The 72,089-nt window shown below is 34.9% G+C and overlaps 3 protein-coding genes and 2 long non-coding RNA genes across 5 annotated transcripts; 3 read left to right on the forward strand and 2 right to left on the reverse strand.

Moving 5' to 3' along the window:
• Window positions 1–8,224: 8,224 nt before the first annotated feature.
• LOC128242081 (uncharacterized) lies at window positions 8,225–12,222 on the reverse strand. The gene is made up of 4 exons (XM_052959117.1): window positions 12,064–12,222; window positions 9,747–9,871; window positions 8,769–8,881; window positions 8,225–8,538 (listed from the first exon to the last, which is right to left on the reverse strand). The coding sequence occupies exons 1-4, from the start codon at window positions 12,101–12,103 to the stop codon at window positions 8,400–8,402; spliced, it is 417 nt and encodes a 138-aa protein (XP_052815077.1). The 5' UTR covers window positions 12,104–12,222; the 3' UTR covers window positions 8,225–8,399.
• Window positions 12,223–21,649: 9,427 nt separating this feature from the next.
• On the reverse strand, window positions 21,650–22,830 carry LOC128244061 (uncharacterized). The gene is made up of 2 exons (XM_052962076.1): window positions 22,554–22,830; window positions 21,650–22,497 (listed from the first exon to the last, which is right to left on the reverse strand). Exons 1-2 carry the CDS (start codon window positions 22,828–22,830, stop codon window positions 21,650–21,652), a joined length of 1,125 nt encoding a protein of 374 aa, XP_052818036.1.
• A 10,883-nt stretch (window positions 22,831–33,713) lies between these two features.
• LOC128242676 (uncharacterized) lies at window positions 33,714–47,635 on the forward strand. Its single transcript, XR_008262664.1, has 3 exons — window positions 33,714–34,011; window positions 44,824–45,223; window positions 47,409–47,635. It is a non-coding gene; the product is annotated as an uncharacterized LOC128242676 (long non-coding RNA).
• A 2,656-nt stretch (window positions 47,636–50,291) lies between these two features.
• On the forward strand, window positions 50,292–51,758 carry LOC128242291 (uncharacterized). The gene is made up of 2 exons (XR_008262575.1): window positions 50,292–50,412; window positions 51,293–51,758. It is a non-coding gene; the product is annotated as an uncharacterized LOC128242291 (long non-coding RNA).
• A 4,026-nt stretch (window positions 51,759–55,784) lies between these two features.
• LOC128242378 (uncharacterized) lies at window positions 55,785–61,205 on the forward strand. Its single transcript, XM_052959510.1, has 2 exons — window positions 55,785–55,915; window positions 59,820–61,205. The coding sequence occupies exon 2, from the start codon at window positions 59,855–59,857 to the stop codon at window positions 60,626–60,628; it is 774 nt and encodes a 257-aa protein (XP_052815470.1). The 5' UTR covers window positions 55,785–55,915; window positions 59,820–59,854; the 3' UTR covers window positions 60,629–61,205.
• Window positions 61,206–72,089: the final 10,884 nt, after the last annotated feature.

Genomic DNA, 72,089 nt, shown 5'->3' on the forward strand with positions numbered 1-72,089 from the left:
CTGGCTCATGTCAATATTCTTATAAAATATAATTATACGACAAATTCTAACATGTCTCTTGTCGGTGTTGTCAAAAGCGCAATTAAAGTGTAACACTGATCAGACCTGATTGAATCTGATGGGTTTACTTCCATAGTTTTTAAAATAGAAATGCAAGTATCATAACTATGGGTATTAAAACTGACTTCAGAGAAAAATAATCGGAAATAAAACCTCTATGCAAGGTTAACTACATAATTGATACGTTCGGCATATTAAAAAGACTTTATATACTGTTCTGAAATTTTGTGTTCCCCAAATCATCCTTTACATTGTTAAGCGTTTAAATATGTGAGGTTCGGCTGCTATACCTTTAAGATTTTACAGCTATAGAACTGTATATAAAAAGTATTAAATTGAACTTCTAAAACAAAAAATAAACAGTACAAAGCAATTAACTTGGTTTTGCATATGGAATTACGGCACGTTGTGTTTTATAATGCGATTTATATAATAATGACTAGAGACAAATCATTATCAATGTCATAGGTGGATTATTTTACAGTTCGACATGCAATGCTGATATCTGTATTTAGATCAGATAGTTTGTATTGCGATCTCCTCAGATAGGCTGACAAGAACACCATAGTGTGAAAAAAGTATTTTTTCACTTGAGAATTTGAATCATTTAAAAACATTCTTAAACACCTCTTCGCTTAATTAGTTTATATTTTCAACAATTGTTTTCAGGGCTTCTCAAAATGAAGAATATCCATTGAACGTGTACATTGAGCAATATGTAATTTACACTTTCCATAAAATATTAAAGGTTTATAAGTGTTCAAGAACCGATTGTATAAGCATATCTGGTAAAGGTAGCATCTGCAAAGATCTGACTCCATCTTGCTGACAACCACATTATTTAATCTCTTCCAAAAATTTCAAGACGAAGCCATTATTTTGCCAATTACCTTATGTCAACGTTCTGTTACTGTCGATATTGAAAGAAAATCAACATTTAGTATTCTTGATATTTTCTTACCAAATCTGTAAAGATTTTTTATGTATATGAAACTATCATAAGGACGTAAGTTATACTATATCGCACAATTCACGCTTTGCTGATTTTCCAATGATACCAAAAGGATAAAACCTGTCATTTCATTGGTATGACCTAATTTAGGGCAGTCAAAACGTGAGTTAAGTGCAAAGGACGAAAAAATGCTAATCTTTACGCTACTATGATACAATAAAATTAAAGATAATTTGCTAGATTCTCATTGACTTTTTTAATTTTTTTAAAATGGTGGAAAAATGAACATGCTCAGAACCAACGAAATATACATATCCACTCAAAAAATACACATACACTTCATTTTTTTTGTAAACGGATGCCTGTCCATAGTATACATACCACGTGGTTAAACAATATATGTAAACAAAATCTTGACGCGTGTTTCGGACATTTTTCATCCGGACAATATTGATTAACGAAAATTGCATTTTACGAAAGATAAGCAATGGAGAATGACCGCATAAGTATTAGTTATAGGTAGGTAAATACCTTGTCCCTCATTCTCCATTAAGCTAACAAATAATTCTTATTTTCAACTTCCGAAAATATGTATTAGCATTATGTTTCCATATGCCGTAAACCCACGTATTTGTTTGGCTTTAGACATTAAAACTTTAACAAGAATTATCGTTTCTTATTTGGCATCTTTGTTTGTCCATATAGTTTTCAATGTATTATAGAAACACAAATATTCTGAACATGTTTGCTAAAATTGTGAGCTAAAGAAAACAACACGAGCACACATCGATTTTTCCTGAGCCGACATGATGCATTTTGATATCTTAACTTAACTGGTTAAGACTGACGGGAAATAGCCCATATCCAAGATTTCAAGATATTATATCCTTGAGAAATTATATGTGAATTATCGTGAAACTTCACCGAAATCTTCAATAAATTTCAGCAAATACATAAATCTAGACAGAGTCAAGAGCTAGAACATTATTCGCACCGGTGAAACTTATCAATAGTGGCGTTGGTATGTGATAAAAGTAAGACCTTTTATGAACATTATTGCTGCCATTGTAATTGTCAAAACCACACACAGAGGATCCGATAGCATAACAAATGAATAGGTTTTGGAGGATTGTTCCTAAGAAAGTATTAAAGCAGAACATAACTTTTAAAGCGCAACAAATTTTGAAAAAAAGAATGTAAAATTATTATGCTTGATTTTAAAGCATTTATTCACTTTCTTACGAAATAACTAGGTAGCGTTGCTTTACACGTGCGGTTAAAACCACTAAAACGGAAAAGATGCCCAAAGCTGTAATGATGAAATTTAAGTTTTCGTTTCCTTTTTGACGGGATACCTATGCAGCAGTGGTCAACATCAGGTTTCAATCAAAATTTAATATTAAAAGACTTTTAAAAAGGCACCAAACTTCAATTTTCTGTTTAGGTTATGAAGTGCTTTTAAAACGTACTCAACTCCGAGACGGAATTCAATATATTTCTTTACTTTTTGTCGAATTTGATATGCAAGTCCATAAAGACGTTTACACAAATGTCGTGTCTGTTTAAGTGGGACTTAGCGTTTAAACTGTTTTAAATCTGCAGCAAATTCAGAAGGAACTGAAAACAATCAAATATCATGTGTGAATTTACTAGCCTTTTGACGACACAACTACATCATTTATCTACACAAAAACATATAAAAATGCCTTGTTTTTGAGGCGATTTTATGCAAAATCGCTGTGTTTTAAGTGCTACAGATGCGAAACAAACTTTGAATGAAGAATAAGCAACCAGTATGTACGTTGATAAAGTCGAAAACCAGTTGTAGGGAAATCGTTTGGAAATGTAGCAAGAATTCTTCATTTTTACCTACACGTCAACGTACACTAGAATGCACTCATATGTGACTAATATTATTAAACAAAAATAAGCCATTTTGTGAAGATAAGTGGTAGAACGTAACATTGGACAATGATGAAAATTGGACGTATAAACTGGAGACGCACAGCATTTCGATTCCATTTCCTGAGAAATATACGTTCGGAAGACATAATTTTCTCCCACCTTAGATAAGTAGATAAAAATTTGACCATGCTGGAAAATTCTTTTTTAGTACACCGGATAGGCATTTCCGGTGAATTCAGTCGTGCTGCAAAACTCCATTTGGCACCCTCCCCCCACAACCGGGTACCCCCTGGTCGGATTTTCTATCCAGAACGGAAACACATGACATATATTATTAATCTTGCCCACGGGCAAAGATAAAACAAGTGCCCGTATGAATTTGTATTGTCATAACACAATTACCTCACTTGTTGAAGACCGTCGTCTGTAGCATCATGGAAACTTTGTATTGTGGCAATATTAAAATCCAAATTAATCATTTATCGCTTCCAATTGCACCATAAAAAAGTTTTCACTCTCCATTCATGAAATATTGCAGCACTCTCCTCAGAACAATTAAAAGAACGATTTGACTATTAACGTAATCTGAATCACTACGCGCACATCCATGACAACCACGAATAGTCAAATATCTATACGCACATTATTTTCACTACGCACAAAAGAGTTCCAGTGAAAAAATACAGTTTCGCTTTATTTTGTTTCTGTGAGGTGGGAGAAAAAACATCTATCATAACCGCTCGTGTAAGATAGGTTCATCTCAACCCTCGCGCATGGTGTTCTGCGGAAATTTGGTAAACCTCGTTTACGCAAAACACCCTACGCTCGTTTCGGTATGAACCTATCTTACACTCTCAGCCATGGAATATACTTATAATTCAGTATCCATGTATTAAAAAGATGCTTTAAGCCCCGTTTAGAGACACAATGTAAAAGCCCAACCGATGCTGAACGAGAGGCACAAACGTACAAACATCACAAACAGATCAAGCAAGCATCAAATTGTTATATCAATAAGTAATTGTAGTCTCTTGTTCTAATATATTAAATGAATAAAAAACATGACGTTCTACCTGGCAAGGATAAAAAACCTTTTACATGAAGGTATAACAACCTCAGAGTGGTCTAATTGTTAAAACCACGCTAAAGCCTTTTAATGTTGGGAGTCTCTACTGGTCACTCGATGTAGCTTTGGACAAGGTGGAAATTCCTGTAATTTTCAGCCTGACGTCTGTGAGAGCGACGACTGATTGTTTTATAAAACAAGTGTTACTTATTAATTTATTAAAAAACGACTTAATTAATACATAAATGAATTGACATTGAAAAAACGAATAGCAATTAAATAAATAAAAAAGCAAAAATGAATTATTTGAATAAAAAAAAACTTTGTTATCAATTAAATTGAATATACGAAGGTCAAAAAGACAAGACAACAGATACCAATAAAAATGTTATCATTTTTTGCATAACAGTTCAATACGTTTCCTATGGACTATTTGTTTTACCTAAATACCAATTGCGTTTAGCAGTTCAATTAGTAGCTATACCCTATAAGGTAAGTTACTCGGAAAAAAATGACTCTAACTTGACACACTTACAATATAGTTAAGGAATGAAACAGTGTCGAAAAAGTCACAGATCAAGGAATGAAACAGTGTCGAAAAAGTCACAGATCACGGGTTCAATTCGGCCTATAAATGAAATATCACCTTTAACGTGAACAAACAAAGCATTGCCCAGTTGAAACACGTTGTAAGAACTAAAGATAAATAGGTAGACAAGGAACCTCAAACTAAAAAAACGGACATATTAATATTAGACGTTTTGTTAATGAACGATTATATTCAAATATTAGAAAAAAACGGGTGATGCCAAATGCCATTAACGGACTAACTCAAGAAATGCAGAAAAATATTAGAACCTGTGCAAAAAGTAATCACAATTTGTGAAGTTAATGCTCGAAGGAACAATTAGACACTCTCTTCAAACAAAGGGGAAACAACCAAGACAGGCGATGCAAATGAGCATCAGGCATTTTAACCCCAGTTACACATCCATCAAATGTTTCAAAATTGATTGTCAAAATACGACAATATCGTAAATCAACAAATAAAGTGTGCGTACCCTGTATATAGATAACACTAGAGCTAACAGTTGATTTACCCTAATATTTTGAAGTCATGCATGTGAATGATGCAGGAACAAAAATTATTTTTGTCTTCGCTACAACAAGATCAGGTACATTACAAAAACCATTTTCATTTGTTAACGGTGCAATCGTAATTCCTCTCAGGTCTTAAAGTTACTATTAAAGAAGTACCAATGAATACGACATATGTTCTTCAGCGGTTTTTCATTATTTAAGCTTTTCGCGGCCATTTCTCCAGTTCCCAAATTCGTCCTCCATTAGTGGAAAATAATATTTTTGGTATTTACCCCTAGAGGAGTTCCCATGCATGCTCGAAACGAGAATTTAAGTAACCTTACATGGGTCGGATTTCATCAGATATATTGCAACATAATGCAGACCACTTTGAAGGTGAACTACTCAAAACGTGAACGGGATAAGTAATGTGACTAGTTTGTATAGAACGACATGTACAAGTTGTTACTATTCATGAGATGATATATATAACTCAGATTGCGAGAAAACGGAGTAAGATGATCTGCTAGGGTTTACCCGGGGAGGCTCAAATGGCGGGCTATCTTTATCAAGCATGCTTTATGCATACTACCAAAGGGAAGTAAATCAAACAGCTGTAATGATAGCACATCGTTATGTTTTATCTCCCTTCATTAGAAACAGAGCAATTAATTCTATGCAGAAATAATGCTAATTATAGCTAAACAATTGTATTAAGGTTTTGTATGCGAGATTGTTGCTTGATATACGATGTGTTTGAATTAATTCAAGCAATAAATAAATACTATGAAAAGGGAATTCAAACAAGTTGGACAGGCAAATTCAAAACTTTAATTATAGTGAATTAATTTTGGTGTAATTGACCGGGTTTCACACAGACTGAAATGATTTTGCCAAATTATACGTATTCCGTTATCTTGGAAGTCAGTCTCGCAACTTAGTATTTTATGTCTGGCTATGATAAATCTGGCAGGGTTCATTAGTCTCAAATATCTAATCATTTTTGTGTGTTCATAGTCCCACTTTGGCACTGAACGGTAACGGACCTGTTAAGGAATGATCATTGGGATAATCATGAACAGTAGCCAGTTTACAAGTTTTATCGGAGTACTGACACATGTTTTTTTTTCAAATGTTAAAATTTGTGATGACATTGATGCTCTTTAATTATATTTATAATCATATTGTTTAATGTTCTGTTTTCCTTGATTAAATTCGGAGAGATCAGCATAATTGTTAATCGCGTGTGAAACCATGTTAAAACAATAAGAAGCTGTTTGAATTCCAAGCATTTTATATGTAAGCACGCGCATTAGTTAACATTGCTAAAGATCACTGCTGCTAAAAATATAAAAGTAAATAATTTATAAAGTTGAATCATATATCATATCAAGCTTACATTTTGTAATGGTAGAAAATACATAAAAAACACGCTCCCTTTGCAATTGAAACAACAGAAGCCACTGAAAATGGTGTTGTATCATGAAATGATATCTGATGTGTTTGAAACTCTTGAATAAGTTGAAAGATCATTTATGTAAAAAAAACTAATGTTAATGAGGAAGAAGGTGTGTCCGACGGGATAACTCATGTCTCATTTTAAAGAGTGTTCTTGAACATTAGAAAAGCAAATCCGGTCGGGATCCTTTTAATTGATATATTACGATACCGGATCACTCTTCTTGAGTCAACCTCTTCCTCAGTGCAGTTACTTAAACATGTGCAGACGATTGCGCTTTATCCTCGCAACTGAAAGTGTACCCGTGTTTCCCTGGTCATTGTAAGTTTGACCAAATTTGGAAGAGGGCCATCATATGTTGCTACATCACACATATCAGGCTCAGTGCCATGTGGTCTAAGAAAAAAGAAATCAAAGAGTATCCTTTTAAGGTCTACAGGAAACTTGTAAACCCAAAGTTGTGGTCATATTTGTCCTCATTGGCATAATTTGAACTAACTAAGTGTTTGACTACTGCATGGTGCTACATACAAACTATCAAGGGTCTCGGCCAGGCGGTGTCAGACAAGAATATTTTTAAACCTTTTCTTAAATAGTTATATAGCAATAGAAAACCTGTGATCCACGGAGAACGATTTGAACAAACTTGATAGAGGACCACTTTATGATGATGCATACAAAAAATCAAACGTCTGGGCCAAGCGGTTTCAGATTTTTTTCAATGAGTTCCCTATAAAAGTCTATTTGACACTTTTGAACCTAAGAGCATGGTCAGTTTAGTTCCCAATGGCAACAAACAAAATGGATGACCACTGTATGATGCTACATATAAAATAACAAGGATCTGGGCCAAGCGGTTTTAGACAGGAAATAGTACAAAACGTGGCGTGGCCAGTTTTAACCTCAGGGGCACGATTTGACCAAACATGAAAGAGGACCACTACATGATCCTACACACACATTATCAAGGGTCTGGGCATAGCAGTTTCAGAAAAGATGATTCTTGAAAATTTCATTCTAAATGTCTATAGGAAAATTTGGAACCCCAAGACGTGGCCTGTTCTGTTCCCAGGGGCATAATTTGAATAAACTTTGTTAAGGACTACTGTATGGTGCTGCATATAAAATATTAAGGGTCTTGGCCAAGCAGTTTTCTTATAAAAGTTATTAAAAACTTGTGACCCCCATGGCTGGGCATGTTTTACACAAGGGACACGATTCGAACCCATTTGGCAGAGAATCGCTAGACAATGTAACACACCAAATATCTAAGCCATTGGTCTCATTGTTTTTGTGAGTTAACATGCACTTGCTATGGCAACCAAAGTTTTGCATGGAATTAATTTCTTTGAACAATTTCCAAGAAAACACCCCAGTAAGATTTCATCGGTTTAGGAGGCGATTCATTTTGAAACAAATGTTGACGGACGACTGAAGGACGGCCGATTGGCGCCGGACGGCTTGCGATTGGAAAAGCTAACCTTGAAAACTACGTAATCAGGTGAGTTTAAAAAGAACATAAAATCAGTTTTAATTGCAAATATACCATGTATATGTAAATAGTAGTTCTTCTAATGCCAAAGTGAAAATGGTATCGCTTCGATAAAACCAGAGTGAAATGATCAAGTCATTATTCACCAATACCTTCCATTATTTCACCTATATGCGTAAAGTAAATCACAAACTTGTTGTCGATGTTATAGATATTTAATAAGCATTATAAACTGAACGAAGTTAGCCATGAACTATTAGTATATTATTTATGTATATAACATACGAAAGAACATAAGTAATGAAAAAGTAAGTATGACTTTTACATAAGAACACTAGATGTTTTATTATTATAATTGCCGCTGAATGTCGATTGTTCTGCTGGTTCATTTCTTCCCGGTAGCTCCGATTATCGTGCCGGCCGTGTTCAGGCCATTCAGGATCTTATCCTTATTTTTGCGGTACCAGGATCCTAGCTTCTTAAAGGGCCGCCACTTCCTGCTGCTAACATCTGCCAACACGCGCCTGGTCGTGAGGAGAAGAAATATACATGTGAAGGTTTATGTTTCGGTAAGGTCTTCTGAACTGTACCAGAAAAAAGATACTTAAAGACAGTTACACATAAACCATTTAACTTAGATCAAATGTATTGTGCGTCATTATGCAGTCAGCTCTTAACAGTGTTATTTGAGTTTCATATCGTTAAAACATACTAAAGTACAATAAGCTTAATAACAGTTTAATTATAGCTGTACCTGCTGTCCTGTGGACAGTACTGATGAAGGTAGCAGTTCTCCGGCTCTATCACACAATCGGCCACACAGTCAGCAAACTCCCCTTCTATATCCAGGGTATCGTCATCATCAGTCTACCAACACACACAATTTATAAGCACAAAAATATACCGTTAATACAAATATATTGTTCGTATGGTATCTGCAATACTGAGTTAAACATAAGAAGAGTAATAACATTGTTTTTCAATCGGTTATATAATATTATATGTTAGATATTGATATCGATATTGATAAAACAAACTTGTTTTGTAATGTTAAGGACCTTCATTCACGATACCATTTTTATTATGTATGGTTTTATGATTCACAGATACACGAAATGTAACTCCTTCGTCATGATTCAGATCTCGTCTCCTAACTAAAGCTGACCAATTGCAACGCTGTAGTTTTGCTAAGAAATTGTCGTGTATTTATGTAATATTTTTAAAACATTACGGCTATAATTATTAATAATTATTTCCAAAAATCCTTAGCCTACTTATAAAAGGTGATGTGACTTCTAACAGACATCCGTATTGTAATACTGACCGTGTGTGCCAAGTTTCATGTACTGCATATAAGACTCTTTGAGTGATTAGAAATAAAAAAGGGTTTACATGTTAATCAAGAGTGAGTGAATACAAGTATCACAATGCAAATATGCCAATTCCTAATTCAATTATATGTAGAATATGTCATGTTATTGTCTTTTCATGTGTACAATATGATACCTCCAGAATGTTAACGGTTTCCCTAACCCATTCTTTCAGAGAAGGAAATCCGATTAAATCTTACATTGAATAACATACAAAATGTGTTTTGATTTATTTGACTAAATAAAACATTTGCAAATGAGTAACAATAGCAAATGAGTTAAAAAAAAATCGCTAGCGAAACTAAGTTTATCATAGATGAAATTTGGCATGTTTGGTTGTGCCGTACGCATATACCACTCACAATATCCTGCACACACTCCATGCAGTGCTGTACAACTTCAGGGTTTTCCTGGTCAGAATTGCCGCCGTTGTCGGCCTCTCTCCTTGCTCTGTCCTGACCGGCATATCCTCCAGTCCACCCACACACTACAAATATGCCGTATAAACATTTAAGATTTGCTAACAGTAGTTTTGTAGTGGGGAAAACTATATGGCTTGTGAAATGTTTAAGGAAAAGTTAAGCCTACTTAGTGTCTATGATGACAACCTTGAATGCATCACTAGAAACATATTGCGAAAGGCAAACAACCAACTTCCGATACATTTTCTGGAATGGCAGTGTGAAAATAAATTATAATTCAAAAAGTGCATAAATGCTCGCGTACTTACATAACTCTGAAGTGACATTCTTATTCAAAATCAATACATACGCATGCAAATTAAACATAAATTCTGAGTGATAAACCTATTCTATTTACTAAATAATGCATTTATGGAAAACATTAAAAACTGATAACAATATTGTAACCGTGTATTTAATAGCTGCAAACGCAAAAGTAGTAAATGATCGGTGAGATCTAAAAGATTTACTGTGTTCTACTATATCGTCTCATAAGGTAGAAATACTGTGTTTTTGCAACTTTCAAATTAAACTCGGTATTTTTCATAAGAACCATTGTTTAACATTTATTGATTATTTTTGGTATATATAGACAATGATATTAATTGTGGTAAATCTTATTTGGAAGTAAGAGTGCATCTTGAACTATTTAAATATTATTTTGGATTATATTACGAATCAGGACAGACTGTATATTTGATTCAAGGATTATCCTGGAGGTTCATATTCATACTTTTCATGTTACAAACGTTTAAGGAACAATTGTTATTATATACCTAAGTTATACGGCCAATCGTAGACTCTCATTTTCAACACGTGACCATACAATATATTACCGTACACACGCGTACAAAACATATTGTATAGTTTCGGTATTGTAGATTAACTGGTTCCATGTTAAACCTATGATAAAGACCGAAACGCATGAAAAAGTTTCGAATGAAAATCGGGATCGACAGACGCTTTAAAGGTATAGTGACATAAATCCTCTTTAATAGCAATGATCACTTCTTGTTTGTTTGCAAACAAATCGTCAAAGTGATGTCAAAATCTGATATCAACGCCTTTACAAAATATAAAAAAAATAAAACTATTTGGAATAATAAAGGTATAGAATAAATAGGTTATTTTACATTGTTTATCAATGTTAAACAACATATAATAATTAACAAAATTAAAGCTGCACTCTCACAGATTGAACGTTTTGACAACTTTTTTTATTTTTTGTCTTGGAATGAGCAAATTTTGCGTCAATATCTGCAAACCTGATATAAAAGACTGCTGACAAAAGATCAGATCGCAGCTTTACATATTTCCGTCCCAAAATTGATGTTTTATGCATTTTCTTAAACCGTTAGTAACGGTTTAGGCCATAGAACATTAAATTTGGAATGGAAATATGAACATCTGCGATCTGATCTTTTGTCAGCAGTCTCTCATCACTTGTTAGCAGATATTAACGCAATTTTTTTCTAATTCCAAGACAAAAGAAAAAGTTTGAAAACGATAAATATGTGAGAGTGCAGCTTTAAGAGGAATTCTGCGTTATACAAAACAACAACAAATAATTGGTGCGTGTATATAATTACACAAGTTCAAAGGAAATGTGTTTTTAACAACAGCTTTGAAAACAGTATTTACACAATCTATTAAATATGTAATTAAGTGTTTTGTGGTCAAGTTTATTTTTTAGTTTAATCTTTTAATTCCACAGAACGAATTTACATTTTGCGGTATAGAATTCTGCATATAAGGTACTGAAATGTGGTTCATAAATTGAAATTAATTTATTTTGTGTATTTAACTGTTTAATCTTCACATTTCCTCTTCAGGTGGTCGATTTGACCCAAGTTTACCCAACAAAAAGTAGACAAAAAACCGTAAAAGAACATTTGATGCTCCACCATGATCAAATTCCTACAGTGTAAGCAGAGAGGATACCGCGTAGGAAACTAGTTGCAATTCACCTTAAAATAGGTTTAAAAATATATTAAAAACATATGTCTTTCGTATAATATCTTATTTAATAAGTGTGTTGGATTGTTTACCTCTGAAAATAAAAATAAAGATTTATGATTCGGTGAATATCACATCCTACACGTGACGTTTGAGAAGTAACCGCTGCGTGGAGTTTGCACCATGATGTGACGTCAATTTCTTACAAGGTACGTTTATGCACTGCTACAGTTTTAAAACAGAGATATACAAGCCGACTTACCGAACACAAGCAGCAATAGCAACACAGAGCAACCCTGCATTATGTCTATATGTCCCTTGAAGTTATTTTCACTTAATAACGTACACCGGTTATACTTTGCTTATTATATAGAGAAGAAGGTACTTTAAAAATGAATAAAATAACATGCTTGGGAGAAATTACTGCCGCGTCATTTTGGGTGTTACAGATTGGATATGTTTGCTCCATTAGGCAAACTATTTTAATGGATACAAGTAAAACAATATCTGTACATCTTTAACAAATATGATTTTACTGTCAAGCGAAGTGCGTCAATTTATTATTTGTAATATTCCATTGGTTCAATATCGCACCAATTAAATCGTGTAAAATTGTGGTTAGTGAGTTAAGTGGTTCCTGTTTATTATCGTTGTTTTCCTCAAAATAGGTTATTTTTCAATCCATCTAACGTTGGCGTAAACTGCTCCTTTGATGCATTTTAACTGAAATATTAAATACTCCATATTTGTATCAATATATGGCGCAAATAGGTTTCTCCGAAAATGTATTAGTGCATGAAAACATGCGTTTTTAGTGGTTAATGTATTCACGTGAATTGAATATTACAACTGAGTGGTACACTTCCTCGTTTGAAGTAGATGATATAGATGATAAAGCTACCTCCAGCCATTATCCACACACTCTTAACAACTAAACCATTATTGACTCCTGCAATTTGATAGCGACTTTGCGTGGCGTTTATGTTGAAAATGCTGCTGCTCCTGATTCTGTAATAAGATCATTATCATATTGCACTGAATAATCTTACTAACGTGCCAAAGGCATTATCATGTGTCGCCATATTATATTACACAAGTGTCAAAAACAATATTATGTTGCACCATATTATATAACACATGTGTCAAAAGCATTTTAATGTTGCGCCATATTATATGACACATGTGTCAAAAGCATTTTTATGTTGCGCCATATTATATGACACATGTGTCAAAAGCATTTTTATGTTGCGCCATATTATATGACACATGTGTCAAAAGCATTTTTATGTTGCGCCATATTATATGACACATGTGTCAAAAGCATTTTTATGTTGCGCCATATTATATGACCCATGTGTCAAAAGCATTATTATATTGCGTCATATTATATTACACATGTGTCAAAAAGCATTATTATTTTGCGCCATATTATATTACACAAGTGTCAAAAGCAATATTATGTTGCGCCATATTATATGACACATGTGTCAAAAGCATTATTATGCTGCGAAGAAATAATAATATGCACGTGCAAAAGCATTATTATGTTGCGAAAAAATAACAATACGCACGTGCCAAAAGCATTATTATGTTACGCCAAATAATATTTCACAAGTGACCAAAACATTATTATGTTGCGCCAAATCATCTTTCACACGTGACCAAAGCATTATTATGTTGCGCAAAATAAACTTTTACAAGTGACCAAAGCATTATTATGTTACACCAAACTATCTCTCACACGCGACCAAAGCATTATTATGTTGCGCCAAATAATATTTCACACGTGACCAAGGCAATATTATGTTGCGCCAAATTATCTTTCACACGTGACCAAAGCATTATTATGTTGCGCCAAATAATCTTTCACAAGTGACCAAAGCATTATTATGTTGCGCCAAATTATCTTTTACACGTGACCAAAGCATTATTATGTTGCGCCAAATATTATTTCACACGTGACCAAAGCATTATTATGTTGCGCCAAATTATCTTTCACACGTGACCAAAGCATTATTATGTTGCGCCAAATTATCTTTCACACGTGACCAAAGCATTTTTATGTTGCGCAGAATGATATTTCACACGTGACCAAAGCGTTATTATGTTGCGCCAAATTATCTTTCACACGTGACCAAAGCATTATTATGTTGCGCCAAATAATCTTTCACAAGTGACAAAAGCATTATTATGTTGCGCCAAATTATCTTTCACACGTGACCAAAGCATTATTATGTTGCGCAAAATAAACTTTCACAAGTGCCAAAGCATTGATTGTTTGCGCCATATAATCTTCTACACGTAACCAAAGCATTATTATGTTGCGCCAAATAATATTTCACACGTGACCAAAGCATTAATATGTTGCGCCAATTAATCGATTATTTCACAAGTGACCAAAATATTGTTTTTTTGCGACAAATAATTTTAATTACATGACTAAAGCATTATTGTATAACGCCAAATAATCTTACACACGTGTCAAAAGTACTTTTATTATGCACAAAATAACCCAAACCACGTGCCCAAATCATCATCGTGATAAAATATTACACATCAAAATCATTATTATATTTCACCAAGTAATCTTACACACGTGACCAGACCATTAACATTGTGGCCTTGGTGTATGCATTGCCCCAGTCGTTGTTACACTCGATCAATGTTGACGATTTTTCACTTTCATCCCTTCACCACCGTCCGGTTAGCGCAGTGGTTAGCGCACTTGCTTCTCACCAAAGCGACCCATGTTCGAGCCCCGCCTTGGCGCATGTGAGTTTAGTTAGTGGTCACCAAGCCGGACAAGTGGGTTTTCTCCGGGTTCTCCGGTTTCCCCTACTACACAAGACCACACTCTCGCGCAACATCGTGCCAACGAGAGTGATTTAGTATAAGCTATCATAGCTTTCTTCACAAGATATCGAAAATGATGACAGTTCCTGATGATTTTTGTACTTAATGTACTGTTTATTTTGAAGTGTTGCTAGATTGTTTGGTAAACGGTTTGAACATCTTCCTTGTTCTTTTCGAAACCAAAGACGTTTGAATAGGTGAATAGGTCATCCAGGTATTGTCTTAAGGATAGTATACAGGCGATTGCCTTTTTGAGCCATAATCCGGTTTGGTGACGGTTAAGTGCCAATGTATTATGCAGTTTGCCAGTCGGTTGAATATTAACTCGTCAACGCAAATGACAATACACAACTTATCTCCTTGGTTGACATTGAACGCAAACTGTTTCGATACATTGCCTAAGGCAGCAAATTCATCTGTCAATCTTTAACAATCATGGCATTGTTATAACAGTATTAATTGTCCAGTCTTTATTGTCTGAACGGATAAGAATGCCATTTAAGGAATCGAGCATTACCAGCCATATGATTTGAATCATGTCGACGAATTCGGGTGCGTTTTGGAAATCAGTACGATCTGATAAAGTGTAGTTATGAATCTTGTTTTTTGCAAGTTCGCTGACATCAGGAATGGGTGTTTTGATATTGGTATGAGTGGACTTCTGTTCGTCTGTTATTTCAGAAAGAACTGCACATGATCGGGACAGCTCGGGATCATTTTTATTCGATTTGGATTTCCTGCCTCGACAAATTAAGACATTGTTCGGTTGTTTCTGAATTTCCCCATTATTCATGTTCATATAACGTTCAATGTCATTTTATCTTTTAGAGCATTTCGTCACACTTTCTCTAGTTTCTCCTTCAGACGATCGCATTCATGTATTTTGTTCACATCCTATTCCGATCTTCCCTTTTCCGAAATATTTGTTCCATTCGCTTTAGGACTTGGAAATATTTTATGACGCCTAAACCGAATGGAACAAATAATTCGGAAAAGGGAAGATCGGAATATATATATATATATGTATATATGTAACACATACTGCAGTCAACAATTTCTCGTGGAAAGAACAAACGAAATTGACGCATAATGGTATGCATCTTGTGTTTTTCTTTCTCTCATATGCGTCGAATAAGTTACTTTTCTATTATGCGTTCGTTGCATGTTTCTCTGATATTATGTGTTGATTGATTTCTCCTTCTGTTATACGTCAACATATTTGATATTAGGAGATTTACTTTCAGCTATGTCCTTACGATGATATAATGTATAATATATTTTTATGAAATATATATTTTTAACTATTTAATCCTTCTTTCTATGTCCCTTAATGTTAAACGTATCTGACGAAATGTTTAACTTGCTAATTTATTAAAAACGCGTGACTGCTACATACCAAGGTAGCATTTAGTTTTTGGACACATTTTGTTAACCTTAACATTATCTCGTTTCTATATGTACATATACATTGATTTCCAAATCAACAGGATTTGTAAATATAAGCAATTCCTCTGCGAGCGAAGTGAGATTGATAATGTGCACCAGTGGCCATACTTAGTTATAGTACGAACAAATTTATTTAAGCTCGAATTTGATGAAACTGACAGCTTACAGATTCTCTTTCTAGTCCGTTTCAACGACAGAAACCAGAATCTGGGGTCCATTTTAAGAAACCATGAGAAGGTACCCTTTGTTAGGATCGAACCATCAACCTGTGTCGGAGGCGGACACCTCTCCCATTTGACCACTCTCATCCATACATTTGACAAGAGCATTTATGTGTAGCTATATGTTTAAAAGGTTAATCACAATACTACGTCTTAAATATGTTATATAACTTGAAACATTGTACGTTTCTATGCGATAAATATAATAAAATAGTGTGTTCAATACGTAATCACTCCAAATAAGGTTGCAAGGGTACCAAAATGATAAATGTATTTGAAACAGCTATTGCTTAAAGGAAATTCGTATTTTTAAAATCAATCCCAAACGAATAACAAGCATACATTTTAAGAGATAAACCTTTAACCACTTACTAAATAATGCATTTGTAAAATGTTAATTACTGATAACAAGATTGTAACCGTGTATGTAATGGCTGTAAATGTACAAATATTAAATGACTGGTTACATGAATGGTTGGTCCTAAAAGATTTACAGTGAATAACTATCTTCTTATAAAGTAGAAACATCGTGTTTTGTGAATCTTTCTTTCAAATTAAACACATATCCTTCATAAGAACCATTGTTTTCGATATTTATTTATCCTTTTTGGTAAATGAAATTAATCGTATTAATCGGGGTACTACTTTTTTGGGGGAAAAAGAGTGAATCTGTATTTTTTTAATATGAAATAATAAACATTCACTAACTTGATTTTTTTGCCGATATATAAATTTAACAAATATCTATAAAAATTGGAAATATAATGGAATCAGGCCCTGGCTTATCAGCTAAATAAGATATGGTTTAAAACATGACATGGTAATTCTACAATACTGACAAATAACATTTCTGCCCGATGCTTAAAAAATTGTTTTCAATCATTTATAATTAGATCAGAAAGATTTGTGAAGTAAAGGAAATAAAGATCTTCTTACAAACACTTTCAAAAAAACAACACTAGTGTTTTCATATAATTCAACCAATTTCACTTATTTATTAAAATTAAACAGATATTTATAACAGTTTATGATGCTCTTTTGAGAACACTTGACTTTGAGATGCATATGCAGTTTTTGTCTCCTAGCTTTAAAGTTCTTGTTGATTACGGTACTTAAGATATCGATCCCAGATCCCATATGCAACTCTGGTATAGGGTACTGAAGTGATCAATCCCAGATGCCAACTCTGGTATCCTGGATTAAACGTTACTGGAGGATACGGTACTGAAGCGATCAATCCCAGATGCCAACTCTGGTATCCTGGATTAAACGTTACTGGAGAACACGGTACTGAAGTGATCGATCCCATATGCCAGCTCTGGTATCCTGGATTAAACGTTACTGGAGAACACGGTACTGAAGTGATCGATCCCATATGCCAACTCTGGTATCCTGCATTAAACGTTACTGGAGAATACGGTACTGAAGCGATCAATCCCATATGCCAACTCTGGTATCCTGGATTAAACGTTACTGGAGAATACGGTACTGAAGTGATCGATCCCATATGCCAACTCTGGTATCCTGGATTAAACGTTACTGGAGAATACGGTACTGAAGTGATCGATCCCATATGCCAACTCTGGTATCCTGGATTAAACGTTACTGGAGAATACGGTACTGAAGTGATCAATCCCAGATGCCAACTCTGGTATCCTGGATTAAACGTTACTGGAGAATACGGTACTGAAGCGATCAATCCCAGATGCCAACTCTGGTATCCTGGATTAAACGTTACTGGAGAATACGGTACTGAAGTGTCAATCCCAGATGCCAACTCTGGTATCCTGGATTAAACGTTACTGGAGAACACGGTACTGAAGTGATCAATCCCAGATGCCAACTCTGGTATCCTGGATTAAACGTTACTGGAGAATACGGTACTGAAGTGATCAATCCCAGATGCCAACTCTGGTATCCTGGATTAAACGTTACTGGAGAATACGGTACTGAAGTGATCGATCCCATATGCCAACTCTGGTATCCTGGATTAAACGTTACTGGAGAATACGGTACTGAAGTGATCAATTCCAGATGCCAACTCTGGTATCCTGGATTAAACGTTACTGGAGAATACGGTACTGAAGCGATCAATCCCATATGCCAACTCTGGTATCCTGGATTAAACGTTACTGGAGAATACGGTTCTGAAGCGATCAATCCCAGATGCCAACTCTGGTATCCTGGATTAAACGTTACTGGAGAATACGGTACTGAAGTGATCAATCCCATATGCCAACTCTGGTATCCTGGATTAAACGTTACTGGAGAATACGGTACTGAAGTGATCAATCCCATATGCCAACTCTGGTATCCTGGATTAAACGTTACTGGAGAATACGGTACTGAAGTGATCGATCCCATATGCCAACTCTGGTATCCTGGATTAAACGTTACTGGAGAATACGGTACTGAAGCGATCAATCCCATATGCCAACTCTGGTATCCTGGATTAAACGTTACTGGAGAATACGGTACTGAAGTGATCAATCCCAGATGCCAACTCTGGTATCCTGGATTAAACGTTACTGGAGAATACGGTACTGAAGTGATCAATCCCAGATGCCAACTCTGGTATCCTGGATTAAACGTTACTGGAGAATACGGTACTGAAGTGATCGATCCCATATGCCAACTCTGGTATCCTGGATTAAACGTTACTGGAGAATACGGTACTGAAGTGATCAATTCCAGATGCCAACTCTGGTATCCTGGATTAAACGTTACTGGAGAATACGGTACTGAAGCGATCAATCCCATATGCCAACTCTGGTATCCTGGATTAAACGTTACTGGAGAATACGGTTCTGAAGTGATCAATCCCAGATGCCAACTCTGGTATCCTGGATTAAACGTTACTGGAGAATACGGTACTGAAGTGATCAATCCCATATGCCAACTCTGGTATCCTGGATTAAACGTTACTGGAGAATACGGTACTGAAGTGATCAATCCCATATGCCAACTCTGGTATCCTGGTTTAAACGTTACTGGAGAATACGGTACTGAAGTGATCGATCCCATATGCCAACTCTGGTATCCTGGATTAAACGTTACTGGAGAATACGGTACTGAAGCGATCAATCCCATATGCCAACTCTGGTATCCTGGATTAAACGTTACTGGAGAATACGGTACTGAAGTGATCAATCCCAGATGCCAACTCTGGTATCCTGGATTAAACGTTACTGGAGAATACGGTACTGAAGCGATCAATCCCATATGCCAACTCTGGTATCCTGGATTAAACGTTACTGGAGAATACGGTACTGAAGTGATCAATCCCAGATGCCAACTCTTGTATCCTGGATTAAACGTTACTGGAGAATACGGTACTGAAGTGATCAATCCCATATGCCAACTCTGGTATCCTGGATTAAACGTTACTGGAGAATACGGTACTGAAGTGATCGATCCCAGATGCCAACTCTGGTATCCTGGATTAAACGTTACTGGAGAATACGGTACTGAAGTGATCGATCCCATATGCCAACTCTGGTATCCTGGATTAAACGTTACTGGAGAATACGGTACTGAAGTGATCGATCCCATATGCCAACTCTGGTATCCTGGATTAAACGTTACTGGAGAATACGGTACTGAAGTGATCGATCCCATATGCCAACTCTGGTATCCTGGATTAAACGTTACTGGAGAATACGGTACTGAAGTGATCGATCCCATATGCCAACTCTGGTATCCTGGATTAAACGTTACTGGAGAATACGGTACTAAAGTGATCAATCCCAGATGCCAACTCTGGTATCCTGGATTAAACGTTACTGGAGAATACGGTACTGAAGTGATCGATCCCATATGCCAACTCTGGTATCCTGGATTAAACGTTACTGGAGAATACGGTACTGAAGTGATCGATCCCATATGCCAACTCTGGTATCCTGGATTAAACCTTACTGGAGAATACGGTACTGAAGCGATCAATCCCATATGCCAACTCTGGTATCCTGGATTAAACGTTACTGGAGAATACGGTACTGAAGTGATCGATCCCATATGCCAACTCTAGTATCCTGGATTAAACGTTACTGGAGAATACGGTACTGAAGAAATCGATCCCATATGCCAACTCTGGTATCCTGGATTAAACGTTACTGGAGAATACGGTACTGAAGTGATCGGTCCCATATGCCAGCTCTGGTATCCTGGATTAAACGTTACTGGAGAATACGGTACTGAAGCGATCAATCCCATATGCCAACTCTGGTATCCTGGATTAAACGTTACTGGAGAATACGGTACTGAAGCGATCAATCCCATATGCCAACTCTGGTATCCTGGATTAAACGTTACTGGAGAATACGGTACTGAAGTGATCAATCCCAGATACCAACTCTGGTATCCTGGATTAAACGTTACTGGAGAATACGGTACTGAAGCGATCGATCCCATATGCCAACTCTGGTATCCTGGATTAAACGTTACTGGAGAATACGGTACTGAAGCGATCGATCCCATATGCCAACTCTGGTATCCTGCACAAAACTATACTGGTGAATACGGTACTGAAGTGATCGATCCCATATGCCAACTCTGGTATCCTGGATTAAACGTTACTGGAGAATACGGTACTGAAGCGATCAATCCCATATGCCAACTCTGGTATCCTGGATTAAACGTTACTGGAGAATACGGTACTGAAGTGATCAATCCCAGATACCAACTCTTGTATCCTTGATTAAACATTACGGGTGAATACGGTACTGAAGCGATCAATCCCATATGCCAACTCTGGTATCCTTGATAAAACATTACGGGTGAATACAGTATTGAAGTGATCAATCCCTGATGCCACTCTGGTATCCTGGATAAAATGTTCCTGGTGAATACTGTACTGAAGTGATCAATCCCAAATGCCAATCTGGTATCCTGCGTTACTGGTGAATACAGTACTGAAGTGATAGATCCCGATCTGAAACAGAAATTAACGACAAAATGAAGTAATACACAAAGGTCAATTTGTTCACATTGACACAGATGAAGAAAGAGGCTATCACACTAACAAATGACGTCGACTTTGTTAAAAATATGTTAATATGGCCTAAGACCACAATTATTTTTACTATTTGTTTTATATAGATACTAACCTGGCTTTTCACTTCGAAACAGCCTTTGCATGTAATATTTTTGCAAAAAAGGACTTCAAATCTCCTATAGTTCAATTTCAGGATTCTTCTTCTTCTTCCATATACTGAGCTGGGCTCTTCAAAGAGCGTAAGTAGCTCAACGAGACTAGGCGTGGTGGTGGCGCGTGTCTTAAATGTTATTTTTTTTAAAACTATAAACAGTGTCATGTCTGGTGAAGAAGTGTCAGGTTACTAAGAGCAACCTGAATGCATCTATGGTGGTCGCAGATACTGTGCTAGCAGGGAAGAGGTTCCATTCACGCACTGTCCGTGGGAAGAAGGAGTTTGCCAGTACCTGGTCTGTTATTCGCTGGAATAGCCGGTGTTGGCCCCTGGTTCGGGCATCGCCACTTTGGAGGTACCTGTCTGCGTTGATGTCTACAAGGTTGTTGCGGATCTTGTACATCATGGACAACCGGCTGTGTTTTCGACGCTGTTCGATGGACTCCCAGTTAAGGTCTTTTATCATGTTGGAGACGCATCCTGGGGTCTTTGTAGAACAGTCGTTGAAGACAAAGTGGGCTGCTCTACGCTGGACCTGCTCAATGGCTTTGATGTTGTTTTGCTGGTGTGGGTCCCAACCGGTTGCTGCATTTTCAAGTGAGGGGCGGACCATGGCCATGTATGAAGCTTCCTTAACAGGTGGCGTGCATTCCCTCAGGTTTCTGCGTAGGAATCCCAGTGTCCGGTTGGCCTTGCTTGGGATGTTGACTATTTTATTCTCCCAGGTGAGGCTTTCAGTGATGGTGACTCCAAGGTATTTGATGGCGTCAACTACTTCAAGTGTGTGGCAATGGTGACTGTATTTGGTGTCTATGATTTTTCGGCAACGAGGGGCGATTCTGATGATAGTACACTTAGTGGGGTTGAAGCTCATTTGCCACTTTTCTTCCCACTGTTCCAGTGCGGCGAGGTATTCCTTGAGGAGCTGTACATCATCGTCGTTCTTGATCACCTTGAAGACTGCACTGTCGTCAGCAAATAACTTAGATGATGATGATTTGATCACGTCTGGGAGGTCATTGAAGAAGGCTAAAACAACAGAGGACCAAGGACTGATAGTACATCCGCTGTTCCTGACTTGGCACCATCAAGAACGACTTGTTGTTTTCGGTTTCTTAGGAATGACTGTACCCATCTCTTTTCCCCTAACACCGTAGTGGTCCACGTGTGCATTAGGCGGGCATGGGGGACTTTGTCAAAGGCTTTGGCAAAGTCCAATAGAATGACATCTACTTGCTTCCCTTTGGCAGTGTTTGAGGCGATTTCTTGGATTGTGGTAAGGAGCTGTGTCTCACAGGAGCGTCGCTTACGGAAACCGTGCTGGTTGTCGCTTAAAATGTTGTGCTCGTCTAAGTGCTGCATGACATTGCTGTGCACTATGTGCTCCAAGAGTTTGCACGTTATGGACGTCAAGGACACTGGTCTATAGTAAGATGCTTGGTGTCGGTCGCCCTTCTTGAAAAGTGGGACTACCGAGGCATCCCACCAGTCTTGAGGTACTTCATCTAGGTTGAGCGAAAGCTGGTAACAGCTTTGCTAAGGCAGGGGCTAATTCTGTAGCAGCTGCTTTCAGGATGATGGCTGGAAGCTCATCAGGACCAGTGGCTTTCTTAGTCTTGAGGTTCATCAGCAGCTTGTGTACACCCTTCCAGTCAACTGAAATATTCGGCATAGATGATATGCCGCTTTGTCCCATGTATGGAATGTTTGTAGGCGATATGCAACACATACTCAAAGTTTGGCAATGATATATTAAAATGAGACAAGTATTTTCATAAAAAGCAGAAATAGCCATTTCCATCAAATGGTAAGCCGCAAACCTTTGACGAGCCATTATTTCCTTATGCATTGGAATAATCTGACCAAGTTAAGTTTTCTTTGTAGCTTTCAATGGTGTCTATAAAATAGCACCACAAAAATGGCCTGCCTACTATTTTAAGATTTTTTTCTAAGCAAAACAAGCGTTTTCCACTTTATAGGCTTAGTGTGTTTATATAAAAAATGACATAGAGCCAAACTTAAATGCTTCAACTTGTCAAATTTATGCTTTTCTGGTCCACTTATATATATAGGTAACAGAACTGTTAAGTTAAACAGAAAACAATTAGTGATCATGTGTTTATAGACAGTCTAAACACAACAATATGCCAAACTGATTGACTCCGGGACAAATGGCGCAACAAAGGAAATAAAACACCGAAACTGAAGGATTCATGACAACTGCTAGTGTTTTCATGAGTGAGGTGGCTTCATGATGTAGAAAATGCAGAAATAGCATTATTGTGCCCATTTTTTTTTTTTATTTAAGTATCTGTTTTGAAGGCTAGATTTGGCATAGATTAAATAAATAAGAGTACAGCACTTTACCATTGTCTATAAGTTGCTTTTTTATAACTGATTTGCTATAAATCTCGCTATTTTGAATTATTTACACACAAACAAGTACTACAGAGTTGACTAACATCGTCATTCGTCTGAAATATTGGATTCAGAGCTGCATCTCCTGGATTCAGATTGCAGGACTACTGCCGGGGGCAAGAAGCCACAGCTAACTTCAGCTTATTGGCATATCATAATCTGCAAGCAAGACACAAATTCAATGTTTGACACAGAATAAAACTATCTGCTACTACTGTTAAAGTGTGACCAATGCCTGTAAACACTCATTTGAGGCATACACAACCTTTTATGAACGCATAAATGTGATAAATATGCAGAAAAATTATGAATTCAAAGATTTTCCGGACAAAATTTATGCAATACATACTAGTACATGTCTTTTGGACATTTTGCAATCAAATTTTAACAACTCAAAGGTAAATTTTAACTAATTGAGAACACAGATGCATTTTGAAAGTGTTGAAACCAGATATGCTTAGAATTATTTCTTACTTGGAGACAGAAGTCCTTTCGTGGAATTCCTATGGTTAACTGGCTAAATTTCAACCAGGTATCTGTATAAATTAAGAATGTATAACAATTTAAAGTAGGCCACCCCTCCAAAAGCTTCTTCTATATCAGACACGGTTTTATATAGACACTGACCTTGCTTTTCATATGAAAACGCTCCTAATTGAAAAACAAGTAACTGGCTGATGTAGAACAATCCAAGACACACAATTTAATCACAAGAAAACATAAGCCTGACCAATGCGGTGTCTCACAAAAAATCGTTGTAATACGTGACCCTGAGGTCAAGACGGAATAAGGCTACAAACAACCAATTTACATAGTTCCACAGGCAATGATTTCCCCTATTTTTACACTGAAAACTACCATTTATCATCAACAGTGCCCAAATTATGTTAATCTATATGCAAAAAGACCACCGGTTTATTCTCTTTTATTCCACTTTAATAAAATATTGATACTTGAACGCAAGCACTCTTTTTTCTGTATTAACATCTGGTCAACGGGTGGGGGAAGATAACTGTGGTCTTCAGCCAATTATAGAGGATATGTGTTGAATACCTGTGTAAGATTGAAGATAATCATTAAATATTTCAGCAAGATTGAAACATAAGGCTACTCATTTTTTGTTTATGCTGTATGCACGTAGTAGGGCACACGAACAAATTCCATTAAGCGCGCTAGATCTTCTTGGTAATTTGCTCGCTTGAAGAACTGCGGTCATAAAGCATAAATGCAAGAATAATTGCGATCAATACTTATATTTACATTTTATATAATTGTTCATTACGATTTAAAAATGGCAATAATCTTCATTATTCAGTATTTGTTCTTAAAGAAATGTAACTAGTATCATACGTTGGTATAAAAGAATAGCTGATATTTGTAATCTTGTACATCAATGGTTAAATGACGTCACGCTTATCCAATCGGAGCACAATATTGAAATAGACACTGGTGTAATAACAGGTGAGTGTAAATATCAAAGAGCAAGTAACATACTTGCAATTGTCTTTGTTAAAGCTTCACTCTCACAGATATACCTTTTTTACTACTTTTTTATTTTTTTCTCTTGGAAAGAGCAAATGTTTGCGTAAATATCTGCAAACCAATGAAATAAGATTGCTAACAGAAAAACAGATCGTAGATTTTCATATATCCGTTCGAAAAGTAATGGCTTAAATCGTTACTAACGGATTAAATAAACGCATAAAATATCAATTTTTGAACTTAAATGTAAAAAAAAATCTGCGATCAAATATTTTGTCAGCAGTCTCATATAACTGGTTTCCATGTATCTCCGCAAAAATTGGCTCGTTCCAAGACAAAATATAAACTAGTTTAATCTGTGAGAGTGCAGCTTTAAGAAGCTTTTCTCATTTTATTTCATGAAAACAAAAGTCTGCTTTATTTCCAAACTTATTGCCTCCAGAATTACATAAAATGGCTATACCTGCATTCCTGAAAATCATCCCACAGCTGTAATGTCAAAAACCAGGTGGCAAGGATGCGTTCTAAAATACAGAAAAAAGTTTGTAATTTGTTCTTATCTGAAATATCCCATTAACAAGTAATTTACACAGAAATCTTATTGTCCTATAGTTACACAACTTCTTTATGACCTTCTTCTATGCATTTTTCTAAGTAATGGAATAAGCCATAAAACATTAATTTTCGAACGGAAATATGAAAATCTGCGATCTGATCTTTTGTCAGCAATCTTTTATCATTGCTTTGCAGATATTTACGCAAAAAAATGCTCTTTCCAAGACACAAAATTAAAAAAAAAATATTGTAAAACAGTATATCTGTCAGAGTGTAGCTTTAAGATGACGTATGAGTAATAAATATACGTTTTCACACGGCGACTGCCACTTTCTTGAATATGATAGTTTGAACGGCTGAAAATAGTAGGAAATATTTACAACAACTATTATTGTGCGTCAGTACGGGTAACTGTTCTGCCATTTCCAAAGGATAACGACATATGCCGATTTTTTTTGTGATCAGGCACCACACTGAACAATATCATTATTAATAAAGGCAGAAAACAGTAGTGTTTTTGGGGGTGGAGTAATCAAACCTTTTTATGGGTAAGGAATACCTTTTTTATGAGTAAGGAATACTTTTTTTAATGAGTAAAAATATACCTTTTCGGGTATGATTTGCTTCGGGTATGATTTGCTCTCAAAGGACAGATTTGCTGACAATACCCCCCAACCCCCCCCCCCTCCCTCCCCCCTCCCTCCCCCCCCCCCCCCTCCCTCCCCCCCCTCCCTCCCCCCCCAGCCTAATACTAACCTGAGAAAACTATGACATGTTTTAACTGTAGAAAGACCAGTGGGTTCCACAAGCTTTGGGCAACAACATTATGAATTCAATCGTAGACATTTTTGTATAGAAGAGCGGTCCTATAAAGGAAGCGCATTCGTTGTAACACTGTCATTGATCTGGTGCCTTATTTAGGTCGTTCATGATGAATACTGTTAAAAAGGATGGTATTTAACGGAAGTATTATTTCGAAGAAAATAATCCTGCCGCCTACGCCGGTCCACAAAAACTATTTCGCGCGATTGATAAACAATATCACGAAACATTTACGATATCTTACGTAAAACAGTGGCTAAATGATCAGGATGCCTATTCGCTTCAAAAAAAAACGAGAAGACATCGATTTAAGACCGCGAGTGAGTACAGTGTGACAGTGACCAAGATGACCGAATAACTTATGCCTGGTGACCTAAGAACTGAATTGAGTAAGGGTGGCGTGATATATTACACGTAGACATTTATTACGAACTTGCTTTACAAATCAGATAAGTGTGGAAAATGATTTTATCAGTTGTTTTGATATGAAATTCAATATGTATATAATAATTTAGAACACCAAAAGCATTAACGTTAGCTAAAAAAGAAGGGAAAACATACGAATGCATACCTGGAACATAACTTAAGGTAAGGCTTTAAAAACATGCAGTCACGTTTGAGCGCCTTTTTAAAAGTTTACAACACGTTCGCGCATATCCATTTTCCGAATTTGTATTAGGTTTTACAGATGAAAGTTTAGTAAAATGTATACATGTACAATGTTTGTTATTTAAAATAACTTACCTGAGCTTACACTATCCCCGTTTACGTAGACTTTAAAAAATGCCTTATTATACCTATTTCCCGTGACTGACGCAGGAAAAACAATTTTAGATACAACAAGACATTATTTTCTTTTTGTCTTCCGATTTTATCAAACATTTTTTTTTCATATCCGAATTAAGGTCTCCGGATTTCAGTTATATTTATTGCTAAAATGATTACTTTATTATTCAAACATATTTGCTTTAATTTGAGAGAAGCAATGCTAAATTGATGTTAATCGAATAAAACCTTTGCTCACTTATTGTATTTTAAATTTTGTAGTTTGTTCACTTTATTAATCCTTTTGGCGCACAAGAATAAGTGTATCCGAAGTTTAAGGCACTTGTAGGTCACTCGCTTTTACTGTCATTTATTACAAGATCGTGCGCTGCATTACCGATATTTCTTATTTTCGTTTTCACGCAAGTAATATCGAATTGATTTAAATTGCTGCAAACCTTTTGTATCCTTTGATCATTTAACAGTTTTAGTTTTTAAACCTAAATTAGCGATCGCGAAAGGTAATTGACTATAGTAGCAGTCAACATTGGCGTTTGATGCGAATTGACAATTAGCATTTCCCTACTGAGTGATATCCCTTTTCGAGCAGAGAAAATTGACCGCGTAAGACAACTAACTTGATTTGAGCTTATTATAGGTTTATTTTTGATAAATTAATATTTTTCGTGTATTAATGTTATATTGTTTTTAAGTTTTAAGAAAGAACTTTTTACAGTTAATAAAACGAAACAAAATGTATAAGAAAATTTAAATTTTAAACTGACTGTTTCTGGTATTATCAAATAATAATAATAAGAAAATCCCTTTGCAGTTTTGGCTTTTGTCCTTTGACTTATAGGTTCTTGTTCTTTTTCAGAGTCTTCTTCCACCCCATCAATATATGTACCTCAAATTTATCGGGAGAGAGGATGGATTGAAGAGGACTCAGTAGGCGGGAAGGAGTGCTGAGGAGGCGTAAAATAACAATCTATCTAATAATAATTTAGTAGTGTTTTCCAAGCATTTAAGAGACGTGAGGGTTGCATTGTGTGCATTCCTTCAACAAATATACTTGTGTTGAATTAAAGTCACCGACCGCCAACATACCGTTGACAGATCTGCATTTATAATGGAACGAAACGAGAACGAGACTCGTCTATGTTCGTGCATCAAATGTACTGTTTCTTTTCCTGGAGGAATCTGTTGCACAATTTACGAGTATGGCATACCTGCGCGTACTATTCCTTAACATGTATATGCTGTGAGCAAACGTTTTAGGATCGGAAAACATTTTTGTTGCATTTGAAGAAAAGCCTTGGTACAAACCCGCGCGGTTAATGATGCTACTATAAAATCAGGTGTCATGACGTTTTCAACCTCAGTGAGTGTTTGGGTGATAAGTAGTCAAGTCGTACATTAGTGGAAAGAATGGATCTATTGGATACACCAAAAAATAAGACGAAGTGGAAATTGAAAAGCATTGCGTCTCGAAAAAGACATGACCCTCTCTCCAAAATGTATATAAGGATTGTTCTCCCGGCTGAACAGACGACAGCTATCGCCAAAAGCATGTTTGAGCGTCAGTCGAAACCTAAAAGGATTTGGATTGACTTGGAATTACAAAGCATGAACGAAGCCAGCAGAAAACGAAAGAGCAAAGTGTCCAGTACGGATGTTATCGGTAATAAGGGCAACAAGAAACCTAGAAAGGTGGCACCATTTAGACAGGAAACGCCGGAACAAACTTCAGAAACTTCGGGCATGTATAAAGCTGAATGTTTCACTCACTCCTCCTCATTAGGGCTAAAGGATTTCGTTGCGATGCATCAGTGTGATATTGTTTCGGAAGACGCGATAATATGTTGCGACATAAAAGATCTGCGAATTCAAACGAAGATTCGGATGTAGACGTTATGACTGACGTAACTGACCAAGAGGATATGTTTGGGTCTGTTGATGGAAACGAGTCTGATAACAGCGACGACAACATGTCTGTAACTTCAGAGAGTCTTTCGGGTATTGATCCCTGGCAAGAGGTTTTCGATGAGGCATTTCAAGAGTGTCAATCTCAGTGTGAGAAGAAGGTGCGTGAACGTATGCAGGAAGATACCGACCTTAGTAAAAGCGAAACCAAGAAAGATGTTTTGAAGGACATACCAGGTACTTACAGAAAGGCCCTGATTAACATTGTTGAGGCCAAGCTGACGTGGTTTGACGCTATCAAGCGAGATGCCATCTATAAATCCATAAAAAGACAGTTAATCGACCAAAAGACACAGAGAACTATGAAGTACAGGAAGCCGTAAAGTACGCCATCCTTAAGCGGAGATTTTTGTTCGATAAGGCCTTTGACAGTAACGACGTTCCTCATTTGGATACAGAGAAACAAAAAGAAACAGACCAAAGAAAATGACTGAGAGACACTTTGGGGCGGGCTTGAGTGTTTCTGGGATTTGTTGTAAAACCTTACATAAAGCTGGTGCAGACGCCAATTCATACCATAACATATTTGTATATGATAGTTTGGCAACTCGTACTTGTTTTTAAAGTAAAAGAAATGTATAATGATGTACAATAAAATGTCGTATAAGAAACGGAGTTGTTGTTGAGTTTTTCAGGTCGTTGTATTTATCAGATCACTGAAAGTCGCATATTGCCGATAAATATTGAGGAAAGAACACATTTTATAAATACTACTTTTTCCGCTCTCATGATCGAACCCGGGACCTCTGGCATGCTAAGCGAGTGAAGTAACCTTTACACCATAGAGTGTTATATCAGTTTATGAATAATGAACGCTCTGAACCGTACACGGTTAAATCCGTAAACTAGTTTAAACATTTTGGTATACCTGTATATTGATTTTATCATAGTTAAACCTAAAACATAACATGTACGGACATGTAAATGTAAATACTGTATTTCTAATGCATATATTAACATCTGCATTTTTAAAATACTTAAAAGTTGTAGCCTCTGTTGATATTGGGAGGCAGCTTTATAAAATGCATAATGTGTCGTCACAGCCGGCTTAATCAAGGTGATACATGATGTAAGATATAGGGTTATAAACAAACCACTACTGAAAACCACATATATAGGTATACATATAGGCAAAGTAACAAAAGAACAAGAGTTTTTTGTAGCATAAATTGACCCCCTATAAGCCTGAAAGCGTATTGATTCCATATGATATGTCATATGCTCTTTTTCTTTTTGAAACAAAAACAAAGGAGTCAACAAGTCCGGACCAATATATATGTTTCGTCGGCACCCAACAATACATTAAAGAAGAGCGTATTATGAAAGAGTGGGTACACGACTTTAGTCAAAGAAATGTTGTAGTAATAACCGTAAATCTGAATACGGGTTATAATAAAAAGGACAGATTATTTAAAAGGAACATAAATTGATAAGATAAACCCCTATACGTTATATACAGTCAACACGTGTTATGTCGAAGTCGTAAGGACATCTAAAAATACTTCGAGATAACAAACATTCGATATAACCGAACTAGGATTAAACTAAAGTTACAGCTCGGTATAACCGCAGCTATCACCAATCGGAACACCTCGGTCGTTTTCAATCGTAAACAATCTCTTGTCAGATGAATGCCGTTGCATTAGTTAAAAGAGTTAAAGCAAGTAAAGATAATATTTTCAATCATTTTTAGTATTTTAACTCGTGATATGTATTACTAAGTGCAATCTGATCACAAGTAAAGCATATTACTGTCTTATAGGCTTTGGGGAATTAGAAATAATATTACCGATTAGATTTAGTGTTTTAATTAAGGAATGTATTGCGGGTCTGATGTCATTATCGGGGTATGAACGCAATTAGACTGGTCAAAGTGTGTGAACTCCACTTACTTTGACTTGCCGAATTGCGTTCATATCCCCGATAATGACAACAACCCCGCAGTTCATTACTTAAATTTACATCAATAGTTCATTTAATAATTGTTAAAAAATACTTCATTTCATTTAAGAAAACCTTTCAGTAACCCATTCTTACCCATTCTGTAAATAGAACGACCCGACTGTAACCGGAGCATTTTTTTCAAATGACGTCACAATAACGCGGGAAAAGAACAACCACTTGAAATCACTTTTAAACGTAAAATTCAAATATTTATGGCAAAAATGCATTTTAAATTTAAAAAAAAAAACACTTTCTAAAATGTTGATTTATATTTTACGGGTCTTTCTGACACTATACAAACAATAACAGATCAATATGTTTCTTGTATATTGTTATGCGATGAATTGCGATACGAACATATCCAAAGATGTTGCGTTCATCGATTGATAAACGAAATTGCCGAAAGGCATTTCATTTAAGGAACGGAAGTTGAGGTGTAAATATGGTGTAATATGTATTACTAAGTTCACTCTGATTACCAGTGATGTGTATTACTTGCCTTCAGGCTTAATTGCTAAATTTAAATAACTAACCGATCTACCTTAAATGCAGTTAAATGTAAGGAGTTTTAAATATGTAAACCAACTATATACATCCGAGGACGTTGTCGATGGAAATGCTCTGATTGCAGCTATCGCACACTTTATTCATATATCAGCGGCAGTACAGGGGCGACAGGCAAATATCTCCTCGTGCCAGTTCTGTGATCGTTTTTTTTCAAATGTCATACCATAGAAACGCATTTCATATCCATAGGCAAACAACGTAAAGCTTACATACACCCATGTCCGCCATCGTGTTTCGTTGTGCTACTGTTTAAATCGCTTTATCCCTCAGGTTATTGGGTCGTTGTTGTTAAACTAGAGCTTTAATGGAGACTCAGGCCCAAATATAAACTTTGTTGTTAAACATCTTGAACCTCCTTTGGAGCCTAGTTTATAACAGCAGGATTTCATTCTATTTATCATATCTTCGCAAACAAAGGTGCTCGGAATACAATTTTCAGTATTATTCGTTAGATATTTACGAACATATCTAATAGTGCGCATGTATCAGTATATATTGGAAACCGACCAAGCCCATTGTGTAAAGACAATGTGTTTATAAACCTTTTTACATTTTGGATCCACTTACAAAACCTGTTTTGCCTTCCATACAAATACTTACTTCATTGCTGACACAAAATGGGGATGAATCAGATTAAACATTATCTGAACTTTTGTACCTGAACTATTGTATCTTTTACAACAGAAAATGAATCATGACTTGCAAGCAGAGTTGTTAGTTATTGGTACATTCGAATCACAGGACGTGAGCATCAATCCAAGGTATTTGAAATACAATGTGGTTAATTATTTCTAAATGTAATAATTAAAAGGATATTGACGTATCTTGTGGTTTTCACATTTTAACGAATCATAACACTGAACAAATCAGCAAAATGATTAAAATTAAATCATCTAAAAACGACCTCCAATTTGTGTTTGCAAATCCTAGATTTCGCAAACTCAAGTACCCTTTAAATACGGTGTAATCGAATACTGGCCTATACTTTAGTTAGAAGGCTTCATTAAGGTATGATTTTGGTGTTTTTTGTTTGCGAAATGTTTTTGGAAGTTTGTCTAATTGACCCGCCAACTTCGGGCCCCAGCGGGGTTTTCGCAGAAAAACACGGGGTTTTTCACTATCCCGCGGGATTTTTCTCCCGTTTTTCAAAAGCTGGGGAAAAATCCCGCGGGGTTTCAATAATACACGATTCAAGTTATTTTAGCTCAAAACAACATCTTATATCAAAAGGAGCATTATGCTTCGACACCGGAAGTGAAATAACGCGAAACAAAAAAAACCCGCTTTTCAGTACGGGGTTTTTCTCCTGCGGGATAAAACTCCAAGATTTTACCGATAATGCAAAATCCGTAAAAAACCCACTTCTAAGCTAGTATATTATTGTTATGATGTTAATTATCACTTGTTTAAGGATTTTGAAATACTTGCTTTTTATTAAAAGAACAATAGAAATTTTATGAATGTTTTTTACGGTAGAAAAACCCAGCAAAACCTGTTTTGACTATTTATGATTTAAACGCGATTATTGCACTTCATTTAAAGCAAAAACAAATGTTACTACATATGTATCTTATATGTTTAATATAACAACCATGTTAGTTATGTAAATGATATTATTAAAGGTAATTTAACTAATTTCGAAACTTATGAAATAGTGTAATGTAACCTTTTAAAAAAAATCTTCCTTTTTTAACCGTCTTTAAAAATACTGCAGGAATGAAAATTATACGTGACATTAAAGAGTTGTAGCGTTAAAAAGATGATATTGCTTAAAATTGTTTAATTATTGGTACTTGAATCTGACTTTAAACCGGTTTAACACAAACATACAATTACAATAATCAATACCAGAGTACATGTATCATGCTGGAAAATTACGAATGTGTCAGACGAATTATTTTGTTTTTCATAGAAGATAAACAAAATCATCGAGCTTTGCAGAACGATGAATCAGAATGACTGAATGACACTAAGTTTTGCAAAATGGATATATCCCTAACTTCCATGGTAAGTCATATATATTTTATTCTATTGCATTTTTGTGTGGCTTGTTGAATATGTTACTTTATGTATCAGCTAAGAACACAGGTAGATCTACTTGACACAAACAGTTTTAATAAGAATATCTTAATACACTTATCCCATATATAAGGCGATTATTGATTATGTGACTTGCACCTGTGGCTAAGAAGTAGGACAACTCTTGGTTATGCATCAGTCAGTTGTAACTGCCCCCCCCCCCCCCCACCCAGTCCAGGGAATGGCAGGGACTTTGACTTTCGGTCCAGCTAAGCCCAGGCAAAGGCCCATTTTCCGCAGCTAGCCCCGGTATACACCCAGTCTCGGGTAATCACGGCCTCCCCAGTTCCGGAGAATAGAGGGGACTTTGACTTTCTGTCCAGCCAAGCCCGGGTAAAATCCTTGTCCTACAGGGACGAATTGCCGGTAAAATCCCTGCCAAATGATCCCGTACCCCAAGGACCCTAGGTAAGGCCTCCGGTAATCACAGCCTTCCCAGGTCCGGAGAAAAGCGGGGACTTTGGCTTTCTGTCAAGCCAAGCCCAGGTAAAATCCTTGTCCTGCGGGGACAAACTGCCGATAAAATCCCTGCCAAATGATCCCGTACCCCAAGTAGTCCAAATAATTGTACGTTGACAGATTTTTTTATGATTTTTGATATGGCAAATCCTTAATGTACAAATTGTTTTGTACCAAAAGTGGGTAGTTGTTCCGGGTTAAAGCATATTGCGTCCATTAAATATCATAAAAACAAGTAATATTACCAGATTATGTTATTTTATATTAGTTCCGTACACAAAAAATAAGTATCCAACGAATAATTATGAGTTTGACGGTCTATCTCGAAGCTTGTCGGATGTGGCCTACTTATTACGATTGTGTCGAGTTGTTCCGTTTGGCATAATTGTTGTCTGTGTCAGTCAACTTTCATTTTATTGGAAAGGTAAATGTGTTTTAATGCATTTAATGCTTGTTTTGTGCAAAATAATTTCTTTTACATGTATGGTAAATTATGAATATAAACCTTTATGATCAATTTCAACCATAAAATACTGCACTTAATACAATTTCAATATTTTTCAAACACCTCTGGTTTTTACACAAACCGTTTAGACATTAGGGATTGGAAGAAACCCGTATAACACGTCTATTATTTTAGACTTGTACCCCAAGGACCCTAGGTAAGGCCTCTGGTATTCATGGCCTCCCCACTCTCCTAAAAAAACGGTGAGAAAAAACAACATTATTAGTAAAAGTATTTATTCTTTTCATGAAAGTCTTTTGCCTGTAATTGCGCATTCAACATCCTAATGCAATATAAACTGTCATGATCTGCCCCCAGATTTCAGATTTAGTAAGCTTCTTATGACACAGACAACAGTTTTGCCTATATATGATCTGCAGGTTGGCGCATGATTATTATATATTAATGGCATATTTAGCTGACTGCAGTGGTCAAAATTGACACCAGCCCAAATTTTATTTAGCAGGGCTTGATAAAAAAATAAATGCCAAGCATTAGTGTTAGAAGTCGGGCTTGTACCTTCAAAAGTCTAATTGGATGACTGACTCAGTATGTGCATGTTTTGACATATTTTTGTTACTGTTTGGACTTTCTGGTAGCATAGTTGTGCTTGTTAGATGTAAATTCTTCCCTCAGAAAAAATCTATCCATGGTGTGTGTTTTTCCATGTAAATGTCATTATAACTATAACTATAGTATATGTCACTGTTATATTGGTCTAAATAACTGTTTCAAAGATGTGATTACTTTCAATGTACCTGTCCTCAGAATTATTAATTTGTAAGTTGTATACATGAATGTAATGTCTGTTCGTGAATAACTGTTCCCATGGGATGTATCTCTTCATTGTACTAAATGTCCTTATAACTCTTACTATAGTATATGTCAGTGTAATGTTCGTCCTTGAATAACTGACCCCATGGCACGTGTCTTTGTAATGTACCATACATTTTAGAATGACTATTATGATTATTCCTATATATTGAAAGTCAAATGTAATGTCCGTCCCTGAATAAATGTCACTATAGTGTCATTTTTTGTTATAAAGTACATTTTAGAATAACTATTTATGCTATATTGTATGTAATTGTAATGCTTGTCCCTGAATAACTGTCCCCATGGTGAGATTCTTTGTAGGTACATTTGAGAATACCAATTTCTGGAGTGTGTGTCAATGTTATGTCCGTCCCTGAATAACTGTCACCATAGGGTGTGTCATTACAATGTACATGTCAGAATTACTATTACTATATAGTATAATGTCATTTAGTCAATGTATGTTTGTCTCTGAATAACTGTCCCAATGGTTCAATTCTATGTAAAGTAAATGTCAGGATAATTATTAGTATATGGTTATTGTCAAGTGTGATGTCTGTCCATAAATAAGTCTCCTCATGGTGTGTGTCTTTGCAATGTTCATGTAAGAATAACTATAACTATAGTGTATGTCAATTAAGTCTAGTCAATGTAACATCTGTCCCTGAATAACTCAGTCCTCATGGCGCTTGTCTTAAAATGTTAATATGTCAAAATAACTAGTACTTATAAAAGTGTATACATCAATGTAATGTCCGTCCCTGAATAACTGTCCCCATGGCATTTGTTGTTACAATGATAATGGCAGAATAACTATTCCTATAATGTATGTCAATGAAATGTCTATCCCTGAAATCCCTGTCCCCATGGTGTGTGTCTTTACAATTTTCATATCAGAATAACGATTTTTATAGTGTATGTCAATGTAATGTCCGTCCCTTATCAACTGTCCCCATGGGGTATGTCTTTGCAATGTTCATAAATTTCAGAATAACTATTTCTATATAGTGTATGTCAATTTAGTGTGACAGGCCCTGATTAACTTTCCCCATAGTGTGTGTCTTTCAGGGTTCGACACTAACAGTAGTCCGGTAGTCCGAGACTACCAGATTTATGGTCGGACTACAAGACATTTTAAGTCAATAGTCCGTCGGACTACTAGAAGAAAGTAAATATCACATCAGTTAATTGAGCATAAAATCTTTATTACGCTTAAACTTGTGTAAAACGTGATGTCAAGAAGCCGATTATCACCGGTAAACACTCATTGTAAAGCTTGCCGAAGATGGCCTGATGAACTGCTCGTTCCGGACAACATGGACTGTTAACCGAATTTCGAGCGCATTTCGTATAGCCTTTCGATTAATGTTTAAACCAGTCAGTAGAATGTCTTTATTTAGAAAGGGAAAAACCCTTTTCACACTCTATGATGTGTTTTAATCGTCAGACATGTGCACCTCTGCTTAAATGTCAGCAAGGTAGATTTGGGTCCAAGTGGCAGATTTTCTAAATCCCTTGCATTTTCAGTCAAAAACAATGAAAGATACGATGCAGATAAACACTTGACGGTTGTTACTATTTTTAAATTTTCTGAAAATACAACATGATTATTATGGTTTAGGGTATTGCCAAATGTCGGTGTTTATTTAAAGCAAACAGAAGGAACATTATGTCTGGCTTATGAAATCTTTTAAACTGGCTTTTAGAAGAACAGCTGATAAGTTAATCATACTGCCAAAACAGGTATAATGCAGTGTAAGTGCAGACGATGACAGAGTTGTGTGCTTTAATTTTCGCGCCAAAATGTAACATTTTATACATTGAAGCTAGGGCCAATAACAATTGACACCACGCCGATAGCGATAAGGCTACACCTACAGTGTCACATGACCTCTTAATTAAGGACCTCCGACAAATACCCAGAAGCAGACGATAATAATACAAAAGTTATAAATGACAATCAGATAAAAAATGCATGGAACATGGTAAAACATAGCAATAAAACCAAGTATAACATTAAATAAGTTCATTATTATTAATTGTATGCAATGTATAACTCAGGTAGAATAATGTCTAGACTTTAAAATATTTTTTTTCTAAATAACATCGGAATTTTGTTACAGTACTATAACAGTCTCTATTTTAAAACTCAAATAAAGGGAAACAAAACATGTATTAATTTCCTATCCGAAAATCAACAAAAAAAGATGTTTGTATAGATCCATTGTCAAAACTCAATGGATTTCGCTGTTTTTCTTCCTTTTTCGATTCAGAATCACCTGTTTTATACAAGTGTAATGCATTATTATCATTATTTATATAACTACCTTATTGTTTCTCTCAATGAATAATTTTCCGTTTTAAATGAATTGCAAAACTGTTCTAACAATCAGCATAGAAATTTTGAAACGACCATAGTCATTATACATGCAAAGGTTTTTACTTTGATTTGCGTCATTTTAAAATATGATTTTGTTTTATCTATACGTATATACTTTTTGTGACCTTAAGCTATATATCAGATATTCAATTAAATTTAATAAAAAATGTAACTCTCATAAATTGAGGTGTCTTTTTCACTAATATGTCAAACAAACTTAAATGCAAATGTATATGCCTCAGTTTTAAAACTTTTCGCACAATAAGGAGACAAATTTCAAAATCAAACTTAATCGCAAGATATCATCAATATTGTACACTAATTCTCATAATGATATTTCTTATTTTAAGGCTATTAAAACGGAAATATACGTATATTATGTACGTTTACATTAAGACATTTTGAGAATTGAATTAGTCTTACTAAACAGTCCCTTGTTATCAATTATAATTTTAGCAGCATAAAGGGAAAATGTCAGTATTTCGGATTTCTTAAACTGTCTTTACTATCTCTCAATTATGAGACATAATTTGTGTTAAATATATAAAACAGCGTAATTACACTACTGTTGATATGTGAGGATTGTCGGAGGTCATGGCGGATAGCAACGGCAACTGATAAGCCCTGCCTAATCTGGACGCTAGTTTGAGTGACAGGCAGCGTCATGTTAATTGTTATCTAATTACTCCCATACAAAAAATAATTAATAACACTTTCGGAATTTATTTCATCATGTTTTTTTAAGTATTATATGCTATGTTGTTTAGATTAACAAAGAATACTGAATAGTTGGATGCCAATAATCAAATATTGCTTATCAGTAGGATGTCTGTCATTTGTGCCATAACTTAGCAACGATCTCAGTCGAGGTGTTTTAGTGGCAAGTGATTTATTGCAACATTTTCCTGAAAGTGACAGATTATGGGGTATTTTAGCATGGTTTTTAGATTTTTAATCTGAGGTATTTTAGCATAGTTTTTGCATTTTTTTGGTTTTAAAATTAAATTTAAAGGCCAAAAATTGTTTTGAAGAATGTGGAAATTTTAAGATTGAGACAGATAAAAATCATGACCAATCAAAGGGTTATACTGACAATGTTCTAAGAAGGCTAAGTCTCACAAAACACTGAAGGAATCCGTTGCAGGCTTGCATTTTTATGGACTAACCAGAGTTTTTGCTGGACTACCCAGATTTGGGATCCAGTAGTCCGAGGGACTACCTTGTGAAAAATGTTAGTGTCTAACCCTGTCTTTGCAATGTTCATTTCAGAATTACTATTTCTATAGTGGTGTTAATGTAATGTCCGTCCCTGATTAACTGTCCCCATGTAGGGATTCTATGTAAAGTACACATCAGGATAATTAATTACTGTATTGTATATCAGTGTTATGTCTGTCCCTAATTAAGTCACCTTAAGGGTGTCTGGTGTGTGTCTTTGCAATGTTCATGTCTGAAATACTATTAGTATAGTGTATGTCAATGTAATGTCCGTCCCTTATTAACTGTCCCCATGGGGTATGTCTTTGCAATGTTCATAAATTTCAGAATAACTATTTCTTTATAGACTAGTGTATGTCAATTTAGTGTGACAGGCCCTGATTAACTTTCCCCATAGTGTGTGTCTTTGCAATGTTCATTTCAGAATTACTATTTCTATAGTGGTGTTAATGTAATGTCCGTCCCTGATTAACTGTCCCCATGTAGGGATTCTATGTAAAGTACACATCAGGATAATTAATTACTGTATTCTATATCAGTGTTATGTCTGTCCCTAATTAAGTCACCCTAAGGGTGTCTGGTGTGTGTCTTTGCAATGTTCATGTCTGAAATACTATTAGTATAGTGTATGTAAATGTAATGTCCGTCCCAGAGTATTACTGTCACCATGTAGCAATTCTGTGTAAAGTACATGTCAGGATAACTAATTACTATATAATTGTATGCCAATGTTATATCCCTAAATAAGTCTCCCCATGGATGCACCAGTCAATTGTATCCACGCTCCCGCCCCCCCCCCCCCCACCCAGGTCCGGGGGTATACCGGGGATAGCCGGAGAAAAGGGCCATGTTTTTACTTTCCAGGTGGTCCCACAGGGCCGGGTGACCGTGGTGGTTTTGTCATAGGGCCAAATTAAGCCAAGATTGGGCCTTATATAGAGTCTCTGGGGTGCGGGGGCATTTGGCCGGGGTTTAACCATCAGTTCGTCCCCGCAGGGCGGGGATTTTACCCGGGGTCGGCTGGACCGAAAATCAAAGTCCCGGCTATTCCCCGGACCTGGGGGGGCTGTGGTTACAATCGACTGGTGAATTATAATGTCAGTCCCTAAATAAGTCTTCCCATTGGCGTGACTGTCATGGTAATGTACATGTACCGGTAATTATTACTTTAGTATATTATTTTAAAACTAACAGTAGGATGTCAAAATGACTTAATTAATTACACCATGATAAATGATAATATATCATGAGTGGATGGTACTCTGAAATTGCAGAGCTTAATATTATTTTTTTTAGTTGAAAGATTTTACTATTGTTAAAGTGACTGGTCAATAAACAGAATTTATGATGAAATGGGTTTCATTTTCCTACAGCAGCCTTGGCGAAACAAAATAATCCGCTGAGTTCTCTCCATTCCTTGAAGCTGTCAAATAAGTTCACATTTGGATTATATATATCTTAAATATATATGTCTAATGTCTACACTCATGCACAATATTTTGCTAAGAATTGGGCGCAAGTCTGCTAACGCGTTCACAGGGGGTACTTTGAATGACTGGGGAATAGCACTGTAGCGCCCCTAGTGTGCCTCCTTGTTTTCAGTTCCTACTGAAAGATTACTGTTGGTCAGCCTTAGAGTATTTGAGGTTGGCTGATGTAGTTTTTTCAACAGTCAGAGACTTCTGTTCAGGATTTCCACTCCTTTATTCTAAGAATAGTGTTCCTTTTAAATCAGCGATAACAAATAACACAATTGCAATTGCAAATCCAGTATGATTTAAGTCTATTTCATGTATAGTTATATGAATTTTTCATATGTGGCAGGTCTATTTTAGAAGTCTTTTGTTTATAATTGTCTCTGTGGCTGCATTTATGCCACTCTGATCCTGTTGTTGTTGAGATAATGAAGATAAAATTCTCTATTAACAAAAAGTCCACAATTAGAAAATAGTAGGAGAGAACATAATTAAACTTTTCCAAAAAAAAAAATCTTAATCAAGATATGGAAAGGGCCCTTATAATAACCTAATTAAACTTAAAATTAAAAACAAAAAGTAAGACTTGTTAATTACTCTAAAATCTAGGTGTTAGATGACATTAAAGCTGCACTCTCACAGATATATATACCATTTTGACAACTTTTTTTTTGTTTGTCTTGGAAAGAGCAAATTTCTGCCTAGATATCTGCAAATAAATTTATGATTGCTGACAAAATCAGATCGTAGATTTTCACATTTTTCTGTTTGAAAAATTGATGTTTTTTAAGGAAAATGCATATTATATCATTTTTGGATTTTTTGTTAGTAGTTTTATTTATATAACTGGTTCCATGGATTTTTGCAAAAATTGGCTGGTTCCAAGGCAAACAATAAAAAGTTGTCAAAACGTTCAATCTGTGAGAGTGCAGCTTTAAGTGCACTGTACAAAGAAAGCTGGTAAAAATAATGAATAAACACTTAAAGCAAAATTATTTTTAAACTGGGACCAATAATATGTTATCTTACTCCCAGGTTTAAACAATTGCATATAATAACAATAATTATAGTTTTGTCTGGCTTTTCTTACACAAATAGAAACTAATTTTTTAATCAAACAAAAGACATTAAAACTGCATATCCAGAATATCCTTGAAATAATATCAAAATGCCAAAATAAAATGTACCAAAAAAAACAAAAAACATCTGAATTAAATAACAATTAGCCACTTTAGCAAAATGGAGGATTATACATTTAAGATATTCACATAAAATTCACCTCAATTTTTCCTTTCCATATGATTATATATATTTCTTATTTTTTTCCCTCTTTGCTATTAGCCTATAAATCAACATGACCATAAGCAATTATTTTAATCAATTCTGTGAAATGCTATGAAATTGAAGTTCAATTCTAAATTGACAGTCATGTATCTCTTCCAATATTATAAGGATTTATATTTTAAGCATAATTAAGGAATATATGTATTTTGATCAATTAAAGTGCATAACTGCAGATTATGTTTATTATCTTAAATAAATTATAAGCCTATTCATAATCATATTTATAGCACCATTTTCAGAATAATGATTGTCACATTAACCAGGCTTTCCCTGTATAAAACTGTCATTCATAAAGAACATTAAAAGGCAATTTTAACTCAGCCAATCAGATGTCAAAAACAGTGAAAGGGGCAATGTCAAGTCCAGTGAAAGGGGCGGAGCTAAGATAAATACGGACATGAAATGTAGATGGATCTTACCAACTGAGGAACTATTTTGATTTTCCTCATTTGCTTGTAATAAAAATTAAACTTTTATATTGATACAAATTTATCAATATATTATTGAATATAAAAGTGAATTATAAAAGCAAAATAATGACACCAAACATGACACATCTTGCATAAAGATTCGCATTTTGATAAACTTCCTGGAATTGTTATAATCAAAATACCTTGCACCAATATATCAAATCCTACTCCCACACAATGCAATGTAATAAAGTAAAAATATATACAGTATGCAGCAAAACTGTCTTCAAATTAAATCCTTGATTAGGCGAAACAAATATTCTTAGTTTCTACTAACATCCCCCAAAAAAGGGTAGATAGGTAGGCATTACTTTTTTTTTGGACGACCATAATTCTTTAGCAAACTGACCTGTATCAGGGTATTATTTTAGGTCTCTGAAAAAACGCATTTTGATCAAAACGCCAAAAAAAAAATAGGAAGAAAAAAATAAATTCAGATGGGTGTAAACAAAGATTTGTATAGGCCTTATGATGTCCATGTTATCATATCAGTGATCAAAATAATCACAAGCCCACAAGCCCTGCAAATGTTAAGTTCTTTCTTGGCTGTCAGGGGCCCAGGGCCCACTTCAACTCTTGATTTATGGTAGGTTCTGTTGAAAGTGTTTGAAGCAAAATACTAGTTTAAAAATATTGGCTTTGAAGGTCTCCATAGTAACACTTCTAAACCTAACAAATGGAGTGAATTAGAGGGTTAATTGGGGGTAATAAAACACATCTTGATAGTGACAATTTAAGTTTTAATCTTTCAAGTGGTGGTTCAACTAAGGAGGGATATATATATATGGTAAACGGACATTTGCCCCCCCGGACATTTGCCCCCCCGGATGTTTGCCCCCCTTTTGGACCATGGCGGACATTTGCCCCCCCGCCGTTTTCGAGGGGGCGGACATTTGCCCCCCCTCAATGTTCGAGGGGGCGGACATTTGCCCCCCCTCCATTTTCGATGGGGCAGGCATTTGCGATAACTTTAATAATCTTACAAACTATCAACACCAAACATGTGTTTGTATTAAAGTGCGATCCAACACTACAATTAAAGCAATCCCGATCGCGCTAATTACCTATGTGTGCATGATATCAAAGAAGTGTTAATTAATGAGAAACAATTAAAGCAATCGTCGGCCACGTCAATCCCTCGCTTTGGACTGTCATCTCCTGCTTCGAGAAGGACGCTGCAATGGTGGAAGCAGAGATCCTCCGTGTCCAGAGAGGCCAGCCATCAAAGAAGCCAGCGAGGAAGGGAACAGTACGATACCAGAAGACGTTGAAGACCCTGTGCCAGCAGTTATCCAATGGACAGAAGACGGTCGAAGAGTTTCTGCAGGCCATTGGGGGTCACATCCGACTGCGTTAGGACTGAACATCTGTAATGTACCTGTAATATGATATGATGAATGTGCTAAAATGAATGTGCTATTTTGATCTTGATTAGTGAATTACTTATCATACCATTCAGAGAACAGAAACGTATTTTTTGCTGTATATACTTGTATATATGAGTGCTATAAATGTGCTATATGACTTCTGATTTGAAATAAAAATATTATAAAAGGATTTACATTGTTGTCTTACCTAAGCCTACATCGTCACATGTGTGACCTGAACGGTGTAATCTGTATTTATATGTAATTAGTGACAAACATACAAACTGGTGTAAATCGGTTGGCAGTTTGCACGTAAATTGAACAAATAGTTAAAGAAAAAAATGTTCATTTATTTTATAAATTAATATATTTTTAATATCTTGGTATAAACTTATAAAACCGGGGGGGGGGGCAAATGTCCGCCCCCTCGAAAACGGCGGGGGGGCAAATGTCCGCCCCCTCGAAAACGGCGGGGGGGCAAATGTCCGCGATGGTCCAAAAGGGGGGCAAACATCCGGGGGGGCAAATGTCCGGGGGGGCAAATGTCCTAGAATCTATATATATATATATATATATATCCTGTAACATTCTAAACTTTAGCATAAAATGTTAACTTAAATTTAATAAGAAAAAATATAATTAAAATGTGAAACTTTTTTGTCATTTAAAAAAACTTGTCACAGCTTCACATTCTCTTATTTTTAAGGCCTTCGACATATTTGAGTGGGATCCTGAAACAACCTCTGACACAACAACTTAATTTACAAGAACAACCCTGCGTATAAGAACTACAATACTTCTGACAAAAACAAACAAAAGCAACTCCAGATTTATGAACAATTCTGATTACTAGAACATGAACACCAACCCCATCTTCAAGAACAACAACTTCAACCCCACAACATCAACACTTCCTGCAGGGACAACTACAAAAACATCGGCTTCAAGAACAAATTCATCCTAAACACAAACATCAGCAACAACAGCTACCCGAATAAAACTACTCGAACTACAAGAACACCAGCAACACACTCTTTAAGAACACCAGCATCATCATCTTCTTCTAGACTTGCAAATGCAACAAACACCAAAGACAAAGTTGAATGGTATGTATATATGAATGCAAAGTTTTGACATACACATGTATAAGATATAGTTATTTGTCTTATTCCATAAATATGACCTACTCATTAGAACGTCATTGATTAAATTATGTAATTGAATAAAACTAAACAATCAATTTGCTATCATGGATTCTTTAAGTCAATGAGCATATGACTTTTTTTATTGTCTTTTTATTTTGTTAATGTCTCAAAAAACATTATTGAAGTATTCAACAATATATTTTGAATAGGCTTTTTTTATTGAAGATTATGTTCTGACATGCAACATAACCTACTTTATTTGTGTGCATTGTAGCCATAAACTTAAAGGGACTAGACACCAGGTTGGCAAGTACAGTATTTCTTCAAAATAAGCCTAGAACTGTCGATGTGATCATTTAGAAGGCTGATAATACAAAAGGGTTATTAGTACTGTGTTTTGATCCGGGAGGTTGTATTTAACTTGAGTGGATTTTTACAGATTCGGATTTCACAAGGCACAAGCCTCCCGGATCAAAACGCCATACTAATAACCCTTTTATTATATATATACATTACTAATTTACTTGTTACATCACTTAAAAGCCACATGTTTTCATAATAAATGTCATTTTAAAGGGTCTGTCTCACAGACGATGAAATAGCGAAAAAAACAAATTGTCGAAAAATGACATAAACTTGGCATCGATGTGTACAATGCATTGAAACGTACTAATTGAAGTACCACATAGTTTACAATTTATTTAAGTTATTAGCAGTTACTTAGTATTTTTCCATTAAAAAAGATTACTGGGTATGTGTTCAAGGTAGAATTCATTCAATCATGCGTGATTGGCTAGAAGGTGTTATCACGTGAAGTTGGACTTCAATTTTTGCGACGCGGGTTTGACCCGTTCTCCGACACAATCTTTTTTTTTTTACATTTTGGTACTTTTTTTACAATTATGACATCAAAGCGTAACACATTCTATTAGATAATTGTCCTGAGATTCGTTACAGAAAAAACTTTTTTGTGCAAATCTGTGACACAGTCCCTTTAAGGACACATTATTTTGTTTTATGACATCATTTTAACATCACGCAATGACACTTGTAAAGTTGTTATGACGTGACGTCACAAGAGTTGAAAACGGCTGTAGTGCACTAGAGTGGAATACAGACTACTTTTTTTTGCGATATGTATTATGTGTGGATAAATGATGGGTATATAATAAATAATTTTACATGATTAAAATAAACAGAGCAATCATTTGACTATCTCATTTGGGTTTCATTGTGTAAAAATAGTGAATTAAGTTTTCCAAGTTTATATTATATCCATTTATGAATACAGATAAATATACTGATGCTTTTTTAAACTTACTGGGATATTATATGTGGTAAACACACCCCAGAAAGTTTCATATCGACAATATGTGCAAAAGCTGTGAAATTATGTGTCTTAAGCAATGTTATATAGCTATTAAAGTAAGATTAAAAGTTATACACTAGTACTAGTATATCAATTGTATGTAAGTTTTTGACAGTTATCTATTTTTTTTGCAATTGTATCATCTGGTGTCTAGTCCCTTTAATAAACTCTGTTTGAATTAAATTCATACATAATTGAAAAAAATGACAAGCAGCAATTGTCATCACTTGATTGTTATCCTTGCCTTGGGGTTAAGTTTTGCGTTCAGGTCAGTTACATGAAAACTATCAAAGTTGTCACTTTGAAACTTGGGGAACTTGTACATCTTATACCCTTCTTCACATTATACCCTAAAGATATTGAGTCTCACCTGTTTTAAGGGTAAAAAACGTGAATTTTGGTTGATTTTGAGAAATGGACACTAAGCTTCTTCATAGAAAATGAAAGGATTATGCCTTCAATATATCAAACTCATTTAGAAGGGAATGGGGAGGATGGGGGATATTTTAGTATTTGTGGACTATAGTCTAATTATTTTAAGTTTAATAAAATAATGTGCTTAGAAGGCGGCTTACAAGCAAACTATCAGAGCTATCACTTTTAAACATTGGAATATTCACTTTCAAATGTACAATATGAAATAAATTTACAATAAAAGGATATAATCAGACGAGCGTTCAGAACCCGCAGGTGGTGCTCTTGTCATATGCCAAATGTGCTGGTATAAACAAGCGCCATTTTTGTGTGAAATTAAAATTTTCCTTTCTAAAATTGCAGGCTAACTTCAATGGAGAGGACAGAGTAATGGCAAAAAGACGATCATTTTAAATAGAGGAGGAAGAGGGATATGTAAAGAGTGTTCTGAGGCCAGGATATCAGCAGTGCGTTCAGTCAGGCGAGCGTTTTGTATCTCTGTTGCAACGCAGCGCATATTCGTTAAGCGGAAACCAAACAGCAAACGTTCGCCGCAAACATCTTTCATCTTTACTGAACGCGTTGCAGATTCACGATTGGGGAGGGAGGGGGGGGGGGGGGGCGGTGGAACAATTTTCGAGAATTATTGACATACATGTGTATAAATATATATATATATCATGGTAGGAACTGTTTGCCTTGTCAACTGTGACTTAAATATTTAGTTCTTGTGTCAGCCTGTGCTTATCTCAAATATTAAATGACATTTTTTTGGTTTGTTTGATAGACATGATAATTATATAACTATTAAATATAAATGGCAACAATTATAGATAAAACATTGTTACTCAGGTTAACTTTATAATAGATAATTAATTGTTTATATGCAATATATATTAAAGGATGCATATTTCTTTTATTCTTGAATCTATTTTTTGTGTGTTTTTTTTTCATATATCGAAAATATTTTTCATGAATGTGGGTTTTTAATTCTTTGTCAGTCTCAGAAGAATTAAACAACTTGTGTTGAATTTATTTGCTAGACTGAAACTAGGCTGTTAATATTGGTCAGACTAATTGAATCAGAGAATAATATGTACAGCTAATCGGATTACTGACCAATAGAGTGAATTTAGTCAATGATGTATGACCCTAAGATTAAGATTGACTTAAAGCTGCACTCTCACAGATTGAAGTGAACTTCTTTATTTTTTGGCTTGGAAAGAGCCAATTTATGCGGAAATGCATGAACAATAGTGTCATAAGACTGCATACTTTCTTATTTAAGTTCAAGAAGTGATGTTGAATGCCATTACATTAATTTTCGAACAGAAATCTACAAATCTGCGATCTGATCTTTTGTCAGCAGTCTGATTTGCAAAAAAGAATGTAGAAATTTGCTCATTTAAGACAAAAAAATAGAACAGCTGTCAAAACCGTAAATCTGTGAGTGTGCAGCTTATTTGCATATTTTGAACTTATGTTTCTTCATTCGTTTTTTTCATTTTTAAAGTTATTATCAATTTAGATCTTAGAATATTGTTTTTATATTGATTTATAAATATATAACAGTATTATACTAATATCAAAGTAAATTTGTACTGGCCAATTTTAAATGGACAGTTAAAGCTGTACACTCACAGATATACAATTTTTACAACTCTTATATTTTTGTCTTGGAAAAAGCACATTTTTGCGTAAATATCTGTAAACCATTGATAAAAGATTGCTGCCAAAATATCAAATTGCGGACTTTCATATTTATGTTTGAAAATTAATGTTTTATTGCATAAGACATCAATTTTTGAACTGAAATATAAAGATCTACAATCTAATTTTTCAGCAGTCTTATTTAACTGTTTTCTATGGAATTTCGAAAACTATGGCTCCAAAACAAAAAATAAAAAAATTGTCAAACGTTCAATTTGTGAGAGTGCAGCTTTAATAAATGGTTAAATGTTGTTGTTTTTTAATTCTGATTTTTATAATAAGTTGATGATCGCCATGTATCATTGATAAAACATGTAAAAAAAAAAAATCTTGTTTATTTTCCAACGCTGTTTTGCATTTAAATTTGCTCTCCAAAAACTTCTGATATGTGGTTTTAAAATGTTTGTTCATCCTTTATTCAGCTAGTGGATGGAATTCATTAAACTCCTGTATTCAGTACACCATGCAGCTCTTCCAATTGTTTGAATGCAATTATTTCACAGAATCTGATAATAGAGGGACCAGACTCAAGATTCTACATTGCAAGAAAAAGTGAAAATTGTCAAAATTTATCATCAAACTGTTATGTTTCAACAGTGTACAGTGCACTGAATCTTACTTATGTAATCATATAAGTCGAAATTAACTCACTTTGTCTACCATGTAAATCGAAGTAAATTTAGAAATAGCAATCATGTATTTATCTGTATATATGTTTATGTGACCTTTACATGCTTAAAGTAGATATGATAATACTAATAAACGGGAAAATCATTATGTGCTATTTTTTAAAGATTACTTGTCTCAGAGAGAGAGACAGTGATGAAATCTTTTAAACACATTAAATGATGTAATATCAGTCTCATAATAATTGGTATTGATTCGGCTAGGCTTGTTTTGAGGTAATATTGAATATCTTGTTTTTGGATCATCTGGTGTCCAAGTCCCTTTAATGTATGTCTGGGTGGGAATCAGCCACCGGGGTCAGCCACCGGGGCTGAGTAGGCGACAATGCTAGTGCATTGTCTATCATGGGTTTAATCCCCATATTGAACAGTCCCTTATCCATACTGTTTTACCAACCCTTTAACATTCAGTATAAAACATTGTGGACACAGGGTATAGATTACAAAAGTATTACATTAGTATTAAATGGGTTGTGTCACTTGTGTGTGTGTCTATGGGGGAAAGATTTTTGTTAAGCAAAAAAAAAATGTAGTCATTAATGGTATTTTTCCTAGACAATAAAATAATTATAGATAATTATTAAAGCTGCACTCTCACACATTGAACGTTTTGACAACTTCTTTAATTTTTGTCATGGAACCTGAAAGTGCATTCAAGACTGCTGACAAAAAAATAGTCACAGATTTTTTCTTTATAAGTTAAAATTTTATGTTTCATGCATTTTTCTTGAACCGTAAGAAACGGTTTAGAGAGATAAAAGATAAGTTTTCTGACTGAAATTTAAAAATCTGCTTTCATATATTTTGACAGCAGTCTTTAACCACTGGTTTCAAGATACCAATAATTCGCCTTATTCCAGAAGCCCATAATGCTTTGCGACAAAGGTGACTTCCGGTTTATTTCCGCATTCAATTTCCTAGTTATCGATACGAGTGCAAGGAAGAGCATAATTGGCAAAATAGATCGATAGGTGAGTAAAACATGTTAGGAACATCAGGTTATACATTCTTCTATAAATATCTACCGATTTCTGTAAATGTCAATGAAGTTTTCGACGTTTATACACAACTTCAGTACACATTTAAGTGGGTGGGGTAAAATAACAAATATAATGGTAAAGACTTCCATAGTAGTTCTCAAAGACTTCAAATACATATTGGTTGTTATGAAGTATGCATTCAATTGTGGTTTGTTGAGTTGTTATTAAATTAAATGAATGATATGTTGCAATTAGTGTGAAATTGTTAAAATCTGCAACTTCAAAACAGTCAAGTAAATGAAGCTTAAATGTGATTAAGAAGGGCATTTAAATACTGACTGCTGTGCTGTATGTAAACAAATATGCAGGTCTTAAAATAACAGTTTATTAATATTGTACTAGTAAATTGTAACTATTTAAATATCTGACTGATTTTAAAGTTGCACTCTCACAGATTAAACATTTTGACAACTGTTCTTTTTTTTTGTCTTCGACTGCCAATTTATGCAAACGTGCAAGAAATCCAGTGATATATGACTGCTGACAAAACATTGAATCGCAGATTTTCATTTTTAAGTAAATAAAATTATTTTTAATGCATTTTTCTTAAACCTTAGTAACGCTTTTAAAATTAGCCATAAAATAATAATTTTTAAATGGAGATATGAAAATCGGTGATCTGATTTTTTTTGTCAGCAGGCTTATATCACTGGTTTGCAGATATTTACGCAGAAATTGCCTCTTTTCAAGACAACAAATAAAAAAAGTTGTCAAAACTCTATATCTGTGAGAGTACAGCTTTAACAGTTAAGAGTCTTTTTTTTTTTTCTGGCTAAGTTGGATGATGATAAAACTATTTATTTTATTTCAGAGATGTCCATTCTGGATGTTTCATTCCGCCAAGTTGATGCTCAACAGGAGTAGGCAGTTGATACCATTGATCTGATAGCACCTGCTGTATCAGTGGTTTTACAAGATATTTTTGTGCAAAACACAAGAGACAGAATCGGTTCAAGAACATAGATAAAATAAATGAAGTGTGTCAATATGAATGAAAACTTTCCTTGACTGCAAGGATTAAAGAAATGCACACAAGTGACATAAATTTAAATGTTTGGTACAAAAAGTAGACATTTAGAACTTAAAATTATGACACAGGATGTGAAACAACATTTTATAGCCGATAGCAGTCGAACAAGAGATTTTTCAAAAAGAAGCAAGATGTGTTTTTTTTACCCTTGGCAAATGAACCTTTAAAGGGATTATTGCATACCAAGGACAATTTATTGTTATTGAATTATATCATGTTTAATGTTATTATTAAATTGTAAAAAATACCGTTGTTATTAATATGATTGTCTATGATCTTTTTATTCCAATGACTGTGTAAACTCCCATGGTTAATATTAAAAAGACATAAAATCGAGTTAACGTTTGTGGGCAATAACTAGCCACCCGGTTAACTTAATTTGTAGGAGCACCGTGCTTTTTCCGGCAGCCCTTGGTTCGAGCTTTTTCCTATCATGTTACTTTAGTATTGTTATAGTCAATAATCCTAGGTGTCGTTAGCGCAGTACTGTAGGCCGGATATTTTCTTGGCCCAAATTCAAACAGCCTTGAGATTTAAATGAAACTTGGTACACATGCAAATATCCAGAAACAATAGGCTCATGTCCAGCAAGATCATACATAATATTTCAAGACTTGAATGATTCAATACATCTGCTCCTATGTATTTTAATTTTCATACCTAAAATTATTCATCATTGTAAATACAGTGCTCAAGTTTAAAGCTGCATTCTCAGGCTGACCATTTTGACAAAAAAAAATGTCTGAAAACGAGTGATATAAGATTGCTGATGGAAGATCAGAAAACATTTTTACAGAATTATCTTGACTGTTTTGACAAAAAATGTCTGAAAACCAGTGATAAAGGATTGCTGATAGAAGATCAGATAACATTTGTACGTATCTTTGTTTGAAAATGGATATATTTATGGTTAAAGCGTTAGAAACGCTTTAAGAAAATGGAGTCTTTTGACAGTGTTTCAAACAACTGAGATCTGTTATTTTGTGAATCATCTTATATGACTGACTGAATTGAAGGCAATGATATCAAAATCAGTTAATCTGTAAGATTGCAGTTTTAAAGGTGCATGTCCCTAAAGGTCAATTGGCAGGAGATCTCATCAAATTTAATGAAGAATCATACATTCAATGATGCAATTCAACTTATTCATTTTGATGAGAATCAGCATTTAAAGAAGTTACCATGAGCTCTGATTTCTTTGCTGTGCTTTTTTTATGACAAATTTATCATTTCTGTAGAAAATGTCTGACACTATCATACAAATTGTAGCAAAAGAAACAAAAAATGGTTGTACAGAATCAATGTTTATTTAAATATCTATAAAAAGAGTTGTTCATATAATAAAACATTATGATGCACATTGTAAATGTAAAACATAACTAAAGTACAAGGACATAAAAAAATATTTAATTTTATATATTTATATGATTTTTGAATAATAATATTTCTTATGATAACAATAATAAGTATTGAATACTAAGCAGTTAAATATTATACATGTATGAATATCAATAATAACAGTCAAAAAAACAACAGTTCAACCAACAAAAGAGATCCAACAAGTACTAGCAATGGGAATCAAACCAATATGACCCAACAGTGATTCAAATAACACTAGTTGTCTATCACACATTCTGTCCAACAAGCAGTCCAAACAACACTGGTGGTCCAACCAACACTTCCAGTCCAACCATTTATAATTGTTCAACCAACACGTATGGTCCATCCAATATAGCGGCCCAGTAAGCAATAGATGCCAAACCAACAATAGCATGTCCGGTACTAGCTGTCCATCACGTTGCTACCAATCTAGCAGCCCAACCAATTGTAGTGATGTTCTTCATTGAAAGTAATGATCTCAGAAGGTAACATCAGCATATTTGAAGCATATCTGTAAAGAAAGGAATGGAACATAAAAAGCATATTTTTATAAAAAAAAGTAAGTTATTCTCAGACTTATTTATGAATGGGTTTTAAGACAATCTGGAACCCGATTTAATTCCAGGCCTGGGGGTATGCGACTAGTCCGGTGGCCATCATAATATTTGAAAATAACAAATAATTCAGAAGTAAAATGTGTATTACATAGTAATAAAATACACACAGCAGTATAAATATCATAATTTATATTGATGATGATTTATTTATGTTCATTCATAAGACTATTAGTTATACCTGGTAATGTACATACAGATTCCTCATTAGATTATGACTGTCAGATAGTAAAACAGACTAATGTATTATTTGTGTTAATTTTGAAAACAAATGTTTTAGAATAGATGAGAATTTGTTGTTTATAATACTCCAATAAGAATAGTAACTGCAGTCTTTTCTGAACCATCTACCCCACCCACCAGAACTAACTGTCCAAGTAAACAGTCAAGCGATTTATAGCTCATGACATTCAAATAATATCACAATAATGTAATATAAACTCATTAAAATAACAAATCTAATAAAAATAAATAAATTATAACAAACCTGGAATGATAATTTGTCCGTATTTATCGCTGTTATTGTACTTCGTCATAACCCGGAAATAAACCGGAAGTCACCATGCCGCAAGGGATTATGGTCTATTGGAAAGTCGAGAATGGGTAATTCGAAGACAAAAAATAAAAAATCTGTTAAAACGGCAAAACTGTGAGAGTGCAGCTTTAAAATGTTAAGTGGCAGTGAAGGGGAGTGGGGTTTGGGGTTAGTTATCCATTATTTAAACGAAATTATATATCACTTGGTAGTTCTTAAATGAAATTTTAAAGTCTTAAATGAAAGTGATCATGTAGACAATAAATAAACTGGAAGATCACTGATGGCTATAACGGCTGTATATCGGGAGCAAGACAAATCGGCCCCTTACCAAATCGGCCTACTACCAAATCGGCCCCTAAGATGTTTCGGCCCTGCCATTTCGTCCCCTTAATTAAAATGACTCGAGACGTTTCGGCCCCTTAGTGATTTTCAATAGAGACATTTCGGCCCCTTAATTTTATTTTATTTTTTATCTTGAGTATAAAGAAAAACATTGTAGGTCGTCTTATAAATGTCAATGAGATCTGTAAATAAGTTGTAAATAAAATCTTTAAATTTAAAAATAGACAGATATGCATGAAAAACATTGATATGACTGATATAAAAATATGATTAAATCTAAATAACTATTAACCCTGATTTTCAATATAAAATGTTAGAAAATCTAAGAAATTTTATTTGTTATAACTGTTAATTATTAATTGATCATTAAAGACTTCAAAGAAAATTTGTCTTTGAACCATGCGTTCTTTTTTGCAAAGCAAACTGTTAGTGTTGTGGGTGTGAAAAAGACATTCAAAGACGTGTGAATGAATAATTGTCTTTAATTTGTTAATGTTATTTAGAGTTGATTGAAGAAGATTTGAGTAATATAAAGAACGTAAGTATATATATTAAATCGTTTCTAAAAGTGGGTACCATTTGTTTTAAACGTGTTGCGTTTTTTAAAAATGCCTTTACATTGCAACCATTAATTTGTTATCTATGTGATATACTATTGCTCCAGAATAATTATTAATTATTATTTTTGACAATTAGTGTTTTATCTAAACATAATTAGGAAATAATGTTTGTTTTATAGATATGAATTGCAAACAATGGCTTTTGTCGGTGTTTGTTTTTTTTCGTTAAATAGCATTCCTGATTTTTGCTGGGTTTTTCTCCCGTAAAATATGCATTAAATTAATAGATTTCTCAAATGAAAGAAATGACTCTAGAATAGTCATTCAAATTAGTATTTACATTAAAGTAATGTATAAAATCTCAAAAACATAAAGCTTGAATTGATTTCTTTTTTTGCTAAAATGTAGGAATTTTATCCCGCAGGAGAAAAACCCCGTACGAAAAAGCGGTTTTTTTTTGTTTCGCGTTATTTCACTTCCGGTGTCGAAGCATAATGTTTCTTTTGATATAAGATGTTGTTTTGAGCTAAAATAATTTGAATCGTGTATTATTGATACCCCGCGGGATTTTTCCCCAGCTCTTGAAAAACGGGAGAAAAATCCCGCGGGAGTGTGAAAAACCCCGTGTTTTTATGCAAAAACCCCGCTGGGGCCCGAAGTTGGTGGGTCAATTAGACAAACTTCCAAAAACATTTCGCAAACAAAAAACACCAAAATCACACCTTAATGAAGCCTTCTAACTAAATTATAGGTCAGTATTCGATTACAGCGTATTTAAAGGGTACTTGAGTTTGCGAAATCTAGGATTTGCAAACACAAATTGGAGGTCGTTTAAACTAATTTCGTTGACTCTGATCGGGATGGTCTTATATTTACTGATACAAATAGTTTTACCTGTATCGTCATATACGACCAGGAAGTATAGTGGAATACATATGTATTAATTAGGATATTTTGCAAGCATTTTAAGGTAACGCTTATTTATAAAAAATATTATTCTAGTTAGTTTATTTTGACAAAATAACATTACAATTTGATGTTTAATCCATACTGGTTGAGTTTTGGCCGAATTCAGAACAGTCACTCTCACTCACACTCCAACCACATTCCCGTTAGGACACTTGTTCACTTGAGTGAAATAAGGGGAGTGACACTCAAATGATCTGTTGGTATTCACACGCCTCGCTAACACTTCATCAAGTGATCAATACAGTACATATACATGTATGTTTTCATGATCATTATAAGCGGATTATCTGTTTGACTATGGTGATGTTTACAGTAAACATATGTTTATTTGCGATTTGAGTACCTTATTGGTAGATATGGCGGTAAACAAATGACAATAATTGTTATTCTGAAACTTAACATTTTAAAACATTTGGTTAATAAAAATAAAAATGTAAATAACTGTTGCAAAATGCGTTTAAATGCATGTTTTTGTTGTTGTTGTTGGTTTAAATATGTAGCCGTTTTCCATTGTGTCACATGATTTAAATATGTATTGGTATATAATCTTGCCTTTGAAGTCTGCATAAAGCTCATTGACGTTTGAAAAAAATATGAAAGTTGAGAACAATTAATTGAAAATAGCACATGGATAAAATTAGCGAATGAATCTGCCTCTTTTGGGGAAATTACACCTCGGAGTGAAAAACAACTTAAGAAATGTAGGGGAAAATGGATGAAGATGACGATAATAATAATAATAATAATAATAATAATAATAATAATAATAATAATGATGATGTTGGTGGTGATGGTGGTGATGATGATGATGATGATGATAATCATGATGATCATGATGATCATGATGAAATCACTTCTCTGACCACGCTCTCAAATGAACATGAACATTGCGTAAAACCGAGAACATAAAGTCTAGCGGCCTAGCGGCGTATAGTTAGCGGCCTGGCGGCCTAGCTGCTTTAAGTGCATAGCGGCCTAAAATTGTTGCCTATCTCAAAGCATTTTATATGAGTTCTTTTTGAAATGAAATGTTATACTCATAAATCAACATCCTTTAGCGAATATCAGCATTTCCCCACTTTTTTTTTTTTTTTTTTTTTTTTTTTTTTTTTGGGGGGGGGGGGGGTGGCTGCTGGATTGAGTTTTTGGGAATTGTAGGCCACTAGGCCGCTAACTACACGCCATTAAGCCGCTGGAATGCTTGGTCAACGTTTTAAAAACAAATCGCTCCAGCGTGATGAATTTTGCATAGAAAAACATTATTTAAGGAAAACTCATATAAACATGGTTTGATGTGAAAAACAATTTAAGACCGCTATGATTATGTACGAATAAAAAACATCTGTTTGAAAATTTGATTTTTATAGAAGGCAACGTTTTTGAAGCACACGTACTTCAATGCATTATCCCGGTCTCTTAAATATGTTCTGGGAACGAGGATTTCCCTTATTTGTTCCAAAATCTGTTATATTTCACCTTTTCTACTTGTCATGTAAATTTATCCCTCACACTCATTCAATTCGTATTCACAACCAATCCTCGAGGGCCGTTCAAGTGGCCTAGCCGAGCACTCAAAAATATCCCACTCACGCAAAACACTTGAATCTCACTCACAAGTGTGAATACGAATATACTTTTCACTCGAAAATATCTGGACCGCTATGTAATTACAGAGGATTAACTCATTGAGTGTGAGTGAGAGTGGTTGTTCTGAATTCGGCCCTATGTAAATCCGAACAGTTTTGACAGTTTTTTAACAATATCTTTGCTAGTTTTGGTTCTAGTAACTTCAAACTTGGCATTAATAAACCTCGGCCTCTGCTGAAGTACACATTTACAAAATATTTTGATTCATAAACGCAAAACGTTCATTTCAAGCACAGTAAATCACCATTCACTCGGTGAAATGGAGTATGTTAATCCCGATCGCTTTTAAAATTATATTTTATCTAAAAATGGATTACTATTCCGGCATAGATTGTTGAAGGGACTACTTCTTTTTTGCCGGAGTGATAGGCATTAAAAATTTGGGCACCACTGAGCCGTGAAAATGAGAACCAGAAAAGCTCGTCATACATTGTTCATATGAAGGGCGTGTATGCCGGCAAGCAAATTGTACATGTTTAGGGCGGGGTTTGACCTCCGTTAACCAGTGAAAATCAATACGGAAATACCCGAGGTACATGTACAATCCACCTTCGGCACTTCCATAAAAGGAGTGCAGAACACATATTATGAATACACGTCTACAGAGTACTTCTTTTGACCGCAAATTATATTTCATAACTCTGCAATAATAATACAAAACGAACAGGGTTTGTCATAACAATTGTTTTTTTACCCCACATCTTAAAGAATACCGTCTAAACCGGATATCTAAATAATTAAGATAAATGTATTTATGCGCATTTTACGACAGTTGATGTAAACAATGATTTGCATATATCAATATCATTATGCAATAACACGGATTTAACGTTGTTTTCACGGTGAGTTAAACTAAGAATTGTAATTGTTTATGTAAAATTCAATCGTTCATACGTTGCTGTTTGGACACAATAATGACATAACGTTGGTTTTTACGTAATGAACAAGCTAAGTTGATGCAATCGATATCCACATCATCAATCGATATGACCTTCAAGTCATAATTTATGACTCATCACTATAGATGCCAAACTAACTGTTAACTGTGCGATTGTGTACTTGAAGTTCGTTTATTGTATTGTAAAATTAAAGTATTGAATAAAAATGTTAAAACTTAAGTAGTGAAAACTAAATCTAAAAAAAACACATTCGTTTTTCATTAAAAATCATTGTGCATGATTATAGTAAACCTGAGAAGAAAAGTGAGCCTGGTGTGGGGCTCAGACTTACGACCACAGGAACACTAGCACGGCGCTCTGGCCAACTGAGTTAAACGGGCAGCTGGTTCCAACTCACACAGACTAGACTCGTCCGTCCATTAAAGGGGCTGTCTCACAGATGATAAAATAGCGAAAAAAAAGAAAATTAAACTGTGAAATACTTACTGCTTGCTTTATGGAAGGTGTGAATTCCCCAGTAAAATGTCAGTGGAATACCACTGGAATTCCACTGGAATACCAGCGGTAAACTTTTAGTGGAATACCACCAAAATTTACCGCTGGTATTCCACTGGAACTCCACTGAAATACCAGCGGTAAATTTTGGTGGTATTCTACTAAAAGTTTACCGCTGGTATCCTACATTTGAAAAGCGCGTGCCGGGTCCGGCCGGTTCAAAATTGTGCACGCGGTCTGTGACGTCATTCCCCCGCGTGCTGCATATTTTCATTTCACCTACTTAGGAGTTTGACAGGGATTTATAAATAAGAAAAATACTCACCTAAACGTGACGAAAATTCGCATTCATTGCTAAGGCAAGCGTCTGTATCGATCTAGTTCATCGAAATATCGATCGAGGTAAACAAACGCGTGATTTATCAGGTGTTCGGTATTTATAGACTGTTCGGATTTACGAACTCAACCAGTATTGTTACATGTATTATAAGTTCATTAGCACATAATGTATTTCTATAATATATCATAGAATAGCGTTTCATTTATTTACTAGAACAATAATGACCAAAAAAATACATTGTACATTTTGTTTCCCTTTTTTCAAACTGCTTTTATCGTCTTCATATTTGAGGGTGTACCCCACCCTCTCTATTTTGGTTCGCGATGTCAAAGGGCTTCTAATGAATAATCGTGAACCAAGCGGGTCATACGCGGTACGCAGAAACTCGTTATGTGTCATTGTGTCGGTACGAATAGTTATAAAATAGTTTAATAATATTTTAAACGCAGGATTTGCGTATAAAATGAAGGCGTATTCTGTTTGCAAATTGGAGGGGTTTACATCCACATCTTTTTTTTTTTCAGGGGAAATTATTAAGAAGTATAAAATAATTATAAGAATGGCTGACAAAAGCTACAATGGCTTAAATAAGAAACAGTTGATTTCAATTATTCACAAAGCGGACTTTCTATCAAGCATCGGTGTTTTTCTACATATTCGTGAAGATACATTGTCAAAGCTGACTGAAATGTACAAAGATTGCTCAGTTACTCTGAAGAATTACAAACCACCTACCAAAGCGGATAAAACAGTGGCCATTACTTCAGGCTTAGCTGGTGTTGGCCTTTTCGCTATTGTACCGTTCTTACCACTCGCAGCAGTCACTGGAGCAATCGCTTTGAGTGTAGGGTATAACAAGTTCACTGCGATTTCATCTATTGGTAATACGTATGCAAGAATGGTCAGAGGAAACACAGCATATGCTAGTACAATGAGTGTTATTACGTTTGACAATATCGTCGTTCAGAAGATAAAATTACATGTTTGCCTCTTACGCACATTATTGACATTCGACAACGACAAAATAATGTTTTTCAAAGTAGCCAAGGATGAAGATGTTTTACCCAAATTAAAAGTGGATTCACTTCTAGCCATAGATTCTGAAGTACATGCTCAAGTACTGGACAACATGATCGAAGGAGTTCGAGGCATGGTTTCTCTGTTAGAAAGTCTGGCCGATGCACCAAACATCCCAGCTCTTTTGGAAGAATTTCAACGATGCTCAAACGAATACTTTCTGGAAGTTTGCATCAAGCTTGAAAACACAATTATTTCGCTTAAAACTGAATATGAGGAAATGCGAAAATACTACAACATGTTGAAAGGGGTTTAGTGTTTGCAACATGAGGTGAACATCGACATACTTATATCCTGTATTTAGATAACAAGTATGCGACAGCGGAAAACAGAACATGTTTTTGTCTATATTTTCCCTATACCAACCCGTCTCCTGTGCAACACTTAGCACTTAAAATAAGTTTTCACATTGCATTTAAAGATTCACTCTAACTCCCGAAAAAGATTTAACACAATTAAAATAATTGTTTAATTTAACAAAAAGGATCAATAAATGTCGAAAACAATGGTTCTTATGAAGGATACCAAGCTTAATTTGAACGAAAGATGCAGAAAACACGGTATTTCCACCTTAGGATACGATAGAAAATTACAGTATTTTAGCATTCACCAATCATTTATTATTTTTTCGTTTCAGCTATTAAATACACGGTTGCAATCTTGTTATGAGCTACTGTAATAAATATTTTCCATAAATGCATTATTTAGTAAGAAGTTAAAGGTTTATCATTCAATATCATTCAATATCATGTTTGTTTGTTTTACATGTGTATGTATTGATTTTGGATAAGAGTGAATAAGAGTGTCACTTTAATAAAGCATTCAATATCGTATTCATAATTTTGTTAACACAAACCACAATCATCATAGAAGCAATATTTTGTTTAATGGTCGAATTTTAAAATTGTGCATTGAAACTTGTTACAGCGGAACGTCGCCAGAGTTGAATGCGTCTACTGTATTTTGCGATATGTTTAAAATGTGGATGTCTGCTGGGTATGAATACATTTAATTGTACACATGATTTGAAAGGAATAGTGAGATCGAGCAAATGTAATTAATGGTGATTTTTTCTTGCGCGGGGGTTGAATAAGTTCATGTGGCATTGAATAATTTACGGCGAAATGAAACGAACGTGGTTTGCATATTATGTTATGAATAGCTGAAGATTCAATCTCAATGTTGAACTAAATGACGTTAATCAGAGTTAATGAATCAAGTATGGAATTGTAAAACAGACTTATAAATAGTAAAATTCATGTTAATGTCAAAAACTTAAGTAACAGAAGATAAACGGACAACATATCGTAACATGTACACAATTACCGGCATGCATCACTGACTTTCGGAATTGTGTTTTGGTAGAATCCGTTACATAAGAAATGGCCAAACATACTTCAGTTATCACTCATAAAATATCTCAAATCATTTTTTCTTGCATTAGTCAAAATATAAATGCACATATATATCGCAGCTTTGACTTGCACTTTAAAAATAAGAAGCTTTCAAATATAAATAATAACCGTACAGTATTACGTGTAAGTATCGAAAACATTATATGATGATATAATTATGCTTGTTTCAGTTTGTAATGTTTGATTAATGCAAATGTTACATTGTCTAAAATAAATCGTTGTAGTGTAAGTTCCGTGCTTGTTGGCTTTAACTCACATACCCTTATAATCAGGCTAAGCATTACAGTCTATGATACGTTATCAATGAAAGTATGACTGATAACTTCAGTAAAAGCTCGGTATAACCGCAGCTATCGTCAATCGGAACACCTCGGTCGTTTTCCATCAAAACCAACCTCAGAGGTATACCTGTACATAACTAAAAGAAGTTTGTGAAATTAAGATAATACTATCAATCATTTTTTGGTGTTTTATTGTGTAATATGTTTTACTTAGTTAAATCTGATTACCAGTAAAGTGGATTATTGTCTTTAGGCTCAAATGCTAAATTTAAATAATTTACCGATCAACTTTCAATGAAGTTCTATTTTTTTTTTCTGGAAGGTATTTTTGTTAAATGAAGGCTTTTTTGGTCGAAAAAGAACACTATATGAATAAATGATTTATGCATAGTTCGTAACACTGATTATTGTTGAATATATGTTAATATGTGCCTGGGTTACAATTATTGCAACGAAATCACACAGGAGACTTGAAAGAATGGTGCAGATCCCAACAACTTCCCCTGGCTTACGTTTAATAGTTGTCTGTGGCATTAAGCTGTGTAAAATCAGTCTTGTAACTGAAAATACACAAACCAGCTATTGATTGAGGCCAACACAAATGTTCGGATCTTTATCATACTTTCCAAGTCTCTGTGTGGAATCATGTAAAGTTTACTTTAGCCGACCCGTGCAGCTTACCTATATAGCCAGTGTAAAGGGGACGGGATGTACGTTTTTTACGATGTCACTGGCCTATCCATGGGCGTCAGTCCCAGTGATAAAATGAGTCGTGTTAGATTGTGAGGCATAATACATCCCGGTTAGAGTTACCTGGTTTCGTAACTTGCGCAATTGTATAGCACTGTCTAATGGGACCATCATTTAACGTTCGACCCTGAGGGCGGTAAATGATCTAGTGGTGAGGTTGGAGATCGAACCTGCGAACCCTGACTTTACTCGCAAGGATATATTACCATATATATGTTTTCGATAAGTACTTTATTAAGGCACTATTACGGCACTTATATCAATAAGGGGACTTAAAAAGTCGCTTGAATTGTGGTAATTTGGATAGGGGCCTTATTAAGACAGAAATAAAGTAATATCTTTATTGTGGCCTACCCAAAGTACAATACCTTGGTCATGTCCTTTCCTCCCCATAAAACGCTGGATATTCTTAACTCAAAACTTCCCAGCAAACAAAGTAGAACTTCAGACTATCATGATGATGATTGCCTATTTATCCCCCTGCATCTTATTTGTCTGAGATAGCCTAACTGGTACGGGATGATTGGAAAAACACATGTTGCTTATCACTTGGACCAGCACCAGGAAAGGGCTTTCTGTATATGAGGTCTTGACACAGTCCCGAGGCTCAGGCCTTACTTACTTGGCCCTGACCTTAACAAGAATTAACGCTAAATTGCGATGACCATAAATGTGGGCTAGGTGCCACCATATAACAAGATAGTCGGCCCGCAGCTTTGCAAACAAAACGATGACTAAATCAGAGGTCAACTGTGCACAGATTCACACTTTCTTTACACAGTCTTTAGTCTTTACAGATTCATATATTGTGTTTATGGTTACAGGTTATTGGTAATACTGATCATTCACCCATTTCGGCAATTTGGCAGAAATCGCCTCATTACGCACCCCCTAGGTTACAAAGGATGTTGTTACATTTGTATGGTAACGACTTCGTTCTCTAACGCAAGGCTAAGGTACACATAATTCATCAGCGGATAGTCTAAGCCGTATTTTTTGCTCTAATTCACAAATTTACATGTGAACTTTTTCCTGGACAATTTACATTCCAAGGACATTTGGTCACATACACCTCAGTCTAACAAAGTGAACATAAAGCCATCAGCCAATAAGGGCCAACTATTGAATTGTCATAAAATAGTCACATCTTATGAACTACAATCAAATATGCTTTATTTCCTCAAACTGTTCACTTCAGCCTTAATAAATGTCAGCGCCGCTCGCGAAACATAATATGTTTGCCGAAACTTTCTGCTCAGATCAGTGACAAAGTTAACTAATGTTAAATATACATTTAACACAGGAGAAAAACCAACAAAACAACCTAATTACCCATTAAGTATCTGAGTGCCTATGACAAAATGTTGCCACGGATGTAATCACATGGATTGGTAGTGATTATTTGTTGATAGCTGACTAATAAAGCAATTTCTTTGAGTTTGAGAATTTAACTAATACTGCAAGTCCTTTAGTCATTAAACATTCCAAAAAATAGTTTTCCAAGACAGTATGAACTACCTGAAAATAAGAATCAGATTGTGGAAGTTACTATATTTCTCGTTAATTTGACCAACGATTTTGAGCAAGTTCGCTCTGGTCCGCAGTAGCCCAGTCAAATGTACTTGAGTTAAGATTGTCAGGCAAATGCTCACAACGTCAAAAAGGGCATGTCATGACGAACATAATTACAAACGGTAATAACGTGCCACTCCAATGTATCATTGAAACACCCCGGCCGATTTGTTTATGGTAAAATGTGTTCTGCCTTTCTCTCATGATCAATAAAGGTCAATTAAACTTAATTGGTGGGATAAAAGTGAGGTTTGTGCACATAAACTGGTTTAAATCCCCAGTAAATTTACATTTCACTGACCGTTCCAAGGCGAAACCTAACAATTCTTGATAAACATACCTATTTTTTTATATATATATAGTATGTATGCACTGTGCTGTTTGTGGAGTTTTGTGCTGTTCTTCTATATTTCTTGTTTGTGATTTTGTGTTCTATGTCTTTGGCGTTTGCCCAGTGCCACTAAACCTGGTTTATGTTTAAACCTTTTGCTACTGAGCTTGTTTCTGAAGCTTTTTGCATTAATACTAATTATAAGATTGATCTTCAATATCTCGAAAAGAAACAAGCCAAGCAGAATTATATAAAATACGTTTGATTTCAGCACGGACCTATAAACCATGGATTGGCAACTCTCGTCTGTGTTAATGCGATTAGCTCAAACTCACGCGTGCAGCGCGATTTCATTCCGAGATCTTACCATGTGGTCACTTTCGAGACGTCCGACATCGGCCGAATATATACATGTAGGAAAACATTAACTAAATTTTACTCAAATGCGCGGTACATATTAGGTCCTGATTAATACTTCGATAATTAGAGACAATACAATAACGACAAACTTCAAACACATTACTTGCGACATGTCGGTGTTAAAAAATAATTATCAACAGAGCTGGCGGAAATAACCGAAGATCGCCGTTAATCACCGATCGGAGATTTTTTTTCCGATATTTGCCGAGCGTGCGCTAAGGATTGTGGGTAAATTATTATTTCTTATCGTTTCACCGATATCGGGCAGTTGCCAATCCATGGTTTATAGGTCCGTGATTTCAGTGATCAAGTATTGTTACCTCGAGATAGGTATACCGCAGTGACTGTCACTTGAAGATATAATAAAAGAGCATACACTTTACACTGTCCGTTCGCACACCCGATGGTTCTGAGGTTCGTAGAAACAAACGACTTGTGTTGTGCCCTCGCCCATTTTATGAATATAAATGCACGAATAAACTTAAATTTAACAGAACAATATAGGTTTCATTGAGATTTGAACCTAAAACTACCAAATGTATATGACTCTCTGAATTGGATGAAATCCAGAAGTAATATATATATATATATATATATATATATACATACATACATATTATACACACTTGCTTTTTAAGTAGTCTTCATGTGTGACGAATTACGCGTAAGAAACTTGCTAATCTAAGTGTGCATAAGTATTGCCTCATAATCATGATTTAAGGTAAAATAACGAGCAATACATTCGTTTCATCAACATCTCCGCTCTTTGTCTTTAGCTCGGAAATAAATATGGCTCTTTTTTTATACACCTTCTAAATGAGTTGGAGTCAATGTTTTGTACCCGTGTGATAAACAGGAATTGTTTTGACAGATTTGCAGCAGAGAAACTTTTAAATCTTGGACACGCTAGAACTTGCGTAAAACTTATCTGAAATGAGCCTACTGATTTAATTGAATGGCAGTTATCAATTCTTTTTTTATTTGTAAATTGCATAATTTTATTGCTGCAGAAGGGATGTGGTTTAGTATAGTAGTACAGACAACTCTAGTATGCAATTCTTATATGAATATGTATAGCTACATCTCTTGTCATCATATATATATACTGCATTTACGGCATTACTTGTTCAGTAGCCATAGAGTAAAGCCTGTGCAAATTATTTGTGTCGTTCTATGAAACCCCATACGTCTACCATTACGTAACGGAGGATAAGGCACTTGAGTTTTTGTTGCATCTATCCTTAAAAATAAGGGACTTCAAACGACATTAGTACAGTGATTATTTTGATAGGGACCTTGTTAAGACATTAGTACAGTGATTATTTGGATATCGGCCTAGAACAGACACAAGTACTCTGCAAGTTCGCATATGGGCCTTACTAAGAAACAAGAACTGGGATGATCTAGAAAAGGACCGTTTCAAGACATAAGTTCAGTGACAATTTAGATAAGGGCCTTATAACACATTATAACACACTAGTAAAGTAATAATGTTGGCTGAGGGCCTATAAAAGACACTAATACAGTGAAATTTTCAATAAGGACATTTAAAGGCACTAGTACGGTGAAAATTTTGTAAGGGACCATATGTATACACTAGTACAGTAATCATTTTGATAAGGGCCATGTAAAGACATTACTAAAGTGATAATTTGGGCAGGGTGATTATTTGAACCAAGGCCTTATTAATACACAAGTACAGTGATAATTTGGGAAAGGGAATTATTAAGACACTTGGAGATTGACGATTTAGATACGGGCCTGAAAACGACACAAGTATTAGATATAGGCCTTACAACGACACTAGTATTAGATATGGGCCTTACAACGACACTAGTATTAGATACGGGCCTTACAACGACACAAATATTAGATATGGGCCTTACAACGACACCAGTATTAGATATGGGCCTTACAACGACACTAGTATTAGATATTGGCCTTACAACGACACTGATATTAGATACGGGCCTTACAACGACACTAGTATTAGATATGGGCCTTACAACGACACTAGTATTAGATATGGGCCTTACAACGACACTAGTATTAGATATGGGCCTTACAACGGCACTAGTATTAGATATGGGCCTTACAACGACACAAGTATTAGATATGGGCCTTACAACGACACTAGTATTAGATATGGGCCTTACAAAGACACAAGTATTAGATATGGGCCTTACAACGACACTAGTATTAGATATGGGCCTTACAACGACACAAGTATTAGATACGGGCCCTACAAAGACACAAGTATTAGATACGGGCCTTACAACGACACTAGTATTAGATATGGGCCTTACAACGACACAAGTATTAGATACGGGCCTTACAACGACACTAGTATTAGATATGGGCCTTACAACGACACTAGTATTAGATATGGGCCTTACAACGACACAAGTATTAGATACGGGCCTTACAACGACACTAGTATTAGATATGGGCCTTACAACGACACAAGTATTAGATATGGGCCTTACAACGACACAAGTATTAGATATGGGCCTTACAAAGACACAAGTATTAGATACGGGCCTTAAAACGACACTAGTAATTAGATATGGGCCTTACAACGACACTAGTGTTAGATATGGGCCTTACAACGACACAAGTATTAGATATGGGCATTACAACGACACTAGTATTTTGATAATTTGGTAAAGGGCTTTATAAAGGCAATAATACAGTTATAATTTGGATAAGGGCTTTATAAAGATTATAGTAGAGTGATAATTTGGTAAATGGCTTTATAAAGGAACTAGTACAGTGATAATTTGGTAAAAGGCTTTATACAGACACTAGTACAGTTATAATTTGGATAAGGTCTTCATAAAGACACCAGTACAGTGATAATTTGGTAAGGAGCTTTATACAGACACTTGTACAGTGATAAGTTGGATGAGATCTTCATAAAGACACCAGTACAGTGATAATTTGGTACAGATCTTTATAAAGACACCAGTACAGTGATAATTTGGATAAGATCTTCATAAAGACACCAGCACAGTGATAATTCGGTTAAGGGTTTTATAAAGACACTAGTACAGTGATAATTTGGTAAAGGTCTTTATACAGACACTAGTACAGTAATAATTTGGTAAAGGGCTTTATACAGACACTAGTACAGTAATAATTTGGTAAAGGGCTTTATAAAGACACTAGTACAGTGATAATTTGGTAAAGGTCTCTATAAAGACACTAGTACAGTAATGATTTGGTGAAGGGCTTTATACAGACACTAGTACAGTGATAATTTGGTAAAGGTCTCTATAAAGACACTAGTACAGTAATGATTTGGTGAAGGGCTTTATACAGACACTAGTACAGTCATGATTTGGTAAAGATCTTTATACAGACACTAGTGCAGTGATAATTTGGTAAAGTGCTTTATACAGACACTAGTGCAGTGATAATTTGGTAAAGAGCTTTATAAAGACACTAATACAGTAATAATTTGGTGAAGGGCTTTATATAGACACTAGTGCAGTGATAATTTGGTAAAGGGCTTTATATAGACACTAGTACAGTAATAATTTGGTGAAGGGCTTTATATAGACACTAATACAGTAATAATTTGGTAAAGGGCTTTATAAGACACTAGTACAGTAATAATTTGGTGAAGGGCTTTATATAGACACTAGTGCAGTGATAATTTGGTGAAGGGCTTTATAAGACACTAGTACAGTAATAATTTGGTGAAGGGCTTTATATAGACACTAATACAGTAATAATTTGTTAAAGGGCTTTATAAAGGCACTAGTACAGTGATCATTTGGTGAAGGGCTTTATATAGACACTAATACAGTAATAATTTGGTAAAGGGCTTTACATAGACACTAGTACAGTAATAATTTGGTGAAGGGCTTTATACAGACACTAGTACAGTGATAATTTGGTAAAGGGCTTTATACAGACACTAGTACAGTTATAATTTGGATAAGGTCTTCATAAAGACACCAGTACAGTGATAATTTGGTAAGGAGCTTTATACAGACACTTGTACAGTGATAATTTGGATGAGATCTTCATAAAGACACCAGTACAGTGATAATTTGGTAAGGAGCTTTATACAGACACTTGTACAGTGATAATTTGGTACAGATCTTTATAAAGACACCAGTACAGTGATAATTTGGATAAGATCTTCATAAAGACACCAGTACAGTGATAATTCGGTTAAGGCTTTTATAAAGACACTAGTACAGTGATAATTTGGTTAAGATCTTCATAAAGACACTAGTACAGTGATAATTTGGTAAAGTGCTTTATACAGACACTAGTACAGTAATAATTTGGTAAAGGTCTTTATACAGACACTAGTACAGTAATAATTTGGTAAAGGGCTTTATAAAGACACTAGTACAGTGATAGTTTGGTAAAGGTCTCTATAAAGACACTAGTACAGTAAAGATTTGGTGAAGGGCTTTATACAGACACTAGTACAGTGATAATTTGGTGAAAGGCTTTATATAGACACTAGTACAGTGATAATTTGGTGAAGGGCTTTATAGAGACACTAGTGCAGTGATAATTTGGTAAAGTGCTTTATACAGACACTAGTGCAGTGATAATTTGGTAAAGAGCTTTATAAAGACACTAATACAGTAATAATTTGGTGAAAGGCTTTATATAGACACTAGTGCAGTGATAATTTGGGAAAGGGCTTTATATAGACACTAGTACAGTAATAATTTGGTGAAGGGCTTTATAAAGACACTAATACAGTAATAATTTGGTAAAGGTCTTTATAAAGGCAATAGTACAGTGATAATTTGGTAAAGGGCTTTATACAGACACTAGTACAGTGATAATTTGGTGAAGGGCTTTATACAGACACTAGTACAGTGATAATTTGGTGAAGGGCTTTATAAAGACACTAGTACAGTGATAATTTGGTAAAGGGCTTTATACAGACACTAGTACAGTGATAATTTGGTAAAGGTCTTTATAAAGGCACTAGTACAGTGATAATTTGGTAACGTGCTTTATACAGACACTAGTACAGTGATAATTTGGTAAAGGGCTTTATAAAGGCACTAGTACAGTGATAATTTGGTAAAGGGCTTTATACAGACACTAGTACAGTAATAATTTGGTAAAGGGCTTTATACAGACACTAGTACTAACAGTAATAATTTGGTAACGTGCTTTATACAGACACTAGTATAGTAATAATTTTGTAAAGAGCTTTATACAGACACTAGTACAGTAATAATTTGGTAAAGAGCTTTACACAGACACAAGTACAGTGATAATTTTGTAAAGAGCTTGATACAGACACTAGTATAATAATAATTTGGTGAAGGGCTTTAAACAGACACTAGTACTGTGTAACAGTGATAATTTAGGTAAGGGCCTTATAAAACACTTGGACGTTAAATATCTTGGCCTTATCAAGACACTGATACAATGATAATTTGGAAAAGGGCCGTATATAGACACTAGTTCAGTGATTATTTAAAAGGACCGTATATAGACACAAGTACAGTGATTGATTTGGGTACAGTGATAAATTGGATATGGGCCTTATAAAAAAAATACTAGAACCATGCTTATTGGGATAAGGGTATTCTAAAAATCATAGTACAGGTTAATTTGGATAAGGGTCATATAAAGTCTTTTACAGTGATTATTTTGAAAAGGGCTTTATTAAGACACTAGGAGGTTACACACCACCATTGTCATTTCCTCTATAATTCAATGTGAAATGATTATTTTTAGACAACATTTAAAGGCATTTCGAGCGCATGCAGACTATGATAAACATATATATTCTTAAAGTACAAGCTTTAAATTACCTTTTAAGCCAATAAAAAAGGGGGGGTCAAGTTATTCCTAAGAAAAATCTCTCCACTTGAAACAAAAACTCAACAAAATGCACAGTCCGCCATGACAGTTCTTCCAAAATGACCTTTCAACTATAGGGCAGCAGTTTATGCTTAAATCTCTATTCTAAATGATAAATCAAGCAATAATAGATACTCAAGGTATAAAAGTTTCAGGAATAATGATATTTTTTTTATTTACAGTGTATTGAGCATATGAAAACATGTATATCAGTCATAAAAACATTATTTTTTTTTATTGAGAATTTTCCACACAACGGAAGTACATATGATGCAATGGTGACGTCATACCTAGGAGAGTGATGATTTGGATAAGGGCCTTATAAATACACTAGTATTGTGAAACTTTGGATGTGGGCCTTATAAATGCATCGGTAAGGTGATAATTCGGATAGGGGCCCTATAACGTCAAACGGACTGATATGGATATGACTGAACAGATAGTTTATTTAAATAGTTTTACAAAGATGAAATGAAATACCCCCTGTTATGCTTTTAAGGTATTGTATTTGGTCAACGCTTGCCCGTGTTGCCTGTTATTGATTGCTGTAGCTTTGTTTGATCTTAGCGAAACGGCAGAAGTATGTTTTCTCATCAACTGATAAGAAGTTTTAATTTGAAACAGGTTTGATCCCGACTTAAGCGTTTAATAAACAAATTATATCCATTCTGGTTACGAGTTTTGAAAATTACATAATTATGAGACTCGATTGGCGTTCAAAATGGAGGACATACTTATTACTATAACTGCAGGTATATTTTCAAAATATTTTGAAAATGCAGGTTATGAATAGAGATAAGAGCATTTTCGTTTTCATTACTACTTGTATTATTATAATTAAAATTATTAGCTCGTCTGTTTTTTCAAACGTCGTTGCACAAAACGTTTGACCTTTACCATAACTCAAAACGCATTCAAGATATCTTAATGATCGTTAGTGCACATTGTGCGTGGACATAATACTACTATTTTAGCAAGCTTCACAACATAAGCTTTAATAAGTGTAAAGCTATATGCCTTGTATTCTTAATCTATCATCCTCTTCCGTTCATTTTTTTATTATATGCATTGTGACAAGCGACTTAGTTTTCATTT

Source organism: Mya arenaria, chromosome 8, assembly GCF_026914265.1.
Source record: "Mya arenaria isolate MELC-2E11 chromosome 8, ASM2691426v1".
In the NCBI taxonomy this organism is placed as follows: domain Eukaryota; kingdom Metazoa; phylum Mollusca; class Bivalvia; order Myida; family Myidae; genus Mya; species Mya arenaria.

Bases quoted from the DNA above. Each gene is read 5' to 3' on its own strand.
- LOC128242081 (XM_052959117.1), bottom strand. From the start codon at position 12,103: ATGCAGGGTTGCTCTGTGTTGCTATTGCTGCTTGTGTTCG. The intron at 9,872-12,063 runs GTAAGTCGGCTT...GCATATTTGTAG, and splicing joins GCTATTGCTGCTTGTGTTCG to TGTGTGGGTGGACTGGAGGA. The intron at 8,539-8,768 runs GTACAGCTATAA...CCTCACGACCAG, and splicing joins TACTGTCCACAGGACAGCAG to GCGCGTGTTGGCAGATGTTA.
- LOC128244061 (XM_052962076.1), bottom strand. From the start codon at position 22,830: ATGCAGCACTTAGACGAGCACAACATTTTAAGCGACAACCAGCACGGT. The intron at 22,498-22,553 runs GTGCCAAGTCAG...CTGTTGTTTTAG, and splicing joins ACAACAAGTCGTTCTTGATG to CCTTCTTCAATGACCTCCCA.
- LOC128242378 (XM_052959510.1), top strand. From the start codon at position 59,855: ATGGCTGACAAAAGCTACAATGGCTTAAATAAGAAACAGTTGATTTCA.